This window comes from Erithacus rubecula, assembly GCF_903797595.1.
Source record: "Erithacus rubecula genome assembly, chromosome: 2".
Classification (NCBI taxonomy): domain Eukaryota; kingdom Metazoa; phylum Chordata; class Aves; order Passeriformes; family Muscicapidae; genus Erithacus; species Erithacus rubecula.
The window spans coordinates 82,956,487-83,014,814 of NC_136685.1; the positions used below are offsets into that span (position 1 = coordinate 82,956,487).

The following is a 58,328-nucleotide window of genomic DNA, read 5'->3' on the forward strand; positions in this document are numbered from 1 at the left end:
TTATTTAAATTTTGTTATCACTGATTTGCAGCTGGCAGGCTGAGGCATGATAAGGCACCAGGCTTATCTGGAGTTATGGGATGACTCAGTAGGATGCTGGGGGCTGTAGCCTCCCTGCTATCCTGCTGATGGCACAGCCACCCCACACCACTGCCCTGGGGCTGCTCAGCCAGCCCCCTCCTCCAGCAGCCACTGCCCTCTCAGCCTCACACCACTCCAGCCTTCAGCTGGGCTGAGACACCTGCCTTTGGGAGGCTGCTGTACACCAGACCCAGGGCAATATGGGTTAAAGCTGCTGCTTTCCAGAGAGCCACAGGAGCTGTTATTCCTCTGGATCACTGCAGACACCTTTGGCTGACAAATCACAGTGGGGAGGGAGAGCAGGGGCTGGGAATGCCCACTCCAGCCAGAGCTGGCACCAGGGACAGTGCAGCACGGCCAGCCACAGCCACGTGTGTTCCTGTGTTTCACTTTTGGGAGCCCACAGTGTGCAACCCCAAACCCAAATGACAGCCCTGGCCTCCTCTGAATCAAGCCCACCCAGGTCTGAGAGTAAGGCCAAGTTTTGCTGACTCAAGGTTTAAACCTGTCAGTGTGACTCATTGCTGTGGTCTCACCCATCTCCTGTTCTTCTGAGCCATACTGTGTGCAACTGAACTATTTTTGGAACAATAGGGTTAAATTAGATTACTTAATAGATAACAAAAATGCCTTATAATTTAATAGGAATGAGAAGTGTTTGTTACAATTTGGTAGAAGTCAAGCTGTCTGACATATTTTGATATCTAAATTTGACTTTAAATTTCTTCATAAATTCTTCTGGAGCGTACTTTAAATAGAGTGTCTCTGCTTCTTTCGAGCAGATTAACAACTAAAATAAGTGTTCTTTTCTACCTAAAGATTAGCTATTTCCTTAATGTTTAGTTAGTTGTTTGTGCTACTTTTCCAAAATTCAGGCTCAAATTCCCCATTTGTATATAATTTCAGTTTCTGAATTTACATTTAAGTATCTGAATTTCTCTAAAGAGACAGAAGTACAGAGGGCTTTTGTTTGGCCTGTTTTTAAAATTTAAACATTTTTAAGCTCTGCAGTTTCTACATTAGTAAATAAGCCATGCAATAAAGAGTTATAATTAAATAGTTATTTCTTTATAAAATAGGTCTTTCCAACAGCTTTTTTTAAAATTTTATTCTGAATCAAAGTAACCTCTTACATCTCAGTCTGAAATAGACATATCCATTTTGCAACATATTGCTAAATATCTCTAATTTACATAAGAAGCAACAGCAAAACTCCACGTACATTATGTTAGCTAAATTATTATTATTATGTAATTACATAATGGAGAAATAGCAAATTCAAACTCTTAAAGTGCTGATCATGAAGTATATTAAATTATAGCATTGCCTCAACTGCAGAGCAGGTGTGCTCAGTGGCACACCCTCCATCATGCAGACGATGGGATAAACTGGAGCACAACACAGCTCTTCTTCAGAAAACTGAAGGAGATTTTGCAGGTCTTTGCTGTGTCCTGAACCAGGACTACAACCTTTTTTAGGGCTCATGGCTGTAGGTCTAAGGAGAAGCAATACCTAATGATTCACCATATATATGTATTTCACTAAGTCATGGATTGATGTGCTTTTCTGGGAAGGTTCCCCCTGAAATTGCAGGCAAAAAGAAATCCTTCCCAAGCCTGCTTTTACATGCAGCAGACAACAGAGAGTCAGCAGGGGCAGATTTGGCTCAGGAACAGGGGGTGCATGCATCAGTGACTGCAAAGCCCATCCCCATAGCCCAGCCCTGCAAGCCATGAGTGCTCTTGAGCCAACCATGTCAGCCTCCCAGCAGTGCAACAGAACAGTAAGAACCCATAGGAATCTCATACTTTAATAATTCACTGGTTGAAAACACTTCCAGATTGACAGATGCCTTGTTACTGCAGAGTCATGTTAAGCAATAACAACACAAATCAATAAAAATCATCAAATAATTAAGAATCTTCAGTCACTTAACACCCACTGCAACTGCCATTAGCAAGAGGTTTGAGGGCTGTTCATAAATCTCTCTAGCATATTATAAATTCCACATGGAGCACTCAGATGCCCCAGCTATGGTGATTTATGCTGCATACCCTGCAATCCTGTCCCTGTGCTATTAACTGCGATGGTTTCACTTTTAGAAATGGTGTCCTGAGAATATGGCTGAGGACACAGCACACAGGAGACACACCAGTGAGAGGAGACATAGACAGTCTCATGCAGGAGATCATGATTCACCACATAACCTGGAGGAACTTATTTACCTTCTCATTTTAAGTGTAACCCTCAGCATAAGAAACGTGTGTTAAAATTTAATCACTTCATGGACTGTTATGTAGTCTGATTAATAATATTTAGAGAGCACTTGGAGATCCCTGGATAAAGGTTGGGGTTTTAGTCAATCTGTTATTTCTGCCTTCAGAGGTTTCATTTCTCATGTCAGGTCCCAGGGTTTAAAGGAGTTCTTTCTGACTCTCTGCATGCACTTTGTGAAACTGGCTGCTGGTGTCAAATGCCAGCGTATTCACAGGGCGTAAACCATCTGGTTTTGCTGAAACTAAATATTCCCATGTTTACTGAGGAAAATAGATGCAGACACTTTCAGTTCTTGCAGCTGTTTCTTCCCAGGAAACAGTAGGAGAAGATTTTTTTTTCTCTCCAAAGCAGAGGAATAGTAATCTTGATTGACATCCTGCAAACTGCAAATCTTGCAGGCCCAAATTATTTTCCTTGTTGTGCTTCAGAAGTCCTTCCCCCTTCCTCACTTGGGGAGTAACGCCTCAGCAAGTGTATTTCTTGTAGTTTGTGGGCTGTAGGACATGCTGTCAGAGGAACTGAGATTGTACCACATGCTAATAACATAATTTAAAGAAAATGAAACAAAACAATGCTTCTCACACTTTTAAATAGTTCTGGCACAGAGAGATGAAGTAACCTGTGATACATAACCCTGGTTATGCTTCACCTTGTCCTTATTTTGCAAGAAGTTCCCAGGAGTCTCTCTCCTGCCTTCCAGTCTCTCTAACCCCCCTGGGAGCTGTCAGGATAGGGCAGGGGGAGCTGCTCTTTGTAAAAAAAAATAAGAGCTTCAATATAGGTCTTACTATATCTATTGTATTTTTTTTTTTAAACTGTGTCACATTGGTTTTTGACATAAACAATCTATTTTCTGGAAACATCTAGACCTGCCCTGCCCTGCTTTACAAATATGCATAAAAGGCAAGGATGACATAACTACATTCACAGGAATCAAGGATCAAAACAATCCTGCTCTTCAAAAAATACTATTGCCAAAGTGTTGGTAAGTATAGCATTTGTGTCTCAGTCAAAGATCTCCTAATGTATTTCAAAAAAAACTATATTAAGAGAGACAGAACAGCACTACCACTGAATGATTGGGGCATTCATTGGACACAGACCCAGCCTCGGGTACCTGGGCCAGTGGGTGTTTAATTGCTTGTACAAAGTGTTGCAGCTCCAAGCAGGGATACCAAGAGAACCAGTCTGGATGCAAGATTTCAGAGAAGAGTTTTTCACATCCTTGCTACATGCCTCCAAATGCAAACCACTGGCTAGTTTGGGACACTCTCCTTAATTTGTGAGGAAGATTGAGAAGATTTTGGTTTTAGCTTAGTGTAGAAGAAGAATTATATTATTTTTTTATATCTTAAAAGGTTATAACCAAAACCAACTATTTACCCAGTTTTAGTGCAAATACTGAGAAATAAACAAGGGTCATAAAGTACTGCAGAGTAGGATCCGTCGGTCTTTCTTCTTCAATCTCTTCATCTAAACTTTTTGGACAAAACAGGAATAAGTTATCTGCAGATTTTGTTCATTTTGAGATTACCTTAACACAGTTTCTTATACTTTCTGACTAAAGAGATAAGATCTGTAAATACTTTGTAAAAAAACTCTCCTAAGTCTCCTGTCAATTGGATCACTAATTTCTTTTTCAAGTAAGAAAGTGGAAAAAGGCACTGAGGTAGCAGCAGTGGTTTAGCTATTGCCACTCAGGGGAGGATATGCTCCTAATTACACACTGGAAAACAAACCACATGGCTCCTACTGGCCTCTCCCTCCCATCCACATAAGAGCTGCAGTCAGCCCTGAGTTACAGTTTGCCAAGGTGATAAAGAACATTAGAAACGAGCTATAGTGATGGGATTACACTGTAAAATACTGCCATGTACTATCCACCAGGTAAATGATGACAGATAGATCTAGGAGGGCAATGGTTTTTGAAAGTTACAATGCCATAGTAAATAACATAAAAGTGTATGTAGTGCATGAACTTTAATGTGCAGTGAGTAGCAGAAGTTCTGGCTGAGCAAACATAAGGTTACCAGGGAGGAGTGGGAAACAGCAGAGATGCTGTGTCAGTGCTCTGTAGCTGGGGGGGGCAACACTCAAATTCCCAGCAGCAGCAGCATGAGTGAGAACTCATGTCTACATAGTCACAGTTGAGGGAATGACATTTACTAAGTTGTTTTGCCATTTTCTTTGGAAATTTCTGTCTTTCAGATCTGACAAACTGAGTAGAAGAGCAGTGCAAATTAAAGGGCACCTTGAGACAGCATGCAGATAAGGAAGGTTGACACATGAGGTGTTTAAAGTAAGTGACACTGAGACCAAGTAGGGGAAAGTTAGAAGCAAAGCCATCTTGGTGGACATGAGAGGAATTTTCAAAATAACTGGAAGACAATTTAGAAAGGTGAGCATTATTAATGATATTTCAACAAGGCATCAGTCCAGCTCCCCCTTGTACTTGAATCACCAGTTAGCTGTCTTTGGCCTGTATCTGTGCATGGTATAACACCAAAAATAACTGAACACCTACCCTTGATCAAAGAGAATGCTTTCATTCACTGTTTCTTTCTGTATCACAGAACACAATGAGCCTCATTCTCTGATCTTTTAATTCTGTTTACTGTACTTGGATTATGCCAATGGGACATGCTAAGCTTTAACCCACTGAGGGAGAAAGCCACATATTTGTGACCCTGCTCAAGCTACAAAGAAAGGGGGGTGCAAACTTTACACCAAACTTCCACCCAATTGACAACCCAGGTACAGCTGGGCAGTAGCTGTCACCCAGCCATGTTCCCAATAAAACAAGACACTGGCACAGAATCTACAAGGAAAGGAATGAGCTATCTTTTTGCAGCTCGCTCTTCTTCATAGCATCTCTGCTTTCATTAAATTATTTTGTTGTTATGATATGCTGCTGAATTGTTTCTGGAACATGCTGATATGCCTCGTAAAAACAGTTGTTAGGGGATTGTTTTGCTCAGTGTACTTGAAAGTTTGTCATCCTATGGAGTTTAGGAAGAGGTCTTAATTGTATTTTTATGCCGTGGTGAAAGATAATTTCGTATCCCCATTTAATTATCAATGCAGAATGTTCTATAATATATTATTATGTCTGAACCTGATGTTGTGATGGCTTAAAATAGCCTCCAGGGCAGTTTAGTTGTGTGAAACGAAACTGGGACAATTCCTAAAAGCTCAAGAGGGACTGCAGATCTATTAGTTTTGGCAGCAATAAAGTAGTTGGGATAAGGATGAACTTTTTAAAAGAGCAATAATTATTTTTCCTAGTTTAATGAGAAATGAAAGAAAAACATGTAAGGATTTTCTAAAAAAACGTAGATTTCCAATACTAGCAGAATTTGAAAAACAAGCTGTATGTGCTATCATGAGCTCATGAGAGCATTCAAGTCATGAGATGAGTTGAAATTTTATTTCCATATATCCTGCCCACCTGTGTAGGCATTTCAAAAGCGTGTTCTTTCACCTGACTGTCTGGACACTTAGCATCATCCGATACCTAATCACGGCCCCACCTTGTCCTAATTGCTTTTGTTTTGCTCATACTCATTTTCTTCTAATCAAGAGATAAAAAAATGGGTTTCGACATTTATATAAGGTGTCAGGCAGGATTTCGCTGGCTTGTAGGGGCTGATGGAAAAATTCAAGTTCAAGCTCACAGAGATAAGTTTCTGTATCTATATTTAGGCATATAAAGGAGAGGTCTGTTTTTTCTAGAACATCTGCACTTTGTTACATTGTCAACATCCATGTATTTATCTGCTCTCCCAGTTCACAGAGGGTTTTCACCACCTACATTTTAAAGCACTTCTCTGTCCATCCAAGGCAAGCTATCTGCTGACACGAGTATGTAAACATGTCTTTAGAGAGCTCATCTCAAAAAAAAAAAAAAAAAAAAAAAAAAAGAAGAAGTTCCAGAAATCACCAAAATAGTACTAGGAGTACTAGCAGTCCCGCCGCAGTGAAACACGAACCAGAGTTTTCTCTGACAACTGCGTTGGAGGAGCGCTGCAAAGAGCACAACTCGCCACTCCAGCTATGACAGATTTTTTTTCATTATTATTTTTAATACACTGCGAGACGGCACAGGTGCGGTGCCAGCGGCGGGGGTGACCCTGGTGTGACACGGCGGCTCCCGGGGCTCATTCTCCAGCCATTTGCCGGCGCCCGGCACCGCCGCCCGAGGCGGCCGGGACAGCGGGGCCCGCCGGGCCCGCTCCGCGCCTGCGCCGCCGAGCGCGCCGCGCCTGCGCACTGCGGGGCGCCGAGCGGCCGCGGCGGGCGAGGCAGCACATGCGCGCTGCCGCCGGCTGAGGAGGGGAGGAGGCGCGGGGAGGAGCGGTGCCCGCGTTCTCCCATTTAGCTGCGAGGGAGAGGGAGAAGCCGGGCGGCCGCCGGGGACCGCCGGAGGGGGGTGGGGGGAGCCACTGTCGCTGCGGCCGCCGCTCCCTGCTCCTCCTCCTCCGTGGAGCGCCCTCCACCCCGCCCTCTCCCCGCCCGGGACTGAGTCTGGTGGCCACAAAATGGCGGACGGGGAGCTGAACGTGGACAGCCTCATCACCCGGCTGCTGGAAGGTGAGCGCGGCTCCGCGGGGAGCCGGCAAGCACCGCCGCCGCTGCCTGCGGGAGGAGCCGGGGCCGCTGGGGCGAGCGGGGGCAGCGCCTTCCCTGCGCCGCCGGGCCCGGGGTGGCGGCCGGAGCGGGCTCGGCTCGGCTCGGCGCGTCCCGCCGCTGCCCCGAGCCCCGCGGAGGGAGGAGGGGCCGCTGTGCGCGGGGGGTGCCCGCCCTGTCTGGCTGCCCTCCTATTTAATGGGAATTAGAAAACGAGGCTTTTTTTTTTTTTTTTTTTTTTTTTTTTTTTTTTTTTTTTTTTTTTTTTTTTCCCCTCTATCTTCCCTTCTTCCCCCCGCTGCAGCTGTCTGTCTGAGGGGCGAGCTGGGGACCCCTCGCTAGCAGAGCTCTTGAGCGGCCTGTCCCCGCCGCCCCTCCGCTCGGGTTGTAGTCGCAGTTCTCCGTGTGTGAAATTGCGTCTGCGAGCCGCGATAGGTGTGGGGTTGTGTGTCGGTGGGAGCAGAGGGATTTAGTGCGCTGACATTCCTCATCTGCCTACCGGGCAGTCTCCCGAACGGGCTCATAAAGGCTGTGCAAGGTTTTCTGTGTATTAAAGAGGTTTTCTGCCCTTTAAAGTAAGGAAGAAACTCACTTATTGCCCGCTTTTGGAGAAGCTCAGGGATTATTGCTAGCATTTTCTTTTTATTTAAGTTATGTTGTGAATGTTTAGTCTTCTTGGGCCTCTTCTTCCATTAATCTTTCATTCCACATTCAACGAATACCTGGTATGCTGGAGATGAGATGAGAGTACTTGCATGGGTATGCACTGTTCATTTATTTGATTGCTGAACTCCTTAGATAGTTGGATCACGTTGCAGAAGGCTTATAGAAAGGAATTTCTGGAGCATGTATAGTTTGGCTGAGTTTTGTTCAGCCGAGTTACTACAAAGCAGAGGGTTTAGGGCTTTAAGGACTTCTTAGTAGCTGCTATCTTATCCTTTTCGATGTGAAAATTAAGAGCAGCAAAGTCAGTATTTCAAAATGCATAAAGTCTTTGGACTGTTGTGCTTATGTTTGTGATGTAAGGTATGAAGTGTAGTATAGTATGAAGAAACAAGTATCAGTTGAAGTTTCTCTTAGATCGCTAATGCAGATAAAGCTCCCTTTTTCTGGATGTTGAAACATAGATTAACAGGTAAGTTTTTAAGACAAACTAAATAATAACCTAGTAAGTGTTGACATTTTAGGGCAGATATTTGGAGGGGGACATTAAGATACATGTATATTTATGGTTCTGGGGTACTTTCAATAATATATTTGAAATATACTTGTTCCACAATAGTGTAGTAACTTAAATATAGATTGCTTTAAGAGGAGGAGATTCTGCAGTGTTTTGGCATGCAACTTGCTGGATTATTCTGTTCCCTCTTAAATATTACTGTGTTTTTTATTGTTGTTCTGAAGAACATGTATGTGTTCTATACAGTTTATGTACACCATAAATACTTGTGTTACAACTTTGTAGCTTTTTGGGTTATGGTTCTTACCTTGTGTTTCAGTAGCCTAACTTGTGCTTTTTGTCTTCCTTAGTGCTTTAATCTTTAGGGATATAAGTATGTACAGCTTCTGAACAAAGCCTTACTTGTAATTTTTCTTTTCTGTTTCTGAGTCTGTTTTTAACTCTGAGCAGAGATTATGAAGATTTTTAAGGGGAATTGGGTGCTTTCTTTTTTCTTGTTATCTGCTTACATTAGAGGAGTGCCTTGTAAAACATCTTGTATCTGAAACGCAGTAGGTAATCCTTACAGGTTTTGTTTGAAAAAAATGGCAGCAATTAAAGGAATGTGTTCTGTGGTTGATTATTTTTGCTTTCTTTTTACCATATTTTATTTGTTGCATTGCTAGCATATAGCATTCTAAGCTGAGGTTCAAACAGCAGTGTTCCACAATGAAGGGGTTTTTTTGTTGGGTTGTTTTTTTGTTGTGGTTTTTTTTTTTTTTTTTTGTACAATTGACAGCTCACATTCTGGAGCTCATGCTGTTGCTTAGCTGACCTGTTCTGGTAACATGAGTATGAATCCCTCCCTGCGCTGGTTGCGCAGAAAAATTTCTGTTGACTCTTATCTCCAGTTAAATTGTTCAAAGCAAGTTGTTTGGCTCCATTACTCACGCTTCAACTTTGACTTAAAAGGATAAGGAAACATGGCTTTTGTGGTGTAAGCACAGTGACATAATAAAGAGACATTTTTATTAAAAGTTGTCATACAGTATGTATTTGCTGTACTATGGCTTTAAGTTTGAATAACAGTCTGCAGTTGTCTCTCAGTGCTACCACACGTTAATTTTCAAGGGTAGCAAATACATATCAAAAGCCACAGCAACAGGAAACTTCACTGCTGTCACTGGGTTGCTGGGTGGTGACACCTGTTTCTAGCCTGTGATATTAGCTGACAGGAGTTCTTGCTCCTACTTTAATTAGGTTACTCTAACTGTTTTTATCCTTGTTGCTTCTGGGTTATGTGACGTGTTAACTTGCCTTTTGATTGGAATTACCTACTTAGATTGTCTTTCTTTCTTTCTGTTTAATTGTGATTTTGGCTTCTTTTTGAGATACCAGTATGAAATGGCTTATAGCTAGGAGAGTTCAAGAAAATCTTCCCAATCCTCAAGGAGTGTGCCCATATGCTTACCTTGAGTGTATACTTACTTAGGAGATTATTTGAGTATTGAAAGCCAGATCGATTACCTCTTGAGTTAAATTTAGAGAGAATTTTCTTAAATTCACCTGAACCAGGGTGTAATGGATGTTAATAGTCTTCTAGGATATTAACTTTTAATTTTCATATTCTTTAGCTTTTAATTTCCATGTTCCTTTGTATATACCAAGTTCTTATCCCCCTATTCATTAGCTAACTGGTGAATTTAGGAACGATAAGGTCTCACTTTGAATTTACTTTCTCTTGCAATGTGTCTAGTACTTGGCCACTAGTTAGTGATACCTTTTAAGTAACTTCTAACCTTTAAATAACTAGGAAGATAAAAACTCAAGTGTATGTATGAAGTCTGAACATAGCAATGCTTTATTTTATTTTATCTCTGTCTACCAGGTACCTTCTGCCTGATTTAAGTTGTCATTCCTGTTGCTTTACTAGAAGAATGAGGGAGATGCTGGTGCTCTGACATATGTGCCTCACTATCTTGGAGACACTTGGAGTTTTATTGTCTGTCATGAGTGAATCTGCAAAGATTTGCAGGTCATTTAAATACAGAATTCCATGGCTTTGCTAGAAGAGACTTAAGAGTGATACGTGACCATGAAACTGAATAAGCCAAATTCATTGAAAGAGTGTTTCCTTCTTGTGCTGGTATGCAGAATCACAGGTCAGGCTTAGCTGTCTTATGGTACACAAAGATGGTGGTCTTATTTTTGCTTCAGTGTGTACTTATTTCATGGTTTTGTTTTTTTTCCCTTCCTACCATCCCAGCTATGCCATCTGGTGGATAGATTTTTTTCCCAGTCTGTTCTAGCTGTGGACAGCACAGGAATATGCACATGTGAGACTGCCATGAGCACATCAGAGGTGGAATACAGAATCATAACACGGTTTGGTGTGGAAGAAGCTTGTAAAGGTCACCTGATACAACCCCTCTCCAGTGAGAGGGACAGCTTCAACTAGATCAGGTTGCTCAGAGCCCTGTCCAGTGTGATCTTGAATGTTTCCAGGAATGAACCATCCAGCACCTCTCTGGGCAACCTGTTCAGTGTTTGATCACTGTCATTATAAAATAATTTCATCCATATATCTAGTCATAACCTACTTTTTTCTTTTTTAAAGTATAAATCTGTTCCCCTTGTCCGATTGCAACAAGCCCTATTAAAAAGTCTGTCTCCATATTTCTTATAAACCCTCTTTAAGTACTGAAAGGCTGTGATTCACATGTCGCCTTGAATCCTTTTCTCCAATGTGAAGAGAAGTTTTTTCCCACTATAGCTTTTCTCTTGGGCTCTGCAGCTGGAATTGCTACTTGTGTTGTGCCTCATCTAGAAATACCATGTATCCTATGTGGGACATGCCCTGAAATTTGCAACAATGCTGAACTAAATGGGTGTACCATTGAAGCCAGCAGCCAGATTCTAAGCTAGTTTGAATTTAGTGGTGTGTGGAAACGGTTGCCTCTATATCAAAGCAAAGATACTGGAAGAGGTGTAACCTTGACTTGTAAAGAGTGCTGTGAATGGTGTTAAGTAAGATTTCCGTATTTCTGTCAGGGTGTTGGGCTTCCTGTTTCTGTGCTGTCTCTTAAAATTTTTGGGTGTAAGGCAGCCCAGCTGGAATGAATCTGTGCTCTTTTAAGTTTATAGGTGTCTGTGTTAGTAAGCAATAGGGAGTTTACCATATGGAATAGAGGATGTACTTAAAGTTACTGTGTCGGGGTTTCCCTAGGTACAAGATGGCTTTCTGTAAAGGGGTTTCATTTATATTGCTGTACAAACAAATTTTCCTTGTCTGAGCAAGACACCTTGCTTGCCTAAATTTAGCTGTCCTAATTAAAATGAACAATTAGAATTAATCTGACTGAACTTAATGTGGATCTTTTCTAAACCAATTTATTTTTAGTGAGGCTGAGGACTACTAGTTATGGTAGTACCGATGCACCAAGAAAGCTGGGAAATACTTACCCAAGAGGAGACTTGTTGGACTGCAAGTAGATGTAGGGAATGGTTATTGCTTCAATGTTCAGCTAAAAGGGTGATTTTTATGATTGCCTTAATGAAGCTGATTGCATGGTGTTCTTACTGTGTCATGTGATATCTTCTAAGAAAGTTGCAAACTTCACTTTCTTGTGATTTCGGAGGTCTTACAGGTTGTGGTAAACATAGAAATTTGAATATTATTTGACTTTAATTTAAAAAGTTGTATTTTAAACTTTCATGAAATCATTGGGATTTTTCCTGTTAGTTTTAAATAGTATAGAGCATCCTGGTCAAATGTGCTCTGGTCAATAACATTTCTTACTTCGTTACTGTATTAACTAATTAATGTATCCAGCCAGCCTGATGGTGTGGTGTTATGATATGATAGTATTGCTTGCAGTTTCAGGCTCTGTAACTGATCCTGAAAAAGAGAGGAGGCAGTTGTAGAGAAAAAAAAATAGACCTTAATGATCTGTTGCAAAACAATATAAACAAACCATGGAGATGAATCCTGAATAAACAAGAGTTATTACCTGGTTTGGTGTGACATCACTGGATAATTTTTGTACTAGAAAAATAAATAAGAATAACTTTAAAGGTGTTGTTTGCAAAGGGTTTTTTTTAAGGTAGTCTTTAAAAAGAGGAAGAAACTAGGCATTTTTGTATGCATCTAGGAGGGCCGGTATTGTATTAAGCAGAGAGGGGAAAATAGAAGAATGAAGTTTGTTTCTGGGTTTGTACAGCAGTGCAGATATCAGCCACTTCATCTTTACCTTTATAAGTGCATGACGAATGGAATGGTTGGCTTGAGAAATTGCATTGAAGGCCAAGAGCCCTGCATCAGGCAGTGCTCTGGGGTTCTTTCTTCTGTCTGGCTGTTGTGCCGCTGGAAAGCTCCGTGATTCAGTAACTGTTTCCTTTAGATACTTTGCAGCACAGGTTTTACTTGAGTCATTCACCTTCATGCTCACTCACAGCTAAGTCATAGTATAAAAGGAGAGAAACACTGTTCTTATTCAAGATCACTGCAACTGTAAAGTGTTAAAATTTCTCTTAAATGCTCATTAGTTACCACCAAAGGTAAGTGTGTAGCTTTTTTTTAAAAAAAGAAGAAACCGCGCTGCTAAACTGTAGACTGTGGTGAAGGCAGCATGCTATGTTTGGCTGTTACTCACTAAGATCAGATGAGTACTCTGTGAAGGGGGGTGTATAGGGGAATCTACTCTTAACTACAGCCTGAGGCGCCTCTAAAGGTAACTGGTCTCTGGTTTAGAATTTGAACATTGAAATCTACTTCTGTTCTGTGGTTTGTCTTAGTACATTGACTAGGACTTGTTTGTTTCACAGTATTGTCTTTTCTGGGTTTGAGTGGGGAGGGGTATTTAATGTTTGTTTTTTGGGTTTCTTTTTTTTTTTTTTAATACCAAGTTTGATACAGAGCTTTTTTGTACACATCCCAGGTAGCTATTGGTTAAGTACCAGAGATACTGATGTGCAGAAGTTACACCCAGGTTTTTGTATCATAACCTCGGTAACTTCTCTCCTTGGTACTTCTCAGAAGTTACTTCATAACCTTGTAATTTACCTTCACCTTCCTTGAATTTTAGGAATTTTATTAACATTGCTTTGGGGGAAAAGAAAGTCATCCTTTGAGCAGGAAGCTGAAATTCTTTGTTTCATGAAATTTTTATGATAGGTTAGCTTTCCAAGTAGACTATGGCAGGAATTACTGTCACTGTATAATACAGCATTGTGAGAGGCTTCTACCTTTGATTTTGCTGGTTGCTTGAGTTTTAGGTTCAAGTGTGCTTAAGCAAACAGTAAATACAGAACATGTGATCTTGTCCAATTCTTGGAACCGTGTATGATGCAGGATGACTGAGACATCAGTTTATGGAACTTCTGTGTAAGGAAGCAGGTGGCCTGTGAAAAGCTAAAGGAATGGGTAAAGGTTGCATGCTTTTATGGGCTTTACTGGAGCATCCCTGAAGCAATTTTACATAGTTGTTTCTAGTAAAGCCTTTCTCCATGAGTATTAGTTTTGCTCGATAGTATGTATTTAAATAATGTAAATTCAAGTTTGGGTAGAACAACACCAATTCATTATAAGGGGTTTTTTCCAATTAAAGGCTTGTGCAATCTCTTATTCCGCAGTGAATTTGTGTTTGATATTAAATAAGCCTGCTAAAATGAGTTCACAAGCAATCACTGTTTTTCAGCAAAATACTTAATATCAAGGTCATCTAGTGAAGGCAATTTTAGAAAGACTTTAAGGTTACTTGCATATAAAAGCACAGTTTTTCAGGAAGAAACCTCCCTGGAAGACTGACTATTTTATTCTTAGTGAGAAATTTGGGTGATGTACCCTAGGAATGGTACAGGGATCTGCTGGGCACACTGTAGAAGAGCTGTATGTTCAGCGATATGTTCTTGCTGAATTGAGCAAAGCTCTAACGGGTTCATTTATATTGTTGTTGTCCATCAGTGTAACTCGTGAATGAAAGCTATTCTAAGCTTAGCTCTGTCACAGCAGTTCTGAAAATTTAAAACTTGTGTTGCTGGCTTAACTCTGTTTTGCTGCAAGGTAGGGAGGGAATGGCTGCTTCTCAATGGCAGCTGAACAAGTTAAATAACAGAAGATATTCTGAGGGAGTAGAAGTTTTGCTTTTAAAATTGATAGTTGCTTTTAAAATCCAGTATAGGATTCTTGACTTAAACTCATGAAAGTATGTAATTTGGATTTAAAAAATACTGAGAGCAAATAACTTCAGAACACATTTCCAAAAATCAGTATGAGGACTGCTTGTTTTTTTCCCCAAGTCATAGATAATGCCACTTTAGCTTTCAAATGTGTTCTGCTCCTACTATTGACAGGATGTTCAACTTTTGCGAAATACTCCAAAGTAATATTAAGTACCAAAAAAAGCCAGTTAAATGTCGGAGTTGTTAATCACCAATGATTAAACGTCCCACAGAATGTGGGGGGAGTGTAAGCTCAAGGGAATTGCTTGTGTGCAGTTTGTAAAATTGCATGCTTGCAATCTTGTGTTTGGGGGTAGTTTTTAGATCTGCTCTGATTTCTAAAGCCATAATTTCAGACACAAACTTGGCTGGTGCTACTGTGGAAAAAAGCAGAACCAGCTCCTTACTCTTTCACTAACCCTGTCTCAAGTGCACAGAGACTGTGTTCTTCAGCTTAGGAAGTATTTAAATTACATTTTTGATTTGTTCTGTTTTTGTTCCAGGAAAAAAATATCAGCTCACTCATGCAGTTTACTGTTGGCTACTGTGTGGCCACATAAATGCTAAAAACCCAGAGTGAATGGAAAGGAGAGTGCTTATTAGCAATAATGCTGACCCAGTTTTTTGTGACACTAGGGAGGGGTCTCTGGGTTATGATAAAACCGTGAGTGTTACATCCAGTAAACAGGACACTACGATCTTGGAAACCGACACCAGGTAAAAGCTTAGGGTAGCTGTGTGTACCACAGCTGACTTAGTAATTGAAGAAACTATTAATGATGGCACAAAATGAGCAGCTTAGTTACTTAGAGAGAGGTACACCAGAAGCAGTGTGACAGAAGAGGTTAAATGCATTTTTTCCATTTCATGAAAGGCTGTGGAAAAAAGGGATGCAAGTGGAACTTGGAACAGCCAATTCTTGACCCACTTTCCTTTTCCTTTCCAGTACTGCATTATATAATCTACTACTCTCTGGCATGAGTTTGGAGGGATTAAAAAAATTATTTTTTGTTGAAGTTTTTCTTACTTGCCACTGTGCAGCTCATGTCTTGGATTGCTAATTACCTTCACTGAACTTCTTAAGGTTGCTTAGAGTGATTGTGTGGATGCAGAGATTATTCTAATATCAATTAGAGTAGCTTTTCGGTGACTGTAGGATTTGTTGTGCTAAAATAAGTTTGTGTTCAATGCATAAATTTGCTTTTCTTTTTATCCTGTACTATGTCACTCTGCTTGAACTTCACTGGAGGAAAGGCTTGTTCTGTCAAAGAACTATGCATGTGAGTTTGTGTATTACAACAGGAAGTGCTGTCCCTATCAAAAGGCTAATTTATGTAAATCAAAGCTTGTTTACAGCATCTGCATTTTAGATTCAAGAGCATTATTTTCCTTTAAAGTTGATATGGTATTTCTGCTCTGGGTAACTGACAGCTGTTAAAAATGATGGTTTTCCCAATGCTGTTAGAGTGTGAGCTGCAGATTTTGCAATGTGTGAAGCTATGACTTGAGTGGTTAGCTATAGTAATTTGTAAAAGAGTCTGAAAAACATTTCTTACATTCTCGATCTGGTTCTTAGAACCTCCCCTTCAATCTGTTCTTGGGGATTTGGCTTTTGAAAAACTAAATGCAGTGTTGTTTGCAATCCATACAAAGCTCAGCTGAGTCAAGGGAACTTGAACAAAATTCTAGTTGTAATGTAAGCTGCTGAAGTAAGTGCTTAGTCTTACTTGTGTACTTGTGCCGCAGCTGTGGCACATCTGTTCCGGATGACTGCTTGGCAAACCTTCCAGTGTGTTTGTGAATCCAGTGAAGTGTTGAGCCGTTCAGGGTCACAGGAGCCTCTCATTTCTCAATATGTAGTACTCTTGTTGCTAATCAGGGAACTGAAAAACTGGGAGAAAACTGCTTTTATCTTGACTAGTGTTGGTGACTATTCCTCATGAAACCCCAGGTTTTTATATTACTTGAAATGCAACTGAACCTAAGTGTTCGCCCTGGAGCTGCCAACTTTTTGGGTGGAGGGTGCATTTGCAAAGATGCATTGGCTCAGATCAGCACCCTTCCCAAAGCATGGAAGTGACTGATCATGAGGTGAATGCTGTCTCCTCTGCTGAGAGTGATAGACCTGTCAGCGTTGTAGAAGTGTCTTTTAATACCTCACTTTAGATCTTAAGTTTTCTGTTGGGGACTTGCAGCACTTAGGGTTTTACTGGGTTTTACTGTTAAAGAGGTAACCATCAGGGCACTGACTGGCAGTTTATTATGAAGTCAGGAGCTGCATGTTCTGTGTCTTCCTTCTCATGAAAAAATCCAGCACCAGTCAAAGTATCAATCCTATAAAGCAAATGTTCCAAGTTTAAACCTCTGTATGAGTTTCAAAGGGAGCTAAAGGCTGGTATTGTAAGAAAATCTGATTGGATGCAAGTTATTTTAAGTATTATGGGTGCCCTACTTGAACTGTTATCTTAGTTTTGATCTCAGTGCTTTGTCTGGTGCTGCTTGTGGTAATATTAATGTTGTATATTGTGGGCTTCCCTGGGTTTGAGTTCCAAAACTAGAGTGGATATAAGTGTGCAGTTCCAGTTTTTGGTTTTGATCTGTATGAAATGCATCATTCTGGTATTGCAAAGCATCATGAAAGTTAAATACAGAGGAGAATGTCACTGCTTATGGTTAAAAGAAAGTGCTGTCTGTAGTGGGAAAACATTACTGGAAAGCTGGTTGTGCTGAGTGGTGCTTTGGTATGACTTTATTGAAAACTATGGGTCTAAGATACAGTAATTGTTTCATTAAAATTATAGCCATTGTAATATGAAGATTTTGCTTGTGTATAATGGCAGTTTATTGTGCCTATCAGAAAGGGTTCCAGGTCTCTGAAAGGGATTGTTGTAAACTGTTGGAATGCAAGCATTTGAAATGGGGATTATTGGAACATTGTGGTACCTTGCGGATTGGATAGCCAAGTCCTGTGTGAAGCTGTCAAGACTGAGTTTTTGGTTGTTTTTTTGGGGTGGTTTGATTTTTTTGGTGGGTTTTTTTGTTTGTTTGGTTGGTTGGTTTTTTGGTTTTTTTTGTTTGCTAACAGTGGGGCTGAAGATACATCTGTAAGAGTGTGGCTCATTTGTTTGAGAAATGATGAAATGGAGGCCTGTAGGCATATATTGATTGCGAGTCACATTGATTATTTCTGATATCTGCCTTTGTGTTCTTCTAATATGCAAGTGAACATCTTAATGCATGAAGAATAATAACAGAAAAAGTGTTGCTAAAATGCTGTTTGCTTTCTCAAGTATAGCTGAAATCTTAATTAGCAAGAGGAATGTGACTTACCATAAATAAATATCACCTGGTATTTATTACCAGGTGATAAATATCAGCTGATAGTGATTCAGAGTGTCACTGAAAGAAGTCCTGTATGACACAGCCTTTTTCTTGCAAGGTTCTAATGAGCTAAGTATTTCCAATATATCCTCAGCTTCAGATAGACTATTCCTTCTGCTCCTTTGGCACTCAGACTAGCTGTCCCAGGATCTAATTTCACATCTCTTCCCTGCTTTTGAAAACTGCTCCTCAGTTCTGCCTTTTCACATGCTCCCATGACTGCTTCCTAACCTCCATTTAACAAGTGTCTGGTGTTTATTAAAAATATTTATAGCACGCTGTTGGCATGGCCAAGATGTGCAGTTATACTGGGACAAGATAACCAGAGCAGAGCATTTTCAGTTTAACACTTTGGACTGTAGTACTAGGTGACCTAGGACAAACTGTTTTCACTTATGTCCTTTCTTCCCCATTTCACAATGTAGATAATGCTGGATGTAATAATACTGACCGCCTCTATATAGTAGGTTTTTCTAGAAACTAAGCAGAAATAAAAGGAAAAGCAAGGTTATGTGAATTTTTTAAAAATTTGCAAGCTTACTCTTCTGTTTTGGAGAGGAAAAGCAGGTGACCTAGGGATTTTGTGTAAAGAGCTAGTTTTTGCTCTTCTTTGTTCATTAATTTATTAGACTAACTGAAGTTGTGGCTAAAATTCATATGAAATCACTTGTAAAGTGCTATGCATGAATTTGGAAGTATTTGGATGTGAGCTGCAAAAGTTTCATATTACCTTCCCTTGTAGGTACTACCGTGGTTTAATGCTGAATGTTGCTTTCATCTTAAACAGATGGCAGAACAGGATGTTTGCCTGTTGTAGATACTGAGGGATTCTGGCTTGTTAGTTTGAACTCTGAAGTTTGTTTTATGCTGAGATGCAAGACTGAACTGGATCGGCCAAAATGACAACACTTTTGTTCTGTTCTGCTGCCTCATTAAAGATGCACTAAAGCCTCTGACACAGGAATCATACAGATGCTTGTAGAAAGAAGCAGCTGCAGATAAACTTGCCAGAGGATATTGGTTGGAGTGCAATGACATGTGAATGCTTTTGATTTTATGCTAAATATAGGTCTGAGTACCTGACTTACAGGTTTTAGGAATTCAATTTCATTCTAATTAGAATGTTCTTGGCTGTAAAGGTTTCAGTAATTTAAGAGCCATTATGTATGGAAGTTTTATCAAACTTTCATAGTTTTTAGTGTGATATTCCTGATATGACAGTTTCTGTTTATTTAAACATAATCATGTCTATGGTTTTCTTCTTTGTATTTAACTAGTGCTTTTGAACTTAACAGTCCTAAAGAAGTTTACCTTGTACTAATGTGGGAATGTTTTCAGATTTTCTTGAGATTTTTCCTGGTTTTTTGAATACTCTAGTATAAAGAAATTGTTAAATTAAACACTTGTTAAAATTGCTGCTTATGGACAAAAGCACAGCTTGAATTGTTCTCTTCTGAGACCTGATTGAACAGGAATGCATACAGATGTTTAAGCACAGATTACCACAGTACTAGAGATTAATTTTACATTTCATTAGATAATTCCAAGCATAATTCCAAGGTATTTGGTACATATATAGAATGTGATGCTAGCTTTTTGTCAAATATAAGTTTTAAATACAGATCACTTGCATTTAGCTATTGCTGTATATCTATGTAGTAGTGACCTTCAACTGTTAAATATCTCATTTCAGTACGAGGATGTCGTCCTGGAAAGATTGTTCAGATGACCGAAGCAGAAGTTCGGGGCTTGTGTATAAAATCACGGGAAATATTTCTTAGCCAGCCTATTCTTCTGGAGCTAGAGGCACCTCTGAAAATTTGTGGTATGTAAGCTTGATATGTACGTGTTCTTTGTGGGTGTTTTAATCTAGTGTAATGCTAGGGGGATTGGAAGAATATGGAGTCAGGCAAATGAGCTTGAGTTGGGATTAGAGGGAGGTCTTCAAAATCTTGAATGTAGTTTTCAGTTTTGATTGGATTAAGTGAAGAGCAGCTAGCACTTCATACATTGCTGATGCTTCTCACATTATTTTTTGGAGCAATTTTCCTTAGCAATGAGGGCTGCTTGTGCCCTCAACTAGTGCAAATTTTGCAACCTGTTCGTGGCTCACACAGAGCTGGTGCTCTTCTGATCACTATTTCAGAAAGCAGTTAGCTGCTTTTGAAGACCCGCATGTTGCAGTTGCTCACTTCAAAGCATAAACAAAACCAAGACCTTGTGAAATTAAACACTTGAAAAGTTGAAGGCATTGTTAGTCTTTCAGTTGAGAAAGTAAAACTGAATGCAGACTTAAATCAGGCACAGTTACCATATAACAGATTCCTTGAGCTTTACAGCATGTTTTAACAAGCATCAGTATTGCTGTGAAACACAAATAAAACGTGTTTTTACCTCACTAAGCCTTTATAAGATGTTAGGTGTCTTCTGAGTTACACTGTAACTACATGCTTGTAAAAAGAATGTTTAAAAGTATTGTAAATACCAGATTGCCTATTATTAATAGGCAAGTTGAAGGATAATGACAATGTCTTTGAAAGCATAAAATTCCTTGAATTAGATTAGTTAGTGTCATAATATTAAAGGGGAAACAATCTTTTTATTTGTTACTACTTACATCATCAAACATAGATTAACTTCTTCCTGGGCCTGCAATGTCTCCAATGTTTCTTACATTGAGAGGACATTACCAATTAAAAAAACCCAAACCCCAAAATAAAACAGCCAAATCCACAAACAAACCACTAATGGCACTGTCATTTTTAAATAACTAATTGCTTGGTAGGGTGGGAGGGAAAAACAAGCCCAGCTTGCTTAATGAGGTAAAGTTGAAGATAAAATGTAACTTTATCACATTGTGTTTTCTTTAGACTTTTCACTGTAGTGTAGTCTTATTGTATTCCTAGATGAAGAAAGCATGGAAACTCAGGTAGATTGTGCATAAGTCAAGGTCTGCAGAGAATAATGGGCCTATTTCAGTTAGCTCTTCCTCATTTGCTTAGGTTGAGGCAGTTGAAAGGACTGTTAGGTATGCAATAATAGGTGTAGCTAATGCACAGTTAAATAAGGCATTTGTTATCTTAAATCAGATTCCAAACACAGTGGAAGTACCAGGAAGTGTCAGGTGCATCTAAATTTAATATTAGAACAATTGTCAAAGCTACATATAGATAAAAGTGGAAGAAAGATGATTGCTTTCACCAAAAGCAAAATATGCAGCTGGTACTGCTTTGAACTATTACTTTAGTGTGCTCAGGCAATGCCTGAGGAGCCATTGTAGGATTGTCTTGTCTTACAGTCAAGTCAGTTCAAAACAAGCTCTACATCTCAAATGGCTGTGTTTTAATGTAAGATGAAAGATGCTCTTATGTAAATGTCCATTTTAAAATAGATGTGGTTTTTAATGTAAGTCTTTGTATCTGGTAGACTTCAACTTGTGCTCACTTGAAGCTGTATTTTAAAACACTAGGTGCTCTGAGTGGAATGGTCCCTTAATAAAATTGTTTCTGTAAAATGTTTTTACCATTAAGTGCATTTGTCCCTCTGGTGCACATGTGTTACTGAAAGTAGTAATAGACAACAGAATAATATTTTCTGCGGCATGTTTACATTGTAGTTAATTCTGTTAGTGCTGAAGTCTGGGGATTTGATGACATGGTTCTGGAGTACTAGACTCAGCATAGAAATGATTTGTTGGGAAGTCTTCTGCTCTCTTTGAGTTGTGACCTGGAGACTTCTAAAGATCAAGTAGAATACAAATCATTCTTGTATCTGAAAGATTTTTTTATTTTAGTGGAGCTTCAAATTGTGACTGAAATTGCATCGTAGATACTGATCACCTTTATTAGAAAAAAATTGGAAAGTGATTCTTCTCCCCAAGTGAGAAAATAGTTACAGGAGAATGCTGCCTAAAGGAGGAAGTATTGCATTTTTCATGGAAAGTTTAAAGGAATATAATATAGCATATATTCTTCTTAACACTGTATGCTTTAAGGATTGAACCAGAGAGCATACAGGTTTGAGAACTTTAAGATGAAGAAAGTTGGGTGAGTTGTTCTTTTTTCTCTTTTGAGGCTGTAGTAGCTTGTGCTGTACTGGAGAATAAGTCTGAGCAAAGTCAGGATTTTGTCACTGAGCGGGCAGCAATAGTGAAAATACATTTATGTAGTGCTTAGTGTACAGGAGCAGGAGGTGCTGAAGCTAAATAGCATATATCTTGTACTGAAGGCTTTTGGCATATCTGTTTTGCATCCGGCTACTCTGGTAATGAGTTTTCCAGTCGGCTGGAATACATTGTATGTGTGCTGTAAGTTACTGAGAGCAGCTTTAGCATCTTCACCTGTGCAGACAGCTCAGGGATAATTTAGCTTTGGCTTCTCTGATGTGATACACTGTGGTGGTGTAAATGCCACACAGAGCTGTTCCTTGGAAAGCTTAGTTTTAAAGCTGGCAATGTGAAGAGTAACATGACAGGTATTTTTCCTAAGAACAAGCTGCAGGGTGGGGTATCTTGTAAGGAATGGCAGTCTTTGAATCTCCATTTTGCTTGTTACATGTATCAAAGGAGGAGTTAGTCTAAATACTGGGGATGAGATCATAGTACAGTAATATTATGGGAATTGACCTTTGAAGTAAGTGTACTTTGCCAGCACAATGTTCAGTTTCTCTTCAGTCTGTTTCAATTCCTTACTGATCTGTTTTTGTGGTAAATAGTATCTTTTTTTTTTTTTTTTTTGTGACACATTTACTTCCGGGTCCTGTATCTGTTCAATTAGAGGTTTTCTTTGTGACCTTGTTTTAATTTAAATGAATTAAAGCTTGGTTAGAAAGCTTACACTTGATTGTGAAGACTTTTATAGCTTTTGGGTTTCAGATTGACTTCATACCTGGCATAGCAGTTCTGCAGATATGGTGAGTTATTTATATCCTGTGAGTACTTGAGCTTTATTGCTAGTATGGTTCTTACCTTTATAATGCATATGGCTGGTTTTAAAAGGTAATATTAATGCCTTTTTTAATATTACTGAATAAAAACTTATTAACTGATTTAAGTTCTTGACTTGTGTAAGTCTTTATGTTGTTGCACTAATCTTTGGTAAATATTTTTTTATTCAGGTGATATCCATGGTCAGTATACAGACTTGCTTCGATTATTTGAATATGGAGGATTCCCACCAGAAGCTAATTATCTTTTCCTTGGAGATTATGTAGACAGAGGCAAACAGTCTCTGGAAACAATTTGCCTATTACTGGCATATAAAATCAAGTACCCAGAAAACTTCTTTCTCCTAAGAGGAAATCACGAGTGTGCTAGCATCAATCGAATCTATGGATTTTATGATGAATGTAAGCAAAATCTATTATTTTTGAAAGTCTACAACAGACTAATACTGTGTTTTGGAAACACTTGTAGTTGTGACCCCTGTGTTGCAACAGTTTCAATATTCTGTGAACCTGCTTTGAAACTTTCTAAAAATACTTTCCAAGTAAAGGTTAAGGTCACTCTGGAGCATTCTTATTTTCTTCTTCTGCTGTCATTGAAATGCTGTTGTAAGAGATTGAGACCTAAGTGTGCTATCAGAAATAAAACTCCATAAGCACAGTTTGCTAACATTTTTGCTTAGGCTCTGATATATATTACAGGTTGGCTTTAAAAACCAGCTTTCTCTTCCTAATGTCACGCACTGTTTTTGTAGGCAAGCGGAGATTTAACATTAAGCTGTGGAAGACCTTCACAGACTGTTTTAACTGTCTGCCTATTGCAGCCATTGTGGATGAGAAGATCTTCTGTTGTCATGGAGGTAAGCTAATGGCTGCTTTGGAAGGCTGTATCCAAACTAATTTTGGTTTAATGCTATACCAAATGGATTGTGGCTGTGTGTACCTGGTACTTGGCTGGAGATATTTAACCTTGTGTTATCTGTAAAGGTCATGCTTTTCTGTGCACTTGTCAGTAGATGTCATTCTTACCTGATACACATGGCCCTCTTGTGCCTGAGGGGGAAATGCATCTGTAAGTATCCCCATCAGTGTATCCCTCTCTGAAGGTTGCCTAATGCTAGAATTATGGCCTACTTTGCCACGTGCCTTGTTGCTGTTACTCTATATCAATGCAGCCTTCCCTAACATTGGGTATCCTTGGCACTGAAGAATGGCTTTCACAAGTAACCTTGGCTCTACACCCTCGGTCTCTTTAACTCTTTCACAACACTTTGGTGGGAGGCACCTCTGAGGTCACACAGAGCTTGAAGCAAGACATTTGTTAACACTGGAACAGGTTAGACATGGCTTGCATGGACTCCATAAAGCCTTTGCTGCTAGACAATCTACATTCTGTGGGTACCTTTCCCAGTGCTGCCCTGTTGGTGTTGAAAAAGTGTTCGGTGTTAATCTGACCGAGGGCTGTGACTTGGCTGAATATTGAATTTAATTGGGCTCTCATCTTTGTAGAACAGGCCTCACCACATTGCCATTTTATAGGCAGTGATGCTTAACAGATTTTCAGAAGCTTGCAGTGTTAAACAGTTGACAGGAATTTCCATTACTTGCAGTGAGAGCCATCCTATTTTTTGTGGCTGTATTTGCAGCTGCCTCCATTAATAAGCAACTTAATGCCTTTCACTGAGTGATCCAGAAATTATTTGGTAGATGTCATGCCTGTTTTGCCAGTGAGATGGAAATTAGTGGAAGTGAAAGCACTGCAGAAACATCTAGTTTGAACACCTCCATTTGGAATTAGAAGCAGTGTGTGGCCCAGAGTTTCTGAGCAGACTTGTCCACGTTTCATGAGGTTCTGTTGATTGCTGCCATCCTGCCTTTATTAATTACGGGTATCGATTCAAGAGCTATGCTTATGTGGAATGTGCTTTAAAAATGGTGTGGAGTATTCTTGTATTGTATTGTATTGAAAGCTTCAGCCTTCAGTGCCTGCTAGAATAAGCTATCAGGGTCTTTAGTTCTAGGGGAAGTAAAACTTCCCCTGGGAGGAACACATAACATGCTCTGAGATATTAAGTCCCTGAAAAACATAATTAATGCAGTAATACAGTTGGGTCTTCCAGACTCTGGGTAGCATTAGCATGTCAAGATACCTGTTTGCTTACCATGTGGTGGTGTTTTCTTCCTTTCTAAGAGCTGGTATCTATCTTAGAAGCTAGATCTCAAATTTTTAAGAATGTGAGATATAAGGTCACTTCTGCACCTAGGTAGCCAAATATCAGTGGCTAAAAACCCATGTAATAAATTTGTCTCCAAAACAGCTCATGAAATAATTACTGTTTTACTATTAGAATATGCTTTTGAATTTAGGTTTTTTTTGGAAAACAGAGAATGAGCAGTAACAATACTGGCAAAGTTAAGTTTAGATGGAAGGTAATTATAGCAGCTTAGCAGATAGAGCAGAATGCTATGATGAAGCTGGTAGCTTTGTGTGTATGCATTTGAGACCTGAACTATGAGAAAGAAGCCTCTCAAGAGCTATTTTTCAAAGAAAAAAAGATTGAAATTTTCATTGTAAATGGAGGGGCATGTATGAATTTAAATTTTCATGTTTGACTAAACAAGAGGTTATTTTGGGCATAGTATGCTTTAAGGATCTTCTTACAAAAAGCATTATTTACTTCATTATTCATTGCTGATGGCCCCTTAAATTGTGTGGGGTTAGTCTGTAACTGAAATGATTGCCACTCTGAACTGATCTGCAGCTGTAAAACAAAGTGAAAAGATTACTATGTGCTGTGTGCTCCTAATAAATGGAAGTGGGCATTCAGCACAGAAATAAGTTTTGCCCTTTTTCCACTCTTCTCCAGTCCTATCCAAACTGCATTCCAGATCCAATGAAGTAATGGACTGTCAGCGCCTTTTCATGATGTTACTGCTCTAATAGACACTGAGGCAGCAACACAAACCATTCAACTCTGCTGGAGGTTGAAGCTAGCATGTAGATATAAGGTAGGTGCCTTTTTTACTATATTGCGCATTTTTGCATAGTTTATTTTTAAAATATTGTCCTCTGGGATATAATAAAACTTTGCAAAACCGCATAACATAGTAAAACAAAAGGCACCTAACTTCAACCCCAGTAGGCCATCTACAATAGCTTAATATCCTGACTCATCTCTTTCACCTGGACTTTTCTGGGCATCTATTTGGAGTTATCCATCTCACAATATAACTCAAATTTCTCTTGCTATCCCTGTCTCTAAATGTTTATGCTACTGAAAGGATCTTTCATTGTATCTTTTCCATCAGCTCCCTCTCTTCCCACATTCCTCATACATGTAATAATTTGTCCTTTTTTTAAGACTGTCCTCTCAACTAAGTTCTGACTTTGCTCTTTATCTCACTTCATTAAAGCTTATTCCATAACCATTCCTGTCTTCTCCCTTTCTCTCTGCATTGTATTCTGTACAGCATTGATCCTCTTACTTGTGACACCACTCTCTAGCTATAATCTTTAGAGAATTTACAGGATTAGTTTCAAGTTTCTATAAACAAAGTCCATGTTGTAGTGTCATATTGATGAAATACATTGGTCTTACCATACTGGATTTAAGCCCTGAGATGGGAGTTGTGTTTGTACAGTAAAATACTGCATTTTTGTCATAGTTTCAGGCTCTGGAATTCTCTTTCTCTTGTGATATTAATGACAATGAACTAGATGTTGATGTTTAACTCCACTTGATTTACTTAGTGTTCAAAGATTACACTATAAAAATTAGTACCTACCACCCTTACTTTACCAATTCCCCTCAGAGAGTGGTTCAAATCCAATGTGATGAGTCTGCCAGGAGTAATGACAATTCTTTGTTTTCCCTTAGGGGAGATGTGATCTTATGCTTCAGAAAGATAGAGAAAATATTTTTCTGTATACTGTGCTTAGCTGGTGTGACAAGACAATTGTATACTTCTAGTACACTGTAGGTTTCAGCTGTCACTTGAGTGGCAGCAGCTTTACAGTGAGCTTTAGTATTCTTATGTCCTCTGTTTAACATTGATCATGTAGGACTTCTCCCTGTAGGTATGAATTTGAGGCATCAGCCATTTCTTTTTGTGCAAGGAGAGTTAGGAAAATATTTGGAAAAAGAGAGGGTTGCAAAGAAGTCTGCAAACCTGCAGGTAATTATGTAAGGTTTTGCTATTTTGAAGTAATGTAAAATAGCACAAAAATAGAGAGCCACAGGGTTAAGGCATGGTTTGTAGTAACATTTCCTTTTAAAGAATCATAGAGGGCTTTGAGTTGGAAGGAACCATAAAAATCATCTAGTTCCAATGACCCTGCTGTGGGCAAGGAACCTTCCACTAGACAGGGATGCTCAGTCCCATCCAGCCTGGCTCTGAACACTTTCAGGGATTTAAGATACATTTTGGGTGCAACCTGAAATGCTGAGAGCTGTAACTTCATAGGAAGTCACAAACTGGTGGTGCTTATTTCACTAAGACTGCCCAATACAGTCTCTGGGTATAGTGCTAATGTAATGTGTGTGCAAATAGATCAGATCTGGGGAAGGGAAAGTGGTAGATTTGTCAAAGTTTAAAAGCTGATTGTCTACCTGAATTTATATTAACATTCCTGTATTGTTGTGTTTATAAACTTGATTAATGCCCCCTTTAAGTAGCTGGCTGTCAGATGTCTGCCATCCTTTACAACCTCAAGGCAACAGTGTGAAAACAGCTTTAGCAAGCAGATGATGATAGAAGGCTTTTACCATAAGACTGCTTCAAGAAAAATGATCAAAAATCTTCGTACTTGAAGAAAAGTTCCTCAAATCTGTATCAAATATTTGACAGGAACCAAATCATCATTGTTGATGTAATGTATTCATTGCCACTGTGTCAGCTCTGATGTCAGCTGAAATTATTTTACATGGTGAAATGATATGTAAAGTCACCTTTCCAATGACAGCTTTTTTTCTGTCCTGTTCAGAGTTCTGGACTGGGTCAAGTTGATATGGTTAATATTGAATGTATTTCATCACAAATTAGGTCTTCATGTTCTCTTTTCAAATTTGCAGCTTTCTTAATTAGATACCTCGGCCTAAGTAATTTAAGACTCTTAGGACTCTTATTTAAGGATGTGTTAAGATGCTAGAGCATCTAGCAGCCTCTCTTTCATGCCTGTATGTCCCAAATAGTAGAGCTTTAGGATGTGTAAACTCCTCAAAAGGTGGATTTGGAATTTCATGCTTTGTTGTTGCATGTTAATGGCTAAACTCTTGAAAGATAGCTGTGTCTGTACTAAGTGATTTTTTTTTTTTTTTGAGTGATCAAAGTACTGTGATTTTACAATTGACTTAAGCTGCTGAGCTACAGTAGGTGACAACCTCCATGGCTAAAAGGATGGTAATGAGAACCCCTTGCTAATTTCACTTGCATTGTTCTCTGTCCCTCTGTTCAGCAACTTAATTGTCTTATAGCAAACTGCCTTTTGTTTATGTTGCAGTGGAAACAATGGATGCTGTGTGCCTTTGAACCTCAAATCTTGTGTTCTCTGGAACACTTTCTTCAGGTAAAATGTGTATATGAGTCACTTGTTTTCTTGTACTTTTACAGGACTGTCTCCAGATCTCCAGTCAATGGAGCAGATCCGGAGAATCATGAGACCTACAGATGTTCCTGACACAGGTGAGTGCCATGGAATTTGCTGTTAATAGGTCTTAATGATGAAATGGGTTTAATCAATTTCTGTGCAAGCAGTGTAGTGACTTAACCTCTGTTCACAGTACAATATTCCTTGGTGCCTATATAGGATGTGAGAGCCTTGTTCCTCATGATGGCTATGTTATCTGATATGTTAAAGGTGGTTGTTGTTGTTGTTTGTCATAGCAGAGTAAGATATGTTTTTCAATACATGTTTTTGGATATATTATTCACAAGTTTCCCTTAAAACATCTTAGAAATCTAATGAAAGATAAAGGAAACTGAAGAGCTAGTTCCCCTTGCCTTTGCTAGGCACATGCCAACCTTTTATCTGTCAAAGAACATAACTATTCAAAACTAAACAGTACAATGAAGTTAAATTTCCTGGCTAAGTATTTGGGTTTCTCTCTATTTGTCTCCTTCTTCATTAAACTTACAGCTCTTACTTCACTGAAGTTGGGATTTCAATTGCATCTCTCAATGTACTAGTTGTGAAATTTTCTTCTAATAGGTTATGGTTCTGTTTATAAATGTTGCACACAAATTGTTAGTGCTTTCTATACAATGTTCTTTTTAATGGTTTAATCTATCTTGCTCAGTATCTTCATTTATTTGAGATTTTTTTTTACTAGTGGCTTGAAAAAACTGTCAAGCAGTACAATGGGATAATTTTTATAATGTTGAATTCAACAGTGATCTGAAATTAACTTTCAGAGGAAATGTAAGATTTAAACCTTTTTTTTAATGTAAGTTACAATTAAATTTTGAACTGGAAGAATTCTGTTTCCTGAAATGTGCCTTAATGTTGATGCATGGGAGTAATTTGGGAACTAATGTTACTATATCTACTGTCCCTTAAACAACACCACTTCTGTGCAAGCCAGTATATATGCTCCTGACACTAAGATGCATTATAGACTGGTGAGTGATTGTTTCTGTAGTATAAATTACTACACTGTTTGTCCTTTCATGCTACTTACTCACTCAATGCATAACCAAATAAATGTCAGCACAAACGAGTCAATCTTTGCATATATCAGCATTCCCAGAAAAGATTGTTTTATTCAGCAGACAAATAATACTGCTCGAGCCACCCCCACTTCAGGAATGCCCTTACAGAATGTAGTTCTTGTTTCCATGGACACTTCACTGAAATAGTCTCTCTTCTTAGTACCTCCTAAAAATAAGTATGGAGATTTTTGTAAGAAATTGTTTCTTGTAGAGTTTTGTAGTGTTAATTTTGCTTTCAGAAGCAATAGCTGTCAGAGCTAAAATGAAATGTCCCATCAGAGGCATGAGTGCTATGGTACTGTGACAAAGGTCTTCATCTTTTGGACCTATTTAAGGAAACCAGTTTTACATAATGGAAGTAAGTCTTGTGGAAAATTAAAAATGAACGGAAGTTGCCTCACTGCCATGAAAGTTTCAAGCCCTTCAAAGCTATCCCTTTGTGGAGAGGTGTCACTTGGGGAATGTTTGTGTTGATACAGAAGTTTAGGTAGGTGATCATATGGCTGTGCTAGGATTAGATCAATATAGTGGCTTCTTCTAGCCTGATGCAAAAAAGCTTTTGCAACTTCAACTGCAATTTAAAAATCTCTCAGTATACATTTGCCTATTGTTCTGTATGGCCCTAGTGATTATTTCATTTTGGGGAGAGAAACGAAGAGGAAGCACTTGCTAAACAGCTGAGATAAGCAGCTTCTGGCAGTTGCTGGAAATTCATAGTAAGAAGCCTTTAGGAATTGCAAAGCAATTATTGTTTTGAAAAACAAAGCTACTCAATATAGAACTAAATTTTAGTAGCGTTAAGTTTTTGTCATGCACTGTCTGTATTTCTAGATAGAAATATTATCTAAAATGCAGTTGTACTTGTTCTGTTCTTTTTCTTCTAAAAACAAATCAAATTTTAGCCTCTTGCTAGAGAGAAGCTGTGTCTGCTGCCGAAGACCATTTGATAGATGTATGTAAATATAAAATGGTCTAGTTGCACAATGGGTTTCAGACATTGGTTTACTTGGTTGCAGCTTGAAGCATCTGTTGTTAAAGAGATAACATCTTTAATATTTTGTTTAGCAAGTAACCAAATGTAAGTAAATCAAACTTCTGAATGGCAGATGAGGGATCCTGCTGGCATATCTTTCCAATTGTGAAACAGTACTCTTAAGTATTTGTATGCCTATGGGTCATCACAGGTAAAGAAAGTATAGTTTCATGCAAAGCTGTGAAATGCCATTCAAACGTTTGGGGGTTTGTGTTGTGGTTGGATTGGCCTGATTCTTTCTCATATTAATATTTATGGAAAGTTTGATATGTATAAAGGCCTTGCAGTTGATCTAGAGAAATCTTTTTTAATACCTGGTGTTAACTCCAGAGTTAGCTGACCTTTTATTGGCAGGAAAAAGACTTTGAACAGTCCTAAAATGCTTACTGTTCTAGCTTAGATTCCAGACTGGCTGTCACAAGGCTTTTTGGAACAGTCAGCAGGGGTCCAAGTAAATTGACAGTGCTCTGTGAAATTATATATCAGTGTTTTGCTGTGTTACATTTTGATTTAGTCATCTAAGGTTCCTCATGAATGGTAGGAAAGGTAAGAATCAAAGCTGTTCATGTTCAGAAACTTATGGTACAAATTTGCTTGCTACATTTATGAATAGCCTTGCATAGGACTTCTAAATTCACTGCAGCTTTCAAGCTAAGCTTTCTTGGTGAGCTATGAAATTGATGGTTGCCTTTTAGTACACATGGACTTCAATATTTTTAAACTCCTCAAATATTCACTGTAAACACACTGAACATTGCAATAAAAGATTATTTCAGAGAACTGTTTGGCTGTGACTTTTTTCATCTCAAGGCATTTTCATTGGTGGGGGGGGGAAACAATCTCCAGGTTTCCAGACTGTACTCTTTGTCTGAGTTATTGTTTTAAGTATTTTGGCATTTGTTGCTAAGGCTTATTTTCTTTAGGAGAGCTGCTCTGGAAATTGCAATAGAACTGTTTTAGGTCATAAAATACCTCCTATGACTGGCATTTTCACTTGTATTATCTTTCAAAGGTTTGCTCTGTGACCTGCTGTGGTCTGACCCAGACAAAGATGTGCAAGGTTGGGGTGAAAATGATCGTGGGGTCTCTTTCACTTTTGGTGCTGATGTGGTCAGTAAATTTCTGAATCGTCATGATCTGGATTTGATCTGTCGAGCTCATCAGGTATGAATTTTGCTACTGTTGCTTGTTAAAACCTCTCCTGCTCCTTATCAGTAGTGTGTGTTTGGAGCTTCATTTGCACTATTATTTCTAGAGAAAAAAATCTTTCTAATAAAGGGTCTATAAAGGCTGTAGCCTTCTGTTGGCTCATGTTGAGCTGTGTCTAATGTTAGTGGAGTAGAAGACTAACACTAGATTTCTCCATTGATCTTTTGTATTGTCAAGTGTTAGACTGATGTATGTTAACATCAGAGGTAAAGTCTCCAGGCTTAAAGGGGCAGAGTGACTTGAATTTGATATTTACGCTGAAGTTTGAGTTCTTGAGTCTCAGCAGTAGACAATCCATCCCCTGGTAGTTTTGGCTTAAACTACCTCTGCTTCGCATTATGGAAGTATAAAATGCATTTTTACTATCTCTACAAACACATCTGTACATAAAAACCTTCACTGTTGCCAGTATTTTGGGTCAACTATCTAGAATACTTTGGCATAGATGGTTGGGCTTTTTTTTCTGCACATTTCAGTCAGGCTGTTTTTGCATTGTAAATCTTTAGTACACTTTTTTATTAGGTTACTTCAAGCAAGAGTGCTAGTTAGGTGGACATTGGTTTCAATTTCCTGTATAACATTACAGTTTCATTATCTAGTCAAGTTTAGATGCTCTTTCCTGCTGTGAAACAAAAATAGGCTCTTTATTCTGTGTCACTGTTAGGCTTGGGTACACTGCTAGAACACCTAAAAATTTTTAATTTTACTGGTAAAGCATTAGAGAAGATTTAGTATTGATTCCACATGCTGACTGGATTTCTTAACTGCTGACCAAGATTGTTGCAAATTTCCTGTATTCATATAGTTGATTCAGTTCTTTATAAAAGAAGGATGACATCTTAGATCAGTGATTGCACCAAAGTAAGCAGTTTGAGTGTGCTAGTTGTACTATGTTGTAACATTAAGCTTTTCTTTTAGGAAAGAGGGAACATCCTTGGCTGATGCATCATACTGCTTGCATGATTTTAAAGGTGCATTATGCTCTTAAGCAAGATCTGGCAGAATCACTCTTATCATTTTGATGCTCTAAAATCACCTACACTTGAGGTGTATGTAATCAACACCAATTTAAGCAAAATTTAATTGTTCAAGTTGCAATGTAGGTGGCATTCAGACCTTGTGTACTCCAAACTAATTAGGTCAAGCATCCACATTCTGTGTATAAAGAATAAAATGCTGGAAATCCTTACACTGGCAGTGTATAATTGGACTTCAGCTATGAAAATATTAAACAGTCAAGCTGATATGTGCTGAACATTTGAAGTGTCAGACATGGGATGTGCTACCTGGCCTGGCATTCAGTGTCAGGTAAAACAAAATGAGTGAACTTGTCCTGCCTGAAAGTCAAGACATAAAATAGCTTTCTGAGTTTCTGCATCTTTCTCATATAAAGTCCAGTTTGTCTCAAGATTTTTTTCTTTTTTTTTTTAACCTTCCAAGTTTCTTACATAAGCCATATTGATTTCTCTGGTGTTGACAGGTGGTTGAAGATGGATACGAGTTCTTTGCTAAACGGCAGTTGGTCACCCTATTCTCAGCTCCAAATTATTGTGGGGAGTTCGACAATGCAGGGGGCATGATGAGTGTGGATGAAACTCTGATGTGTTCCTTCCAGGTATGGTATGGTTGTGCTTTAAGATGACTGTAGGTGCTAGGCTGCATGGAGCACATTAGTGTACTTGATGTGCTGGTGGTTAGAGTAAAACAATGGTCTTGGGCTACAGAGTACTGCACAGGACGCTGGCATTTGTGAACAACTGGAACTGCAAACCAACTGTTCACCAGAAAACTTGGATTTGTTATTTTCCAAACTATTGCATATTATTCATTCTACTCAAATGCTTATTTTAAAATTTAATTGAGTGACTTTTTTGGTCATACCTAGTGATTGGAGTACACAATTATGCGAACTAATGGTTTTAGGGATTCTTTTAATATGGCTGCTTTGGTCAGATTTTAGTTCCTATTCCTTCCTGGATGTGTTTTCACCCCCTTTTCTTTCCCCGTCCCACTTTAATATAGTGGTATAGAAGGGTTTAGAGTTATTATTGTTGCATGTAGGACTAAGACATTTATGGGGTTGTGATGTGATTCTGCCACCCCACCATCCTCATTTCTCTTGTTCCTGCTGAACAAAATTTTATATGGGCTTAACAGTATTTGAAATGTTCTTAGTTGTTTCTGACTCAAAGGAACTTCTTTATTTTCTCTAAGATATTGAAACCATCTGAAAAGAAAGCCAAGTACCAGTATGGTGGACTGAATTCTGGGCGTCCAGTCACTCCACCTCGCACAGCTAATCCACCGAAGAAGAGGTGAAGAAAGGAAATAATGTAGAAAACACCATCAGATCTGTCAAGGACAAAACTCCATATTACAATATATAATAAGTGTGCACTGTAAAACCATCCAGCCATTTGACACCCTTTATGATGTCACACGTTTAACTTAAAGAGACGGGTAAAGGATCTTTATTAATTTTTTCTAGTAGAAAGATGTGCGACACTGTATTGTAACAAGTATAGCTCCAAGTTCTAATATCCAGCATAGAGAGGAAAAAAATTAGGAAAAAACTATTTCAACTACATATTCACATTTACCACGGTTTTTAAAGTTGACCAACATCCCAGTTAAAACTCGGTGTAATAGTTAAACCAGATGAGAGCATGATGTTCCATTTGTGTAATGTGGTCTTATTGTTGCTTGATTGCTTTTACTTTGGTTATTTTGTAGCTAGAATGATGCAAATATGGTATCTAGTCTTATTTCCTGGCTATTTGAAATTGATATGAGGAAGGGGCTTTTCTAGAACAGCCATTAATCTCTTATCCTCCCCCTAATGCCCTGTTTTTTCATCATTATGCCATATGCCCCATTTTAATGCGAAGTTTATAGTACAGTAGTGATTAAATGGCAAACTGAATCCCAAATGCCCAGACTGGACAGCTTGGCAGCCAACATGTATCAAGACAGAAAAACCTGTCCTGACCTTTTAACTTTAACTGCCACACAATGAATTTGTGCACTACACTATTTTAAATTATTGACATTACACTGTGCGATGGCACTTCATTTAACTTAGGGCAAAAATGGTATTGCCAATTAGTTGGTAACTTGATTAAGTGGTACCTTGGCTTTAGTTTTATTAGCATGAAACACCTTTGGCATGCTTAGCTTCCAGGTAACTTCCAATCTGCATCAAAATTCATCTTACATAGTTCCACAGAACATGAAGGTCCTTATTTGCTAAGCCTTTGAAAGCTGACATTCTTTTTCAGAAGAGGGTGTGTTTAAATGGACGTTCTTCAACATACAGTAGGCTAGATGATGGGTGGTGAGTTGAAAATGCTACAGGAATGTCCAACTTTATAGTAAGGCTTACATCACTAAAGATTCTGTCATTTGGATTTTCATGATCAAATTTCATATACTATTGTATAGACTTCTGCTTTGTAGTGTACTATAGTAGCAATAATTTCTGTATGTGATCAAGAGTTACGCAGTATTTCTTTTCAGTTCTCTCCTTTATTAAAAGAGTTAACATTGGCAGATGGCAAGATATAGAGAAGATATGAAATATATAGTAGGATAAATGAAAGGCACAGATTTGTGATGCTTCAGGATGAAATACTTATTGGACACAATTACAAAAGCTTTTACTGAATACTGTCAAATTTGTAAGATTCTTTGGGGGAAGGCTGCAGATTTATACCATTCTAAATGTGCATCAGTAGATGTAAAACTCTTGACTTCAGTATTGTCTTTGAAAATGTTAAATTGAGGATTCTAGTAACTTATGTTTTATGAACTGGCACATTATATAATGCAAGAGATATATTGATTTCTGACACAGTGAGCAAGTTCTTTAAAATGGATTTAAGTCTCTTTTCTAATTCCATTTTGTTTTAAATGCATATTTTAAATGTAGGTTTTTTCATTTAGTAAAAGTTGTCTAATTCATTTGAATGAAGTCTGACTGGTTATTTTAACATAACTGACTGTTACTCAAAACATATGGAGTTGGCTGTTTTTTGAAAAAAGGAAATCTTACAGTATTATCTGTTACTGATTTATACTGGGTTGGTCTGTGGTTTTGAACAATGGTTTATTTTACCCCACTTTGAAGCAAACACCAGTTTCAATGCTTAGAATAAAATGTCGAAGTAGATTTCTTTTGATGTTGTTCAAAGACACTTGTTCTTGTAAGTCAGTGATGAGAGCTGTGTGAGAGTAGCTGCAGTTTGTGACAAGATAATTAATGAAACCTAATCTGTAAGCATTGACACGGTAACTTCCTGCTCTAAGTCATTGCTTACTTGAGGTTTACTTTTGCAAGTTTTGAAAATACTGGGTTTTACCAAGTGCCAGCCTCTGTGTTACCAAACATCTGGATTAACACTTTTCCATTTTTTCTTTAGTTTCTGGAACAATGTCTTCTGTATCATAAAATGTCCAGGTGTAAAGCTGTGTGTTATGTGAGTACCTAACATGCTCGCTTGTGTTACAGATGCTATGTCAAAAGAAAAATAAAGTCTTCGGGCCTTCTTCTGTGTCCTAAAGAAATAGGAAATTTTTAGTTTATTTAATGGCACTAGTAAGCCACATTGGGTGCTGATATTCTGAAGAATTGCTGGTTTTATATAGTAACAGTCATTTGGAATTTATATGAATGCTGTTTTGATTTCTGGAGAGTTGGAATGTCTAACATCAATCATCCTCTATATGGTGGAAAACACACATGATATAGTAATCTTACCTCTACAGATATGACTGATGTTCCATACTAAAAGCAAGCCTGATACATAACAGAACTTGCCACTTCAGCTTACATTTGCAGGGTTAGTGTAGATCTCTATTTTTAATATTGTCCATTTTGGGAGAAGTAGAAAAGAACCTCAGTCGAATTCTACTCAGATAAAATTAACTTTCCTCAATGGAAATTGATAATGGTTTAAATGGCTAATAATTTTTTTCATATAAACATCTTGTCTTTACAAGCCTTAAATACTATTAAATGGCACTTGTAGTGTGCTGGGAATAAACAGGAGGATTCTCAAATGGGCTGTTGAGAGGCATATGAAACATGACAGCATTTGAGATGTGTTTTTGCATGTTCTTCCTCCACACACCTTTATCTGACAGTAATATTCATTCCATGCTTATAGTAGAGTACACATAGTACACAACCTCTTGTCTTTTTCCTTTCTGGATGATGGGCATCTTGAATTTCCCAAATACTAACTTGAAGTATGCTGCAAAGGATGCTGCTTTGGTCTCTTTGTGTTGATTGATAGAAGATTCTTGTTTTGCATCACTTTTGTATGCTTTATAGTGCTCATTGGGTTTTATGCATGGATAATTGTTTGCTGCTTTAAAGGAGGAAAAAGTTTCATGTATTTGTGGTTGTGCTGCTCTAATACCTTGAACACTACTTCTTTTTAGCTCATTGATCTGGTGTATATCAAAATGCTGCTGTATAAATAGACTCACTGAAAATGCTGTGAGGGACCCAAACTAGTGGATTATGTATGGTTTGCTAGACACAGAAATTCTTGCGGCCACTGACGTCTGAGTTGGTCATTTTGCTTCCAAGTTTAGTGTGATTAATTGCAAGTGTCCTGCTGCCAGCTGTCACCGTGTTTCAGGATCCTGTTACGAAGACCATCTCCGTTCATACTGTACTCTGAGAGAGAAGCCAATAGGTAGGTGTGACACAGCTTGTAGCATCCCAATGCTATACATTGCTGTGCACTTAACTTGCCTGGGAAACTGATGGAAATTCTTCAGATCTGCAGAAGGAAATTGCTTTTATTGTCAGTAACATATATCCCTGATGTAAGCTTGTTTCATCATAGAAATCCACCTTGTGTTTCTGCCAAAGTCAGATTGTTGAGCAGAAAGGTATGTTTTATATGAAGAAGTGTTTCTGTCTGTGGCTTGTATTTCAATAAGTCTAAGTGGAAACTGTCAGATTGAATTGCTGGAGCTCTGTATTATTAGTTTTGGGCTGGGAGACAATTTTTTTTGCTCTTTAGTAATAGAAATACAAATTACACTATAGCTGTTGAATATGGTTGAACTGAAGGGGACCTGAGAATAACTGTTCTGGATAGCTGGAATCTTCAGAATTTGTAGATGACAGATACAAACATTCTATGCTTGTCCTGTAACATAAAGCCCAGAGATTAACATAAAAGGGATTCTGCTTTGTAGAGGTTTATGTAGATAGCAATTGTAAAAGCCTAATCTTTAACTAGGTATTGACCTTATTCCTGACAGACTGTTATTTTTTTTGTGCTCATGGCTGATGTTTCTGGTACTGTCCTTGCTGCCAGGTTGTTTAGAGATGAAGACACCTTATAGAAACTTGCCAGGTAATACTGCAGCTTGGCAAAGAGCAGAGATGGTGGTGCTGTCAATGTGTATTGGTTTTGAACTCATTCAGAGTGCAGCTTGGTTCATGATTGGTATCCATCTGCTTTGGAATGTACATGAGGACAAATGTGAGTATTTGACTTCAAATGAACTTGTGAAAAAACCAAGGATGAGAGAATGTCTCCTTATGCCAGGACAGAAATTACAACAGCACAGTCAAATGTCTGAGTCCACATGGGCTAATACTCTTTAAAGGACAGGGAGGGTTTTTGGATACAAGTCAGAATTTGCAATAATGTTCATGCACATAGCCACTTTCTTGTCAATTAAAAGGAACTCAATGAATCAATACCAGGGTTGGAACATTTAGCCAAAGCCCTGGATGTTTTTGTTCTGCTGTCATTTATTTTGTTTCTGCTAGTTAGCAATAGAAGCTTTGAAGTTCGCTTTCAGCACAGCTGTATACTTTTTTCACCTGGATCATACATGGATTTTGCTTGTCTTGTTCCAAAGGTTTATCAAGGTTTTGGGGACACCACCTAGCCAGGTGGCTGTGTGCAGCTCATGAGCTTACAATCAGGTGTTCTCACTGCATGTATGGAATGATCAAAGCTGAAGGGACCTCAGGCTGTGTTGGGCTGAACACTGAAAAACCATGTGGCTGTAACTCTTGTTGGGTCAGTAAAGAAGTTATGCAGATAAGACAGAAGTTTAGGTACTTGTTTTGGGTTTGCCAAATTCTTACCTTCTGTGGATTTCTAAAACTGGTCGTGCCTGAGCATCTTCCCTGCGGAGCACTCGAGATGCTGGGAAAAGAGTTAAGCTGTCTGGTTACTTGTTTTGTATCTCATTGTGCCTTATTCAAATAATGGGTAATAAGGACACTTCATTCTTTTTCCCAGTATCCTGTTTAAACTCATCAATATCTGCGTCTGTGTCCCAAGAAATGAGACTTTAAGAAAAATTCAAATTAAGTGTTTGCCACAAGTCCTTGCCAGTACATGACTACAATAATCTTTTCCAAAAAACCCCTCATTTTTGCCTGAAACAGTCAGAACAGGTGGAGCTTTAAGCAGAGTATATGCATTGCCCCTGGCCTGGCACAGTCCCTTTCCTGGATTCCACAAATCTGCAGCCCAAGCTTCCTTTTAGTCTGCTGCAAAGTCTTGGAGGCAGCCATATCAGAAAGCAGGTGTTAACTAGGTCCAACTGCCAATAAAGAACAACAAAAACTGTTTTGTATCTTCAGTTTAAGACATAAGCTTTATATGAAAGATAAAAAGCTCATAGGCTGAACTGCAGAAATGACCACCACTTGAGATGAGATAAATCCTCTTTAAATAGGTTAGACATGACCAGATGTTAAGTTTTAGTGCTTTACCTTCACCCAAGTTACTGTTAAAGGGAGGAAGTAAAACAAATGGAAAGGATTATAGTTTGTCTATTCTTATAGACTGTTCATATTCAAAAGTAGTAGATTATATTTGTAGAAAGCAAAATAATTAAGCTACTGATTTTTTTTTTTTTTTTCTTGGTAGAGAGTTTTCCCTCATCCTATTGTTTTAAAGGTTTGACTCTTCAGGGTGCAAAAGAGAATGTTGTAGATGGATCCAATTAATTATTGAAAAGGTCTAACCATAAAAATGGTATCTTGAGGATAAAACTGGTGCAGCTCATGACATGAAGCAGAGGAGCACACTGATAAATGCAGAGGACAAATGTGGCAAGTGAATATATTCCACTGTAAGTTTTTCTCCATTGTTTTGAAGTCCCAACAAACATAATGTGAAAATAGTTACAAGTATTTCATGTTATTCCTTCTGACATCCAAGCAGCATTTCCACAGTTGCCTATGTAACTCACTCACTGTCTTGTCAAATTTCTGGGTATATATAAATCAGTAGTTTTCCATTAGCTACCCCAGAATATTTCATTGTTATATTTCAGGTTTCTATTCCTGCGTGGCCATTTGCAACTTCCACAGAGATGGAATGCATAACACTTCCCTGGAATGCTGTGAAAGGGAACATTTTAGAAGAATTTTATTTTAATAGGTGTCTGAACTGCACCTTAACTGCGTCTGGTTTCTGGGAGTTAAGAGAATGAGCTAAAAAGTTGAGAGTGAGTTAAGAGAACGAGCTAAAAGACTTAAGATCCTTTTCTTGAAGCAGTGGAGAACAAATATATTTAATTCATTTCTACTCAAGGCTCTTACCTATAGGCACAATAAATGACTGACATGGTAGGCTTAGAGGCTCTTGCCTTGCCTTTACCACCTAGAGTAAGAAGATGTACTTTTAAACTGCATCTGACTTACTTATACTAATGCTATCACAATAATTTAACATGGTTACTTAATAATAATAGACTCAATACAGCTGATGCAATTATTTTCTCTGCCTCAAATTAATCTGGCATGCAGATGCCATCTAGTGGTCAAAGGATAGTGCCTGGAAAACTTGCTGCAACTGCAGGACTGACATTCACTCCATGTTTATCCTGCTCTTGTCTCATGTGAAAACCTTATTCCTTGATCAGTACTGAAATATGTGCATGGCTTCATAACAACTCAGACCTTGATACATTGAAACTAGATTTTCCTCAGTTATATTTACAAATTTATTTCCCAAAAGTTTTGCAGACTTTGTGAAAACTCTTAAATTATCTGAGGGTTCTGAAGTGGGTAGTGAGGGGTAGAAAGAATCAGAGCTTCCATGAAAAGTGTAGAAAAATTGATCTTTGTCTTAGGTGAAGATTTCTGTATTTCTTCCCCCACCTCTGGAATCTTCTGTTTTCAAGTCTAACCAAGTATGGGGAGATTATAGATTGTCTGCATTGTTTTCCAGTGACTGGAAAAGGATTGGTGGAAAATGCCTAAGAAAAACTATGAGGTATGTTTAGGTCTCATATATATCAAAACTACAGGAAAGAGAATACATTGTTTTTTGCTTTTATATGGAATTTTAATTGGGATATGCCCTCAGAATAGGGCTAGTATTAAATTTTGATACCTTACCTAACCAAATATATTTCTTTTAGTTCCATGGTTCTTCATTCTACTTATGGGCTTGTATTATAGGCATATACTGCTGAAAAAGAGATTTGCACAGTTTAGACCTCATTTGAGGGAATCATTTGATGTTTAGCCAGGTTCCACTGGTTGTCTACAGTGAGTTTCTCTTGAAAAGCTGTATCTACACCAGTTCACTGCAATTTTGTGGTGTTGAAGTGAATCCTGCTGATTGCCCTCGTGTACTGCTTTCCTGATTGTCTGCATGTACTGAGCTCCACTCATGCAGAGCTTCTGCTGTCGTATGCAAATTAGGTGTTTGGGGTTAGTTTGAAGCAGCAGAAGTTTGTTCCTAGTGTATGGTATCAATGATCCAAACTATTGAGTCCCATTGAAGTCTGTTACTCTTCTGTCCCACAGTCTACACAATATCCTTTCTGTTATTTTTGTCATGCTTTATGTTGCTCTGATTGGGCAACAATCAGAAAAGAACTAAAGGACAATAGTGGCAAAGTCTCTTTGGCTTCCCAGGTGTTGCAGTATGGTGTACCTTAGGCTGCAGTGAAATACTCATTTTTCAGTCTGTCGTGAGAGGGATGAAACCTTTGGTGGCTGGATAACCCAGCAGCAGTAGGAAGAAGCTGTGCACTTCAGTAGCGCCTGACCACCAGAAGATCTGCAGTTGGGGTGTGGGGTACAGTTCAAAAAGGATGAAGAAGCCTTCTTGAAGAGCAGGGCAGCAGACATGTTGAGGTGTCATAGCAATAGTTTTTACTACAGTGATACTGAAGAGATCTCTTCAGAAGCATTCAACTTCCTGTGCAACTGAGATTCAACCCAGATGAATTTGCCTATCCAGCTTGTCAGGGTGGAAGAGGGGGACAGGCATGTGAGGCTTCAGGTACAACTAGTACATGGGGCCTGAGTGTGTGGAGAGACAGTGAGTTGCTAATCTGAACAGGACTGCTTTGTAAGTCTTTAAAAGCAATTTTATAGGGCTGTGAAGTGTAGGAGAAATCTGCCATGATACAATTTTGCCTCAAAGTGCTTATTTCTTGCCATGTGAGGTCTATGAATTAAGGGAATTATGTGGACTGCACACAAGGATAAGAGGCTTGTGTATCCTTCCTTCTAGAGACAAGATAGTGTCCTCTCTAAGTGGTGTAGGGGATGAGCTGATGGCACTGCACGCAATCCTGTGAACAGTAGCAGTGACAAATTCTGGTTGAGGTGTCAGTTTACTTGGAAGGAAAAGCAGTTACCTGCTGACAGTGTAGCAGTGTTTTTGCCCTTCCACATTCTAACAAGCTTGAAAGGTTTCATGGCAGCTGTTCCTTAATCAGGTCCCGGGAGCAACAGCATGGCGTTTGTTCTAGAGATGCTTTGTGTGGTCACTTCAGGATTAGAGATTTGTATGTCAAGTACAGAGCTGCTATTTCAGTAGGAAGGTGCAGTCATGGGTTGGTTGTGGGCTAAGTGCCCTGGGGTGACAGGATAAAAAGGATGTGTTATGCTGCTTGCTAACATGATTTTCCAAAGGTGTAGCAGTCCAGTGGGAGGTAGAGAGGCTAGTATTACAAGATTTCAAGCGTTGGTTGCTGAGGGGAGGCTGTGCTGGAAGGTGTGCTGTTTACAGTTGCAGTCTAAGGTACAAGTGAGAAGGGAATAGGGAAGGAAGAGCTTTAGACAGCCCTGGTCACAGCTGCCTACAATTTAAAGCAGGCCTGACAGCAGTTCTTGGATAGCTTGTGTAGCAGACTCACTGAAGCTCAGAAGCAGGAGACTGGGATCTTGGTGGGAACACGAGTATCTTCAGGAGGCGTTTGATTTCCCTGCACAGTTCACACATCCTGTTTTTTGATAGCATGTCATGAGCCAGCTGCAGGAAGAAAGATGATGTCAGCCTGGTCTTTGAGAAGTTTTGACATGCTTCTGGCCATCAGGTACTCCCTCCAATCAGGTGTGTGAGCATGAGCTCATGTGGTGTGGAAGCACAGCCTATACAGGCTTACTGGTCCTTCATCCTTCATGTGTGTATTTACCCCTTATCTTAAGCTACACTGTTAAGTTTGTGCTGTTAGTCCCCAGAGGATCATGTTCAACCCCTAAGAGAAGTTTGTATTAATCCACTCATACCTGTCTGTTTCTCCATTCCTGAAGTTCTAGGTTCCACTGGCTCCCTGAGAGCCTTGTGTTTATCCAAGTGAGGATTATGGGTCACGTCTCATGGAATACAGTTTAGACTTTGCTGAGCTCTTTCGGTTCAGCCCGGGTGTTGTGACCACTCACATTTTTGTTTCCACCTCAAATTCCCTGACTTGCTGACTTGTGGTTTTCTAGGGTACAGACTGTGCTATGTGTGAAACCAGAAGGGTATGATAACTCCAAAAAGGAGACTTCAATAAAGGCTGGACTCAGAATAATTGGATGCCTTCAGCCTTCTGCTGAACTATTGGCTCAAGCATCTGTGTGGGATGAGAGTATAGCATGTACTTGTTTTGCTATAAAATATATTCAGTTCTTCTAGTAGTAGGTGGTAGTTGAGAACAACAAATAGCATTTGCCCTCAGGGCTCTGTGATGTTGAACTGAGGAAATTAAGGAGCTCTGAAGTTTGTGGCCAGCAGTGAAGGTGTCATTGAGCATACTTTGTTGGGCACCTCTGGCAATCAAGCAAGAGCTTGACTGTCACATACTTGTCAGACATCAATTTATTCCCATACAATGTCGTGTATTCTTTTAGAAGGCGTCAATAGAGAAATTTTGATGGGCTAAGTATTTTTCACTCAGATGAATTGCTTTTGCTGCCTTAAAAAAGAAAAACCCAAGTAAAATTAAGTCATAGATGCAGGAATTTGAGTTACAAAAACAGCCAGGCGGTGGCATCAGTGCACAGCAAATAAGCATTTGAGCCTCACTTAAGGAGACCAGGGCTTGTTTAGTCACTGAAGTCTGTACAAGTGGGCTTAGGTAGGTGAAGTGCAGCTTTTTTAATGTGACTGATCAATAACTAATTATTTGCACGCTCTTTTTAAGGGGTTTGGATGTAGTAATTTTTGTACCCAATTACTCAAACTTTGTGTTTGTGCACATAGGTTTGTTACAGGTTTGTTAGGGTAATCTCTTCAGTTACCGGTTTTGGTGTTCTAGTCTTCAAACTGTAGAATACTTTTTTTGGGGAGCTGAAGTTCATAATGTTAATGCTTTAAGAGAAGAAATGTTTCTTTATGCTGCAAACTTCATTCCTATCATGCTTTTATGTTAGCATAGTCTATAATCCATGAGTATCTCAGCAATAAAGCTGCCTCACAACCTCTTAAGGTAGGTAAGTATAATGGCAGAAAAAAATGTCAAGGGTGTTTATGACAATAGTGGTAGTGAGAATTAGAGTGAAGATGAGAGTTCTTGACTCAGGCCTGCAGCCAGGGTTAGATTCCTACTTAAAGAAAGTAAGTCCTGTGTACAGTACAGCCAATGCTGGCCACTATTTCCTAATAAAGGGTTCTGGCTTTTTGCTTGGAACAAACCCCAAACCTTGGTTCTGCCTTAGTCTTTGCTTTATCAGATTTTTTTTATTTCTTCATTTTAACTTATTCAAAGAAAGAAAGGTAAGCTTCACCCATATCAGATACTGCTTTGCTGTTGTTTTTGTTGCCCCACAAATAACACTCCTAAGCAATAGCTGAAGCAAATACTGTAGTTCTTCCTTCACAGCTGTGTTATACTGGCAGTAGCACTGGCCTGCTGTGGTGTTAATGTGCAATGTTTAAATTGCCTTGTATTGTTAGCTGCTCATCTCCCTATGCTGATTGCTGCTAGATAACAGCCTTGTCTTTTTGTACTTGGAACTGATGCCTGCAATTCTTAGAATCGGCTCAACAGAGGAAGAAGCATTGTAAGACAAGAAAAAAAATCATGATCCTTGCTCAGCTTCATTACTAGCACATCCCAGAGGATCAGCTAGGCAGTGCTGGGCTGATGGTTGGATGGTGCTTCAATGGTCTTGCTCGTAGCTTTGAGAGAGAATTTCTGTGAAAAATGGGGACAAAGGCACCTGTCTGATTTCTTCCCACTGGAACCATTTGTTATACCTGTGGAAAATCCCAAGTCAACCTGTTGTCCATGAGGTGGACTTCTGCAACTTCACAAGTGCTTGTTGCTATTCCTATCCACAAATTCTGAGTGTCTGTAATTCTGTAAACTCAGTTGTGCATTTGTTTTGCACACGTCCCATTTCCTAAAATCCCAGCATATATTCTTAAATTTGCATAACATTAGCCTGTGATATTAGAAGTTATTGTACATGTATCCATGTAGGAGAGAGTACACACTGCCATGTATAAGTTAAAAGAGAAACAAGAGCAAGTGAAACAAGGGGGGAGCTCTGGAATGACACACATACTACTTTGAAATAGGCATCTGAGCCTACTGCTAACTTTTACTGAAAACCACTCAAAATTTGTCTCTGAAATAATATTTGAAAATCAGCTGGTTTTACCCATTTTCCTGTAGGAAAAGCAGAAGTTGTGTGCTGCAGTTGATGTTTATCTTGTTTCAGTATGACTGCCCTTTTTCTTTTCCAAGAAAATGGTCCACATATTATTTCATCCAGCTTTAGTATTTCCATTCTGGGAGTACTAAGCATTGTAGGTCTGGTGGGAAATAAGATAGTTGTATAGTTTCATAGCCACTTATGATGGTCTTTATGTATCCACTTTTTTCAGTCTGAAAATCTGCCTTTATTTTAGTTGCTTCTGTTTCATGTGTATTATTTTATGGCTTCTGCTGCTATTCTTTCTTACAGGTAGCTGTTAGTGTGCATATATATATTTTCAAGTATCCCCAACTTCTTTGGTTAGGTGGCCAACCTGAACCCCCTTAGATACCCAAGTTCATGAAAAGCAAAGCTAAAAGAAGCAGTTGAATTGCAGTAGAGGTTAACATACTCTTGTGACTCTGTTAGCATGTTTTGTGCTGCTTTAGAAAGTGTTTTCCTGATATCCAGGCTACCTATTTTATGGCTATTCAGCTGGAGGTGGTGATAGTTGATAATACTGTTTTATAAACAGTACAATCAGTGTGAACAACCCCAAGAAACAAATACGCCTTTGAAATGTGTGATGCTGCTGGCCAAAAGAGTAGACAAAGTGACCCTTCATTCAAAGTAAGAGATAGGCCTGTGTACACTTAAATGTGAACTGCAGTTATTTAGGAAAATAGCATCTAGATGTTTCTTTTGCTAGCTAAAAGAATTTTTCATTTGAGTTGTGTAATTTATACCAAAGATAGTGATAGAATTTATATTGTGCTTCTTTCACCATTTTCCACAAAGCAAGACTTTATCTGGCAAAATGATGACCTCTTATATTTAAGAATTAGTATGTCTCAAGAATTCAGTGTACTTCAGCAACAGTCACTTTTATAAGAATGTTTAGAAACAATTTAAAAAAACCTGTTTTCAGTGGTAAGTCACCTGTATATCAAATACTTTTCTTCCTCCTGGCATGATGTTCAAAAGGACTGTGGAGATGCTGCAGGGAGATTGGAGGATTGAAGCACGAGCCTGAACACCTGGAGTTCAATCTGTGTACCCTGGACCTAGCATATTTCTAAACCTCCTTGGCTTGCTCTTCCAAAGAGTTGAACTCTTGAAGATGCTCCCCCCTCACGCTTCTATTGCAACAGTTCACACTCTGTTTATGATGTGAGGTAATGTGAGACTGTCTTTTTTGTAAGAGCACTGAACTGCCACAGATTGGAACACTAACTGCATCGTGTACCATCTGGTGTTGTCTCTTGGCCATACGGGCATGTTCCTGAACGTCCCCCGTGTCAATATCCCATGTGTGATACATAAAGAGGTTTAACTATTTGTTCATGAAGCACCAGTGTATTAATAGCTTTTTAAACAAGTGATTATCTTGCATTAGAAGGAGATTGTCCTGTATCACATGCTACTTAAATTCACGTTGTTGTTATAGCAGGTATTTTGGAGAAAAAATTTGTAATCTGCCAGGCACATTAAATGTTCATTGAGTTCAAATTTATAAAATTCACAGAGTTACAGAACATAGCTGTATCCACAACTAATGTATTTTGGTAGTTACTGACTTTGTTGAAATGCTATTTCACTAATAAGAGCAAATGTTGTTCCATAAAAAGCAAGGAGCTTATGTTGATCCCTATAATTACTCTTTAAACAGATGGAACATACATGTCCACTCATTTCAGAAGCCCCAGCAGTTTTGAAATTATGAAGATTTAGTCTCACTTCCATGAAAAGGAATTGAAGTAAAGATAATTTGTTAACTCCTCTTGATTCTTACTGCACAGCAAGTGTATTGTTGAAAGGCCATGGGAAGCCTTGGAAAGGTAGCTAAATAGAAATGAATGCTGCACAAAGTGCCCTGGGCACTGAAAAATGCTCTTTTTCAATGTCAGCCATTCCTAGTGTGAAGCTTTTGGTGCTGTGATGGCTGTACTGCAAGGCAGGCCATCCCTAGTGAGTCAGCTTTTCTGGCCAGAATCACAGATGAATCATTAGTAAGTTGTATCCAATAAAAAAAAAACTTGGAAGGCAAAGGTTTCATCTCACACTGTACAAAAGCCATCTATTTGGGATCAAGGTTTATCTACTGCTGTGTGGAATCAGCCTTTTATTGAATGTAAAAGTCTCATTTGAATCTTGTCTAATGATTAATATCTGCTGTCTTTTGTTGGATCCCAACAAAAAACCTGTCAGGTCGTGTATTAATTGAGGCATGACAAGCAACTGATTTTCTCTGGATGATGGCAAAAAAGCAACAATTTAAAGGGCTACAGTTGTTAATTTGGAACTGAACTGAAAGATAGGATCTGGATTTCTTTCTTTTGGCTTGTACTTTATCATTGGGATTTCTGAAAGCAGCTGGAACTTCTGCTAAACAGAAACAGGCTCTGTCTGGCTTCAGCTGATGAGATGTTGCACTGCCTGTGCCAGCTGAGCCCTGTGTCCCAGAGGAAGAGTTCTGCCCTGTGGGAGGGCACATGGTGGTAGAGCCTCCTGTCCTCCTGGCTCTGCCAGAGCCAAACCTAACTCCCTGTGGGAGTCCAGGAGAGGATGCCCAGAACTTCTGTGCTCTTTTGTTGCCCTGGCAACGTCATCTTCCTTTCTGAGCTGCATCTATGCCACAGGTACTGTTGCATACCCCAGGGTTGCAGCTATCTCCTGCTATGGACTCCTTTCTGTTTCCTGTGATGCAGAACAGGCAGGCATAACCTTCCTGGTGAAAAAGTCAGTGTCCTCTTGCACATATTCACTTCCTGTTGATTTTGGTGAGAAGGCACGCCCAGATAAGAACTACCACTAGCTAAGGGTTGGGTTTGATGATCTTAGAAGTCTTTTCCATTGTAAATGATTCTATGATTCTCCATAACCATGAAATTATAAACTAACCTTACTAGTTGGTTCCTGTAATACATACCTGTACACAATGAGTCATCAAATTAAGCACTCCCCTCAGTCCATTCCTGTTGTCTTAGGTATTTTATCAAGTAGTCACTAAAGAATGTCTGTAGTGAGATGTAGCGAGTCCAGATAACAGAAATCTTCTGCCCTCTCACTCTCACTATAAGTTCTTGTTGTGAGTTAATAAGGTCATGCTTTGCCAAATCTTTCTTCTGTGTGGAAATGGTACACGTGGATATTGTTTGTAAATGTCATTTTGGCATGGGTGGAAGTGTGTCAAAGATTGTGCTAAAAATTAAATAATACAGTAGCTGTGTGATAGTTCTTGGCCCCAGTCTCAGGCACTCTGTTTACTCCTATGGACGTGTCTGAGTCCTGCAAGACTCAAAAATGCATCCTGAAGGAAGCTGGATCATGTGTCTGTTGAAACCTCAGTGAAGCCCTTTCCAAGAGCTCTTCTCATTGTAGTCATCTTGTTCAGTATCTAATTACTGTACAATTTAAATTCTAGGAAGGTTGCTCCAAAACCTAATCCTGTTCAGAAAAAAAGGTGACCTGGAAGCCTCAGCAACCTGAAGTTCCATCTAGGTTTATCTCAAGACTGTTATTATGGAAAGGAGAGCTGGCTCCTGAAAGGAAAGGGTATCCTTTGAAGGGAAAATGGCTTTGGACAGGTGATATGCAATAGAACTGAGCTAGTGCAACTACAAATTGCACTTAGAGACTGCATATATTGTGTTCTGTAACTCTGTTGACAGGAAGAGCAGTCTCTGCCTCTTTACCCCTCTGGAAAGTGTTTGAGAGAAACTGCTCCAGGGACAGTGTAAGATGCTGGAACCTGTAAGCAGTCAACTGGCTGCTCCCTTGTGAGACGGTCCTGTAAGGAGGAGGAAAGAAAACTCGCCATAAACCTGACACGTTGATGTTGCTGGCCTGTCCCAGGGAGACACTTTATTATGATAATAAGGTGATGCTGCTTCCTTTCTCCTGATGTTTTTAGCAGAGAGCAGGTCTGCTTCATCTGCCTTTTGCCCACCAAGGGTTTTGGAACTTTGTTGGTAAAGAAGTATTGTAGCTGTATGGACACTAATTTTACTACTGCAGGCAGTAGTACCTATCAGTTGTTCAGATGGATTTGTTTAATCAATCAGATTAACTTGTGGGAGCAAGAGGACAGGCCTTGCCTTCCACTTGGGTAATCAACTTCTGTGAAATAATTTGTTTGCCAAGATGAGTAGTACTTTACATAAGAGTTGAAGTAGTATATAATTTAAGATTTGCTGAATCTCTATTCTTTTTTGGTGGGTAAAATAAATGTTCAAAAAGAGAAGGCTTTGTGCAAACGTGAGAATTAATTGGAGATGAAAGTGAAACCAGAAACATTCTGACATACCTTGTCATACTACCGCCCTGTGATTTCAGTACTGCTTTTAAAGCCAATAGGGCTTACTTATGCTAGGGTTCCACTGGATTTGCTTTATCTTTTGGTAGTTTTGCACAATTGACAAGTAGTGTAGAACAGTAGTTGTACTCTACCCTTTCAGATCAATTTATTCAATCACTTTCTTCAAGTATATATAACCTAGATGGAAGCTTTTATATGGATTAGCAGTCCTTAGTACTTTTAAACACTGGTTTAGTGGAGAACCTATGCATGTACTTAATTAAACATAGAGGTAGTTCCCTTTCAGTCATTAGGACTATTTGTTTGTTGAAATTCATGTGTCTTTCCCCAAAGCCACATCCTAGACTCCAGAAAAATTGACTTTTAAATCTCTAGTTCAATTTTCAGAGCCTGTTCTTATTTGCAGATTTTTTTTTTTTTTTATGTGGGGAAAAAATGCGTTTTTAATCTCATTCAGAAAAATCATTGAAGTGGGACTGTTTGCTAAGAAGGTGAAAATGAGGCCTGAGGAAGCCTCAACTGACATCTAAAGGGTTAACAGGGTATGTAACAGGCATTCACCTGCATATCTGTATGCTACAGACAAACCCAGTTTAAGATCAGAATCAGATCTTTGAGAAGATCCAGTCCATTCCTTGAGCACATTTACTCTAGTCACTTGATATTATTCTGGAAACCTCACAGAATCACAAATCTCACTAGCATTTGTGCAGTTGCCTGCAGGCTCTGTTCTGCTGGTTTTTTCCCAGGATTTCCCATAACTCAAATGCCTCATTAGATTACTGTTTGTCCTTCCCATGTAAGTTGAATGCAGACCTTAAAAAAAAAAAAGAAATCGAATGCCTCAGGCCATTTGAGAGCTGTAATTATGTCCTCCTTTCTTTGAAGGGATAGCAGCTCATACAGGAAACTTGATCCAAAGTTCAGAGAGGGTATTAGAAAGGCAATGAATCTTGTTAGCCTTGTATGAGGGTGCAGGTGTGGATTTATCTGTGGATCAGTACCTTGCCCATACACTATCTGTGTGTTGTAGCCTGGACTTAGAATTCTGTTCTCCCTTAACTACAGCTTAACTCCCTTAACAGCTCCCTTAACTGCAGAGTTATTGAAAAGACTTTAGGAGTGAAATTACAAGAGGAGTAAATGTTAGTGTCACAAACTGTTCACAGAAGAGGCTTTCAAGTCCACTAGAATGATTTGAATGTCCAGTTCCTATTCCTTCTAACAGGAATTCCTTCTGACCCAAATGGCAATGAGAATCTCAGCCTCTGCTTGTATTTAGGTGCAGCCCCTCTATATATGTGACAATGTGTTGCACATGAAATCTTTCACATGTGCATGTTGCCAGGTTACAATTGTCATGTTTCAGCAGTGCTTTCTCCCATCATTGTGATGTCTGCTTTTTTTTGGGAGAGGGAAGAGCTTATTTTGTCAAACTAAAAAGATACATCTTGTTTACTGCCCTTAAATATATAGTATTTTCTACAGGAAATTATTTTATTTGCATGAACAGTAGAGGCAAGAGAAGAAACATGATATAGCTCAGCCAGCTTCAGCAAAGGGAAAGAACACAGATAAAAACTAATTGTTCAAATTTTGCTGTATAAGCCTGTAACTCTGTAGAAGTCTCCATAATTACAAAGATTTCAAGGAACATCAAGGACTACTGGAAAAACAGATCAAAAAGGAATTCTGTAAATATGGATGAACTTGCAAATACACGTCGGTATTGCATAGTGACCAACTTTCTTCATTATTTATTACCTAAGTGATATGGCTGTCTTATGTTAAGATGATGAATTAGATTTTCTTTTTTTTCCCTTTTTAAAAATGTATGTAAACCACTTGGCTTGTCCAGTCAAAGTATCTCGTTTTGCTGGTAGGAAAATTTGGTCTGATGCTGCAGTGATTGTGCAGTGCAAAAGAAACTTCAGGCAGTTTCCATGGAATATTTTGCTAGGAAGACTTACCAGTAATTTGGTGGAGCCTGGGTGAACATCTAGGAAGTAAGTATATTCATTTCAAGAATTAAAAGCAGCAGCAAGAAACCAAAGCAGATTGTTTTTAACTGTCTAGTTCCACTCTCCAGAGTTTTGATACAATTACTGGATGTAACACCCAGTGTTGCACGTCAGGCACTCGTGTTTTGTGCTTCCTTCTTTGGAGTTCTAAAAGGATGCTACAGCAGAGGGCAGTAGGAACCTACCTCTGCTTCAAGCTGTTTTGGATCACAAGCATGCAAGCTTCTGTTTTCTCCCCACTCATCTTCCCTTCTTTAATGCTATTCAAGGACCAGAAAAAGCTTGGAGATGGGACCTGCCACAACTGTTGTCACTGTATTTGTCATGGCGAATGCAAGGTGTGTGTTTGTAGCTCCATTTCTAGTCGGTGAACTGACTCTCAAGATTTTATGGATGCTGCAAAAAAATCCAGGCCCAAGCTAAGGGCAGCAGTTGGCCAATTTTTATCTCAATTCAGAATATTCTAACAATTGGTAGAAGGGAAATGATGTGACAAATTATACAGCTTATCATTAAGCATATATTTCTGATAGTTGCTGAAATATCTTACTGTTCTGGAAGGCTGTTTCCTAATTTGCCAGTACAATATCTAGGATTTGAAAACCAGAGACTTTAAAAGTGCATGCATTTAGGGAGAGGGAAAAAGCCAATGCTGCAAAGTAGCCTCCAGCTTGGAACCTTTCAGATCCACACAGCATGATGATGCCAACAGTGCCAGGATTACCTTCCCTCTGCGCATCTCCTCGCTTTGCTCTTCATTCCCCCTCAGCATCTTCTGCCAGTGCTCGGAAGCCACTGTGGTTCACTTGCATTTGGTTGTCATTTTCTCCTCTTAATTCAGTTTCTGTTCCAGTACTGTCAGCCACCTGAGTAGGTTTGGGGTTTCCCTGCTATCCTGTTTTTATTTCCTGAAGGGGAACATGCTCGTACAGGTCCTTTTCTGGCTCAGCAGATTTGTGTCTCAGCAGCAGGCGCAGATGTCTCTGAGCACAATGCCAGTTCAGAGCAGAGATCAGCAGAGGCTTTGAACTTGCTCCCTCCTTTAATTGGAAGTAGCCCGGATCTGATGAGCTTCCAGACAACATTGCAAAGCTCAGCTTTCCCCCGCCCCCGGCTTCTCCAGGCGTGTGAGAATGTAGGTGTGTGGGAAGGAGGGAGTTGTCATTGTGAAGAATTGTTCAGGAGAGTGGGGAATTACTCATTTCCTAGTTTACTGGTGAGGATCTGCCTTATGTATTGCTACACCTAGGGTGTATTTTTAACTCTCCTGTGGTAACTATAGCATAAGTACAGATGGACTTACTGAAGGATAGATAAAACATACTACGAATTACAGACTGTGCACAGGGATACTAGGAATGTGGCTGGCTGTAGAAGTACCTAGCTCTTGCAGTCACTCATGTTTTTTAAATTGAGACAACACTAGATAGTCTGGCTTCCTTTTTTTTTTTCTTCCTTTGTTTGCCTGTACTCTTGTAAAGGATAGGTTGAAATCAGGACTCGTGGCAGAGGTTTTCACAAAGTGGGTTTCTTCTAAGGCCAGAGCAGTCCCATCTGTAAAGGACAAAAGCTGCTCACTGCATGGTTGTTCAGAGCTATTCAAGGATGGAAAGCACAAGGAATCATAGAGGTGAGCTGCAATTTCTGAAGATCCCTTATATCTTGTTCTGGTGCTTTTCTTTCCCTATTACTCAAATTAAGTCCATGCCTGGTGAAGTCCCATTCTGAGCAGAGAACTGTCTTGTAGGATAAGCAGCAGGAGGGGGAGACAGGGTAATGAGTTAGCAAAGTATATTGCTTTGGTGATGTCTGCAGCTTGTCACATTAACTCTAACATTGCAATACTGCAGCTCCATGTTCAGAGGACCCCTCTGTGCTGTGCTGCAGGGGATCATGGAATTGGTGAATGTTTGCCTGCTTCTCTGAGGGCTGTGCCCAGGATGCTCTGATACAGGAAATATGCACTAGGTACTGATTGGAGAATGCACATCTCTCTGGGCTATCTATACTTTCCAATCTAAATATTCCTGCAAAAATCCCTTTAGAAACTGTTTTCACTATGCCTAGCTATAAAGATTGCTTTTTAAAAACCAGATTAAAAGAAAAGACACTCAAAATTGACTACACAGTGATTGAGATGATTGTAACATGGATACTTAGTCAATAATTGTTCCCCTAAAGTATAATCAGGTGTGCAGATAAACATGTATTGAAAACATATTTTAGTCCAAATTTCAATACTTATACCTGAAGTAATAGCCAAGGGTGTGAAACAGACCTGTGCACTTTTACTGAGTCCTTTAGCTCTGTCAGTGTGAGTTTTAGTGGGAGTACTTGCTCTAGTTCTGTTCATGTCTTTTTTAGGGGAGACCAGAATCACTGAAACTCTGCAGGGAAAAGCTAAACCACATTATTCTTATCTAATTCAGAGCCCTGCATATGTTGCGTGGTACCACTGAGGTAACTCCTTTTCCATCAAGTCATGCTGCAGTGGTACCTTGTTTATGTTTAATTATGTGCTGTTTATTAATAGAAAACAGTGAAAACAAGCAGATGTTCAGGGAACAGGAGCAAAATTACTAAAGCAAAACAGCTGAAAATTTTCAAGCAAATACATTTGGTGTTGGAAATTGTATTTCACATACGCATACACATTCTGTTTAAAATTTCAAGGAAAGTTTTTGAACCTTTTTTAAATTTGACAACCCAAAAGTATCTTGTTCCAATTATAATTTTAGATGTTGCATCCAGTCAAAGTTGGTACAAAGAACTTGGAAAAGCAATTTCAGGGGGTTTTTTGCCACTTTTTGTATTTTTAATTATACAGTATCCTCCAGAGAGGATGGAAAGTCTGTTTTGAAGTTTGTGTGGCCTGAGGTTGGTCAGTATCTTATGCAGATGTGAGATCAGCACCGTACATAGCTGGGTGGAGGAGTTAGATTGCAGGAGTTAAGAGAAATAAATATTCACATTGAAACTGCACAGCCTGTCTTGTAGTCTTGGTTAGGCTTTAATGGATGGCTGTTTGAGTGTGCCTACCTCTAGCTGCATCTGAACCAGAGGAGTGTTAAAAATGTTAAAATTTGTAGGGCAAGGGCTTATAACTTCATCATTGGACTTCCTCACACGGTGGAAGTTTTGAGTTTTGATCAGCTGTTACTGATACAGATATTTGAGGAAAGATTCAAAGAGGTTTCAAAAGAGACAGGATTGATCCAAATACAGGGAAAAGCAAATTACAGCACCCAGCTATTGAGGACCAAAGTAATTTGCTTTGTTCTATATGCTTAGAATAGAGTAGCCAAGAGGAATTAATCCTGTTGCTGCAAAAAGAGAGAAGTGCTACACTACCTGATAGGTCTGGATTTCAGTGTCTGAGATCCATGGTCAATCTTCAAAGTGGTAAGTGATGAAAAACAGGAATGGTTACCTGTTTCCTCCTAGTGGGCATTAATTGAGGCATTTGGGCACTGTCACTCTTTGGGGACTAACTGCTAAGAAGCAAACTGTGTGTCCTACTTCATTATCTGCTCTGCTTCTGGCAGAATGCTGAAATGTTACTGGCTGGGTTTGTGACAGCACAATTGTGGCAGTGTCCATAAGGAAAGTATTGAGGCAATCATTTGTCACACAGGTTATTTGAATATCCTTAATAAGAATCTTCTAGCACATGATTAAGAGAAGAAAGTAGCATTACAATTGCTTCTTTATATTCAGCTGATGTTTCCCTGATATTTCAACTGATGATTAAATAGTAAATTCATAAGACCTACACCATGAGCTAATCTTCTCTGGAGTAGCATCCTCTGCTATCTCAGAGTAGTTATGATTATTACTAATACATGAATATGTAGATGTGCTGAGGATCAAGGTGTGCAGCACACACAGCAAGAGAGGCCACCTGATGGCAAGAGAGTCAACCTGGAGTGGCCAATTGCCCAGTGGCTGTGCAGCCCTTCAGAGGGACCTCGATGGGATGTAGAGATGGGGGGAACTGTCTGAGATTCTAAGGGAAGTGCAGGGTCCTGCACCTGGGGAAGAGTAACCCCATGGACCAGGCTGAGGGCTGACCTGCTGGAAAGGAGCTCTGTGCAGAAGGAGCTGGGGGTCCTGGTGGACAACAAACCACCCATGAGCCAGCGGTGTGTCCAATGGAATCCTGGGGTGCATTAGGAAGAGCACTGCCAGCGGGCTGAGGGAGGGGATCCTGCTCCTCTATTCAGTCCTGGTGAGGCAGATCTGGAGTTCTATGTCCAGTTCTGGGCTCCTCAGGACAGGAGACATGGAGCTCCTGAGTGGGCCCAGTGGAGGGTAACAAGGGACTGGAGCATCCCTCTTACCAGGAGAGGCTGCAGGAGCTGGGCCTGGTCAGTCTCTAAGAGAGGCAACTGAGAAGGAATCTCATCAGTGTCTATCAATATCTGAAGGGAGGGTATCAAGAATATGGAGCCAGGGGCCCTGCTCCATCTGAGCAACAGAACAGAAGGCAATGGGAAGAAACTGGAACACAGCATTTCACCTGAGCATGAGGAAGAATTTCTTCACTGTATAGGTGACTGAGCACAGGAACAGATTGCCCAGAGAGGTTTTGGAGTCTCACCCATTGGAGATATTAAAGCTTTCTTGCAATGTGATCTGGGATGACCATGCTTGAGTAGGGGGCTTGAACCATTGTCCCTTCCAAGCTTGCCATTCTGTGATTTTAATTCTGTAAATGGGAAGACAGATGAAGCATTGCAGTATGCTTGAGTCATGTATTATCTCACTGGCATTTGCTTAACAAGCCTTATTCTGAAATGTAGTTTTTGCTTTGCCCTGCTTTCAAATTCTTTTAAAAAATCCTTTTAGAAAAAATTAGGCAGAGGTTAATAGTAGCTTTGCTTTGAAATCTGCTTATGCTTTACATAACATAAAAGCCTGCCTGTCTAGGTTGGATGTCTGCTTAGTTCTGTGCCACCTTGTATGCTTGCATGAGCATAACAAGTAAGACTCAGTTTTTAACAACAGAAGGTCAACTGAATTCTAGTTAATCCATTTATTTCAGTTTGCAGAAAGAGGGGGAGAAAAGGAGAAATCAATTCAGAATAGGCTGATACTCAAATGGTAAATTTCTCATGTAAATTCAGAGTTCAAACAGAGGAAAATTTAGCCTATTCATCCACAGTCTCTACTTTGGGATCAAGTACAGCCTTTTCCTATTCCAAAGGAGAGAGTTTGCCTCATTGGGAACACCACTGTGGCCAGCAGACAGCATCCAGCAGATCTTGTAGCAGCTACAAGGAAGACTTCAACTTGTCAAGAAAGTGCAACCAGCTGTGATGGTCTGTAGAGATGATTGCTGGGTGTTGGGGTTTTTATTCTCACAGCCTTTCATGGGAAAACTTTCCTGGATGGAGGACCTGCATTGTAGCTGAAAATTAGTCAGTCTGGGTTTGGCCAGTTCAAGTATTGCTCTGAGGCCACCTGCTACTGAGGTAAAACATCCTACTCCTCTGAGATCAAATGGGGTGCCAAGCAAAGATGGCCATAGAGGTTTTGGTTACACAACTGTCTCTTTTAGAGCCAGCCTGAATCACTTGGCACAGCACCACATCATGTATATATGTTTGCAGCCCAAAATATATTAGCTTGCATAGCTGCCAAACTGCATGGCACAGTCCTACCTAGCAAACACCCTGCTTTCACTTCTAGTTCAGTTTCATTATTGTTGCTTTTCAGATTTGTCTCTGGGCTTGGAGAGGTACCTGTAAGATTGTTTCCTACAGAGATAATGCTAGTTTGAATGCTTCTCTCTCAAGAAAGATGTCAAGCATCTCTAAGTCAAGGGTTTTCTAACCTTTCTATTCAATAGTATTCAGGTGAGGTCCTAAATCTGCTTGTTTTCTACTTGCTTTCTACTTTAGCCACTCTTATATTACTTCCTATGTAATATTTCTTGGCCCTTGGTGGTACTTGAGAAAAGTTCCCTTTAATATTGAACATGACTGTGTTCATTAGTGTGCTGATGACTCTGCCATATCACTGAGGGAGGATGCTGAGAATGATGCCTGGAGACATCCCCCTCTTTTCATATTTCAAATTCATGTTTATTTGTACTCTGTTTACAGTGTTTAGGGATATCTTAGCTTGCATGACATGACCTGGCTCATATCTGAGTCATTTTGAATTGATTTTGAGAGGAAGCTGTGTGTAAATTATCTTCTATAATTTAACCCTATATGTGATGCTTCTTCTTTGGTTCCTGGTGCTATGTCTGAAATGAAACAAACAGCAGCAATATCAGCAACTGAAACTAACCAAAGATTTGTGCTTTAGAGACCCAAGCAGAAGATTATTCTCACTTCTTTTATCCTCTGTATGCCTATAGATTTTTTTTTTCCTCTCAGAATTTGTTCCTTTTTGTTTTATTGGCAATAGATGCTGTCATAACTGCCACA

General features: G+C 39.3%; 1 protein-coding gene and 1 long non-coding RNA gene across 4 annotated transcripts; both read left to right on the forward strand.

Moving 5' to 3' along the window:
- The first annotated feature begins 6,669 nt into the window (after positions 1–6,669).
- On the forward strand, positions 6,670–35,600 carry PPP1CB (protein phosphatase 1 catalytic subunit beta). Of its 2 annotated transcripts, none has more exons than XM_079298011.1 (8): positions 6,670–6,948; positions 19,437–19,568; positions 22,859–23,089; positions 23,440–23,544; positions 28,295–28,366; positions 31,438–31,589; positions 33,115–33,249; positions 33,849–35,600. In XM_079298011.1, exons 1-8 carry the CDS (start codon positions 6,897–6,899, stop codon positions 33,951–33,953), a joined length of 984 nt encoding a protein of 327 aa, XP_079154137.1. In that variant the 5' UTR covers positions 6,670–6,896; the 3' UTR covers positions 33,954–35,600. The 2 variants fall into 2 exon arrangements, with proteins under 2 accessions (XP_079154137.1, XP_079154138.1); XM_079298012.1 differs by lacking the exon at positions 6,670–6,948 and adding an exon at positions 7,725–7,743.
- On the forward strand, positions 7,750–12,249 carry LOC306798140. Of its 2 annotated transcripts, XR_013773284.1 has the most exons (3): positions 7,750–8,393; positions 10,032–10,305; positions 10,410–12,249. It is a non-coding gene; the product is annotated as an uncharacterized lncRNA (long non-coding RNA). The 2 variants fall into 2 exon arrangements; XR_013773283.1 differs by having other exon boundaries at positions 10,032–12,249.
- Positions 35,601–58,328: the final 22,728 nt, after the last annotated feature.

What these genes read in the sequence shown, in the direction of transcription:
- PPP1CB (XM_079298011.1), top strand. Translation starts at nt 6,897, where the DNA reads ATGGCGGACGGGGAGCTGAACGTGGACAGCCTCATCACCCGGCTGCTG. An exon ending in GGCACCTCTGAAAATTTGTG is followed by an intron (nt 19,569 to 22,858) that starts GTATGTAAGCTT and finishes TTTTTTATTCAG; the next exon opens with GTGATATCCATGGTCAGTAT. An exon ending in TGATCTGTCGAGCTCATCAG is followed by an intron (nt 31,590 to 33,114) that starts GTATGAATTTTG and finishes TGGTGTTGACAG; the next exon opens with GTGGTTGAAGATGGATACGA.